We start from the raw sequence: 60,948 nt of genomic DNA on the forward strand, positions 1-60,948 counted from the left end.
ATACATTCAAATATATAGTTGTTTAAAAAAACACGCATGCATGCATAGTTGAAGAGGTTGCGGTATTTTTCATAGTACCAAGTCAGGAAAGAATTTTCACACAATACGAGTGTCTGTACAAAAACAAAATGTGATTTTATAAACACGTTGAAGGATAAATACTGACTGGAAACGTTTGGGCTAGGATAGTTGCCGAGACTTACTTGCGTGAGGCACAATTTACAAGGGGGGGGGGGGGGGGCACTGCTTTTGCTAAGTTTCAGCCCAGTCGATGAAAGGAAGCCAGCTCACGTGAAAAGGATTCACAGACTTGCCACAAGTGCAGGCACGATGTCGGCACGATGACATCATCCACTCTCTTGTTGTTTTGGTAAGCAACAGAGTTGAGCTGCTTGCCTGTTAAATGATGCAGACGCATCATTAATAGCGCAGATGGCGCCAGAGCACTACTTTTCTGTTCGAAGAAGCTCCTCCCCCCACTTCAAAAAGGTGACCTTGCGCCAAGATGGCGGCAAAGCAATCCTACGAATAAATTAGACAGCCAGCTGGACTAGGGCGCCACCTTGTGGCACCTGAAATGGGTACAGTGTCTGGAAGAGGGATGGAAAGCAACCATTTTAGCGGGGTTTGCCGACATTTCAGATGAGGCGAGAATTCTTGAGGAACTGGATGAGGACCCTGTAGACAAACTTGTACTGCGAAATGGTCTGGACCATCAGCATCCGCTGCTGCCTCAAGCCCGAAAGCATGGTGGGGATCTCCACGGGCTAAACGGGATGACAAGCAACAATGAGCGAGCGAGCGGCATTTGTTTCGGAAATCCTTTTGTGGCCGCTGGAGCCATTGTCGCCACGCGCGTGCACGTCTAGCTCAACGCAAGGTGGGGCTTTTCTTTCAAGGTACCGACCTCGTTGTGCTCCAGGCAACTGATCATCAACTCCGTGAGAATGACCACGCCGGTGCGGCCCACGCCTGCGCTACAGTGCACCACCACGGGCGGGTTGGGGCTCTTGGAAGTGTCCAGCATGGAGTTGGTGTGCCTCCTCACCGATTGGATCTCCTCCAGGTAGGCTGAGAAGAAGAAAGAGGGGAGGGAGGGAGGGGGGGGGGGGAATGAAACAGCCAGCCAGAAGCAAACGTGCACGAGGGGCGGGCGATCACCCACAGAGGAAGCCCTGCACGTATTCGGGACAGCCCTGCTCGGGCCAATCGGTGTACTGCAGGTGCCACACGGTCCGCTCCTGGCCCGACAGCAGGTGTTTGACCTTCAGGCCCGTGGTGGCGTAGCAGCCCGAGTCGGTGCGGAACTTGGTGGTCACCTTGAACTTGCCGTGCGTGGCCGAGTTGTGCTTGGAGCCCAGCTTGGGCCAGTAGCGGTGACTCTTGGAGCGCCCGCCCTCCTGGAAACACGAGCAAAGCTTGAAACACAACCAGGTGGCCATCCACCCGCCCGTGTGCCCGCCCGTGTGCCCGCCCGCGTACCTCCTCAGCCGTAACCATGGCGATGACGTTGACGCCCTGCTCCCACACCATCTGCCAGAAATCGGCGCAGGTGTTGGCCAGCGGACCCTGGGTGCCGATGTAGTGCCACTCCTCCCCTCGGATGCTGACCTGCCCGCAAAATCAGGGCGTCACGTTGCAGCCGGCCAGCGGCCAGAGCTCACGGAGAAAGCCTTCGGTCCCCGCCCACCTTGATGTGGGAGGCGTTGATGTAGCCGGTGTTGTTCTCCTTGTTGGGCACCAGCTCCACCCGGTTCTCCTCGTACGGGAGCACGTCGCGGAAGCGGTTGCGCTCGGCATTGTCTGGGAGCGCGGCGGTGGTGACGGCGCCGTCCGCCCTCTTTTTGGGCACCTGCTCGTACTCGGTGAAGACGCACTCCTCCTCCAGCTTCAGCTCCAACGTCGTGCACTGGCGAGCGGCGACGAGAGCGCTCCATGACTCAAAACTCATGGAAGAGCGACTGCGAGCCAGCGGCGGTCTTACCCGTTCGTCGGTGGCGGCCTCTGCACCGTCGTCGGCCGGACGCTCGGGGCCGCGGGCTGCGTAGAGGCCGTTGAGGGCGGCCATCATGAGCGGTCGCTTGGCCGAGTCTGCCGACATCTTCTGCCTCTCCAACGTCTTCAGGAGAGAGGAGAAGCCCGTGGTCACGCTGGCGCCCGTGGCAAACATAATGTGAAGCAGCACTTTGGCCCGCCCCTCCTTTGGTCTTTGAAACCGGATCGGATTAGTTTGCCTAATCTGCGACACTATTAAACCCTCACGCCCTCGTCTGGTTTGGGTACAAATCAAAGCACCGGCATCCAAGGTGACGTTGCCGTCTCTTTTGGCACAATGTGAAGAATAGGGACGTGACAGACGACCCCCCCCCCCAGCGTAATCTGAGGGATTTGAGGAGGCTTTAGCGGGCCACAGAGCCTCCTTGCGCTACCTCGTGCCGAAGGGCAGATTATTGCTAATCGGGGGCGAGCTGGGCTCGTAGCAAATAAACAACCTAACCAAATTGTGTTGTGAATGGAGCGCGGCCGCTATTTGAGCAACTCGCAACGATGCGGATCAATGCCCTGTTTGAGGAGTTGAGTCTTACCCTCTGCGCTATCTCCCGCTCCACGATGCTGTCCTCCAAGGAGAACATCTCCGACACGGGCCTCTCCTTGAGCGGCTCCTTCCTCACCCTCTCCTTCACGCTGGTGAGGTCCGGTTCCGAAATGGACGGTCCCAAGACGTTGCCGGCGCTCTGGTCCCCTCGCGTCAGAGCGCTGCCACCGCTGCCCCCGGCGGTAAGCTGGCCGTCCTCGGGCCCCCGGGATGGAACGGGCTCGGCGGCGACCGGGCGGTTGCGAGCGGGAATGGCTCTGGGAGGGCCCGGGTACTCCGGAGGGGGCTTGTTGGGCAGCTTGGCCAGGGCGGCCTGCAACTGGGCGCTGATGCTGATGTCTTGGTTGAGACCCGGGATTTGGACGTCCAGCTCGGGCCTCTCTTCCTCCTCCTCCTCCTCCTCCTCCTCCTCCTCCTCTTCATCTTCGTCCTCCTCGCTCTCGCTGCTGTGGATGAGCATGGTGGCGTTGGAGAGAGTCTTTTGATGCTGGTAGGCTGCCACCGGGGCTTCCTTCTGCGTGGGCGTGGGGATGGCCAAGTCTTTGGATGGCGGCGGCGGCGGCAGCGGGGCTTGCTGGGCCATGGGCTGCGGGGGCATGACGTGCTCCCTCAGAGTATTCCTTCGATGAAGAGGCGCGTTGATGCCCTTCATGGCCACGCCCTCCAGGCCGGCGCCTCTCATGCCGCCGATGATCACCTCCATGCTGTGCCGCTTGCCCAGGGTGGAGCGGTGCTTGGCGGCGGCGGCGGTGGTGAGCGGCTCGCTGACCTCCTGCAGGGACTGGCGCACCACCGCCGAGCTGTCCGGCTGGAAGGTCTTGACGGACAGCTGCACCATGCGGGTCACCAGTTCCGGGCTGCTGCCCCCGATGCAGCGCAGGCGGTGGCTGGCCAGGTCCGGCGTGCTGGTGGCCGGCCGGAAGGCCGCCGAGGGATACGGCGGCGGGGGCCGCGATACGGGGTGCCTGGCCACGTGAGCCGAGGCGGCGTAGCCGCCGGCGTTGCTCCCTTGCTGTTTGGTGTTAGCCAGCTCGGGCGTGCTGACCGTGTGAGAGATGGAGGTGCCGGCGCCAGGCGCGCCGCTCCCCCCGTTGATGCGTGGCGAGCGACAAGGCCCGCTCCCCGCTGCTCCCTGATGGGGGCCACCGTGAGACACCGGCTTGCTGTAGCTGATCTACAAGGCAGGAAGCAGCCAACATATGGTCAAGGCCCACGCGCAAATCCCGGGCCGGTTTTCCTGACCTGCGCGTAGGGCCCGGGGCTGGGTCCCAGGCCGGGGTAGGGGCCCCGCTCCCTCATTTCGGGCTGGCTGTAGACCAGCGCCTCGGGCTGGCGATAGGCGCAGGCGTTGCTGATGTTGAGACTGCGCAGCGACTGGCTGTGCAGGTCGCGCTGAGCGTGCAGCACGCGCCGCTTCTGCCGCATGACGGCGTCGTACTCGGGCGTGGGCCGGTAGGACGGCGCGATGATGGCGCTGTGCCGGTGGCTGGGGATGTAGTCGGGGCGCATCAGCTCGCTGCCCGCGATGCTCAGGTCGGAGGACACGGGCGAGGGCGGCACGAAGGTCTGCGAGCGGTTGAGCGAGCTCAGGCTGGGGCTGCTGTAGACGCTGCCGCCGTTGGGCAGGGCGCCGTTGCGGAAGGGGAACTCGGCGGTCTGGCAGCGCTCCAGGCTGCTCTCCGACTTGTAGTAGGGCTCCTCGTGGTGGAAGATGCTGTCTACGGGACGGCAGCACAGCGGGGGGGGGGCTCACACCGGAGCCGACGCTCGGCGCTTCGGGCGACCACCGTACCTTGAGAGCTCTTTGTGTCTTGGTACTGGGAATGCACCGTCTGGAAGTTGCACGACTGCGGCCGAGGCTGCGAGAAAGGAAGAGAAAAGGGAGCTGTCGGGGAATCCCTTTCAAATATTGACTGCGGGAATAAGAGCAACGACATTAGCGCGATGACCACTCACTACGCCACGGTGTTCAATTTGTCTATTTTTGAGACTTCCCGGCCCGCGTCGGCATATTTGTGGCCGGGAGCAGTAAAGGAGCAGCGCCTCCTGCGGTCGGTCGCGCGACCCCACAACTTGAGAATCTTCTCCGAGGAGCGGCCGGCCATTGTGTCGCATTTAGCTGCCGCTGTCCGCGGGCGGCGGCCAAGGAGACGCGAAAATCACCGGCTTGGGTTGGGTCGGGCCGGGAATCGCAGCGCGCAAAAATGCAACCGAAACAAAACAAGAGGCCAGACGCTTGACTCGTACCAGAGAAAGGCGGTGCGTCCAGGTGGGCCTCCTCCTGATTGGCGCCGGAGAGCGAGTGGGCCTGAAGAGACACACGTGAGGTGGAACATGAAACAGAGAGCGACTCACCGTGGCGGCCGTCATCAGCGCCGTATGCGCGCTTGGCGTGCAGACTCACTCTGCGCAAATCTTGTTCTGTTTGTAGAACTTGTGTCTGGCCGTGAACAGACGAGCCATGTACTTGGCCATCTCCATGTCCTCCTGCGGCGGGCGGCCCAAAAGATTCATTTTGACGACCCGACGTATCATTTGGCAAGTTGCGGTTTGGCGCGGCTCACCATGTGAAAGATGATGGTGTCGTCGCGACTGGTGATCTCCACGGTGATGGCCGACTTGTTGTGCGCGACGGTGCCGATGTCCTTCCACCTGTTACGCAACCCAAGGCGCCTTTTCACCCCGAGCGAGCGAGCGAGCGAGCGCACGAACGAGACCGGGACGAACGCTGACCTGTGGAGCATGATGGATCGGCCGTTTCTGTGCTTGACAAAGACGCCGACGAAAGACATGCCGATGAAAATGTCGTTGGTGTAGTTGTCCTGCGCGCCGAGAGAGCGCCGTTAAAGTCTGTCGGGGAGGCTTTGGAGCGGCGCCGGACAACGCACCTTAGCGGCGAAACTTTCCTGGCCGAAGCCGTCCAGTTTCTCGATCTCCTTGATGTAGAGCAGCTCGGCTTCGGCCGGCGCCATTCGACTGCAAGCGGAAGGGCGTTAGCGTTTGGCGGCAAAGCAATCGAGCTGACAGTCAGCGGGTCGCTACCAGTGGCTCTTGTGCTCTTCGGCCACCTTCTGCGTCCACTCCTCCAGCACCTCGTCTCCGTGAGGCCAGTTCTAGTTGTTGGCCAGGCCAGAGAGTTGGAAAGGGCGGGCAAATGTGCTGGCGGTGGCGGCGGCGGCGGCGGCGGCAGCGGGCTACTCACCACTGGGAAGAGCACATACTCCCGCAGGAAGTCCTGAGACATGAACTGAGTGAAGTCCCCAAAGTCAGCTGCAAGCAAAGCAAGGCAAGCGTTTTCTTGATGCTGAAGTCAGCAGAAAGTGTACCCCCCCCCCATTGCCTCCCCTTAATGAGTCTCGTAACATGTGACGAGATTCCCACTTTCCCAGGCCCAACATGATGCCGGCCGGCCGGAGCCTCGGACGTGTGATAACGCTCTTCCTGCCGCCGGCCAAGACTAACCTTGGTGCTGGCGATAAGCAAACGCTCTGTTTACATTCCGTCCGGAGAGACAGACAGCAAGCGGGAGGGACACTCTGTGTGTGTGTGTGTGTGTGTGTGTGTGTGAGAGAGATAGCATAGGAAGTGAAGTGGCGTGCGCTCTCTCTCGGCGGCCATATTAGGTAGCAAAGTCAAGATGACCTGAGCAAAGGCACGCGAGGTCGCGCTCTCTTCTCTTACCTTGCACGGCCAGGCCGGCCAGTCTGATGCCCTGCTCCACCGTGCAGTGGAGGCGTCCGTCCAACAACTCCTTCTTCACCTGAAGGTAATACTGGTACCTGAAGCACAAAGGCACGTTTGTTTTACAATACCAAGGAGAAAGACTAAAGAAAGAAAGACAAACTTGGCAGAGGTCGGTCATCAACGGAGGAACGAGTGACTCATTTTGGAGCCCGGCTCGGCGACGGCCCCGACGCCATGCCCGTGCCGACCGTGGCGGGCTCGCGGAACGCCAGCGGCCTCGCGGAACGCCAGCGGCCTCGCGGAACGCCAGCTTTCTTGCCAAAAGTGCACGCCGATCGATATCCGCGTTTGTCTCGGCTTGAACGGTCGTGACAAAAGATGACGATCGACTTCTAGCCATCGGCGCCAAGAAATCACGAGTCGTGTCGTGCAACCAAATCTTTCATTTTCACACTTGCAGTTGATTTCTTTATTTTTCTTTCACCTTCACCTCAGAGTCTCGTCTCCTTTTTTTAGCCGCTGTCGGGGCGGCCTGTAATCGTCCCCGCGCGCCTCCTCCCTCACCCTGTCATTACACCCGTTGGCTGGGATGCCATTCCGTTCCCGTGGCAACCCTCTAATTAGTCAGGCCGCGCCGCCGCGGCTTCAGGGAGGGAGGCGGCGGCGGCGGGCGGAGCCTGACGCGGTCGAGAGAGGCGGAGCCGAGGAAGAGCAAAAGTGTCAAACTGTGGCAGACTGTTCAAACAAGGACATTTCACTCTCTCTTCCTTTGACTAAAGTGCCTTGGACACTCATGGCAACATTTGACTCCTCCTAAAGCCCTTTGGGTCAATTTTGGGCTTCACATTTCCGCGTCCTAACGCCAAACACAAAGGCGGGTGGGCGCGCGCACGCACACACGCACGCACGCACCCTGTCGCGTGACGCGGGCCGGTCTTTGCTCATCGCAAAGCAACAATAGCGGCGTTACATTTTGGGCTGGGAAAAGGGCAGCGCTTATTTTGGGAAATAATTATAGTTGGCAACCGTAGGGGGAGCCGCAGAGCAAACCCGATGGCGAGCGACACTTGCCCACTCTTTTGACACTGGCCGCTTTTGGCAGCCGACCCCAAATCAAGAAAACAGCCAAGAGCCAAGCCACCGTAGTCACTCTGTTTACAACAAAAGCGCATTACGATTTTTGGGTGTGCGGCGAGTCGCGCCGTAATTACACTTTCGATCGAGTCACCCCCAACCCCACCCCACCCCACCCCACCCCAGCCCAAAAAAAGAAAACTCGGGAAGGCAGCGGGTTCTAACCGCAAAACCAAAGCAAACAACAAGTCTGGCTGCAAAACATTGACATTCTGGACAAACTTCACCTCTGCGTGAACCCTGTGAAAATTAGAGCCGCATTTAAAAAGAAGTGTGGCTTCCCACAATTCCTTGGCAGCCTTCTCCGTATGGCCAGCATTTTGCACTCACTTTTTGCCATTCTTTAGTCATCGTCAACATAAACGACGGGACTGAGAGGATTGTTTACAAGCTTGGAGCGAGCGGGTAGGCGGGGGGGACTTTTGCAAAGCCTGCCCGGCCGGGGCGGCGCTTAGGGGCCCACAAGCGACGCATTGTGACTAGGTCCTCTGCCGGACGGCAGCTGCCTTCGCCGAGGATTCTTGGGAGGAGTGTGCGTGCGTGCGTGTGTGCACGCATGAGTGTCTGTTGAGTAAACCAGACATCGGCCCCTTTCTCCAGCCCCCCCCACCCGCTCGCTCACCCCATCCCACTCTCCTTTTGCACTTCTGCTTGGAGGAATGTGTGGTCCGCCTCCTACGCTGGACGGCTGTGCCAACATTCCTGACTCACACAAGGAGAAAAAGGAGGGAAGGGCTGAAAGAGAACTAAATACGGGAGCGGAATGAAAATGTGCTGCCGACGCTGTGCAAGCGAGCTAATAGTAGCAGACTATTGTTTCCCCTTCATAACCCCCCCCCCCCCCCCCACCACCACCACCACGGACAGATGCGCACACACAGAAGGCCGCAGGGGATTCCTGGAATACCATCCCTTTAGCAGAGCAGATTATGGCCTCTGCAGAACAAACCTGCGCTCTCTCCTGAGCGAATGGCCAACACCTTTTACCTACCTGGTGGCTTCCTGCTCCAGGCGGGACACGCTGGGCACGTAGAACATGACCCCAAAGAAGAGCAGCGGCTCGTTGCCAAACTTGTCCAGCTGCTTCTTGAGGGGCTTCTCCAACTCCACCCAACGCTGCGCCGGCGCCTGGGTCTTCCCTCGGAACCACAGGCCAAAGTAGGGCGTCTAAAGCCGAGGGGGGGGGGACACGTCAGAAAGGAGATCTTGGTGGAGCCGCTAACGGAGGTCTCACCTCGCGGAGTTCCAGCCGCTGCGCCACGGCTTCCAGGCATTCCTGCCCCGTGCTCTCCACAGACAGTGTACATTCGATCACGTTGTTGTCCAGCAGCCGAATGCGCGTCACAAAGTAGTTCTTGCTCAGGACGTTGTAGCGCCGCGTGCGCCGCAGCTTCAGCCGGAAGGGCATGGCAAGTTCAAAGGTCGCGCTGAAGACGGAGCCGCTTCAGGAGCTGCCCACGGCCCCCCTCGCGCTCGGGCCGCGGCGCCGTGTGGAGAGATGCTCCGCGGCCAGACGCTGGCCCATTCCCAAAGGAGGACCACAGGACAGGACAGGACAGGACAGGACAGGACAGGACAGGACCGCTTCCGCCGCTGGAGACAGAAAGACATAAACACCGCTAGAGGTCTTCAAAAAAAAAAAACATTTCCATGCCGCTTGCTATCACGTTCCTTGGTGGCCAATCAGTCCAAGGACTGTCAAGACTCGACAGAATTGGTCAATTGTCACTGTGCGGTTTAGCAAAGTGGAGGCCGACAGATGGGCATTTCCAAGAAAATGCCGCATGCGCACAAACACACAGATGGGAGGCCAGATGTCTCCTGAAAGATCATCTGCTCATTTTGCTGCACTCCAGCCAGCTCAAACGCACCACACAAGTCTCATTGGTGGAAACCCGTGTCGCTCACCGATCCCGACCAAAATCCAAATTCACACGCTGCGGAGGTCACAGCTTACAGAGTAGGGTGGGAGGATGGCCGCAAAAACAACGTACAGGAAGAAGCCAGCGCACCGGCACGGCCAGTGGGCGGAGCAAAAGTTGCGCTGGGAAACGGAGGAGGCGCGCCATCTCTTATCATGTCCTTCCAGTTGTTCCCAAGAAGAACGGAAAGGAGGGAAAAATCAACAGCCGGGATCAAGAGCCGCTGCTCGTCATCGCCCCAAACCGCAGCCCTGCTCACTTTTTCCATGACATTCCCATCCCGCCAACCCAAAGCGCCCCCCCCCCCCCCCCCACACACACACACACACATTGGGGAGCAAAAAAGGACCCTACAACACAGACGCCTGCTTGTCATCGGCTATTGTGAGCTCAGGTCTATCTATCTATCTATCTATCTATCGCATGGATGTTTGGTAGTCTCTGGCCCATGATAGGAGGCGGGGCTTGCGCTGATTGACATTCCACCCCTTTGCACCTGCAAAGCATCATACATAACAGGGCAGGTCCAAACACGCTTTGTCACAAACGGGCAATGTTGTTTTTTTTTTTTTTTTGTGTGCTCAACATTTTGAAGCAACTTCACCAAAAACTCGCAGACCACTAAAGCATTGGCCCCGCCCTCAGCCGCTTGCTGAGCTAAGTTGGCGCTGCTGGCAAGATGCGGAATTCTTCACAGCTTTCAAATTCTCCGGCAAACCAAAGTGCCGTGTATTCCCCCAAAACCACTGGCCCTGCTACCATGTCATTTACACAGCGTGCTGTTGGACATGAGACGCAGCCAGATGTCCGTGGGGGAGGGGGGGGGCACGCCCCCTGCAGCAATATTTGCCTTTAGATGTTTGCGTGCATGTTTTTTTTTTTTTTTTTTTTACAGGTGCATGTCAAAACACATCGTTCACACGCATACGCATACAAATATGTAAGAGTTGTGCAATGACGCGTTCCAAAACACAAACGACAAAGGCATTTTACTATGAATGCAATATTTGGGACTGATCTGACTGCGAAGCTCCAAGGTGATAGACTGCCAATGGGGTGTCATCGTTTCCAGAGGGTAGACTGCTGTCATTTTGAACTGTTTTGAAATCAAATCTCCAGGTGATACACTGACAATGTCATTGAAGAATGATTTATGACCTCATTTAGAGCAAGCATGTCTGAGGCCAAATTCGGCCCGAGGCCAAATTCGGAAATGGCAGCAGACCTGAGGCCGTCCCAATGCAAACTTCACCCCACTCACAAAGTCGTGATGGGTGTCGGAGTGACCCCCCGCCCCCTTGCGTGGCCCTTTCCAGCCCATTTCCAAAATGCAGAGAAAAGAAGTCAAGTTGGACCGGCTGGTTTCTAGGGAGTCGACATCAGGAGAACATGCAAACTACGACAAGGTAACGAAGGAAGGAGTGAAAATGAAAGCATCTCAAAGCTCGGCGGGCGGCCCCCAGCCAATTTACCCTCAGCAAATCAGGCCCGATTGGATAGTCATTTTTAACCACAGGTGATAAAAATCTGCTCCACTTAATTGATCATTTGCTAATGATTTGATTGTGAAGCGCCAAATGAAGGCTGTGACCTTTGGGCCTTTGTTTGCAGCACTTGCGCATTTGGGTTCCAGGTGATGCGCCGCTTGCTCCCTGAGCTGTCATTTTCCAGCGAGTCAACCGTGAAGCGGCATGTAAACAACTTTGGCGGACTTTTGACTCATTTCTAGCAGCAATTTCAGACTCGATCAACCATGGAACAAGCCACGGAACAAGCCATGGAACAAGCCATGGAACACGCCATGGAACAAGCCATGTAAGCCAATGCAAGCAAGCCACTGCTCCAAAGAACCAACCCCGAGTGTACTTGCAGGTACAGGTGTTTACAGAGGGGGTGGGGAGCAAGCCGTGACAATATTTGGGATGCACCGTCAGCTTCCTGACGTGGCCCAGCCATTTGGCCTGTTTTTTTAATTTTTTGGGGAGGGGGGACGGAACGGAACGGGACAGGACAGGACGGCGGAGCCAACAGTCATTAAAAAAGTAGCACAAACAAACACTTTGAAAGAGTCCAACTCACCCCGCTACATGCCGATGTGGCCCGAAGAGACCTCTCTCCGTCTCCTTCTCTCCTTCACACGGAAAACATACTCCCCATCCAGTGTGGATTAGGTTTCCACGTGAAGCGTAGGCTTTTGCGACGGACTCTTGGCGGAGGGGAAATCAAGCTCAGTCGTAAAACTCGATTTGGTGGCGCCAGGGAAGGGGAAAAAAAGTTTGCGGCGGGTCGAATTCGGAGTTGAACGCCACCAAAAAAGGCGTACGAGCCGCTCGTCTCTCTCACGTGTGGGCCGTGGCGAAGAGTGAGTGGAGCAGCGACGTGGTGATGTGGTCTCGCTGGGGCGTCTTTGCTTTGCTAGGCTCTGCGGCGCGGTTCCATGCCATGCGATGCGATGCGATGCGATTCGGTCCAGTCCGCTGCTTGCCCTCCGGGGGCGTTCTGGACACGAGTGGGCGGTCGGGCGGGCGTGAGACGGAGTCGCTAGATGCGTTCACGAGCACCCAATAATGTCGGAATACAGCTTATTTTTGCAAAGTGGCCATTTTGCAGTAGGCGCACGTTTTTGTTCTTGCACATGCACACGCACTCTATACAACTTGTTTTAAGATGCAAAAACAACATTTCAGAAGTAACTTTAACATGTACTACACGTTGCCTGTCCACTCTTAAATATCACAACAGGAGGTGGCGAGCAGTCGTCGGTCTCCGCCACATCCGGATTAACTTTAGAGTGGCGACATTTGTTTGGAGATAACAATAAGCGAATGCTTACAGAACTGGATTTTGGATAGATGGATGGCATTTCTTCTCAGCCCACCCAATGAAAATGAGCGCCCTTCGAAAGGTGAACATGCTCAAGTCGACGCAATTCCCTAGCTTTGGTGAGTACCGTGAAGGCAGCAGACAGTGACATCACAAGGCAGAAATGTGAGGAATGCGGGGCTCCTCGGCCAAGACCACCTCCTGCCTGCCTGCCTGCCTGCCTGCCTGCCTGCTTTCGGGCTTTTCCACACAAGTACAACAACGCATTGATCTCCTCCCGCCTTTTTCGCTCCTCTAATTGAGTTACAACTCTATTGGAATAATCTTCACTTTTACACTTGTTCTTGGACTATGTGCAAACACAGTGGGGAATCTGGTTATTCCAAAAAGTCTTCCATCGTACCACTTCTGGTATATTATCTACCTTTAATTACCGGTGTTCATTTTGGTGCTACCTTCGCAAATTGACAATAAAGCTGACTTTGACTATATCATTTCTTTGGGGAGGGGGTAATTGAATTACGTTTTTGTATACAGTATTCGTTATTCTTCTTATTGACTTTCTATTTGGGTAAATAGCCTACGTCTCAATGTAAATGTTTTTTGGTTTTTTTTCCTGGACACTAACGCGCTTTTATTTGTGACTAAATTGTGACATCTTGTGGCTAACACCAGTACTGCTGCCTAAGTGAAAAGGGGAATGAGGGACCAATTATTTCAGGCCAAAGATGAATGTATTTAATCATGTTTTAAAAACATTCTTAAATATTATTTACTGACGAGGTATGAGAAAAGCTTGATTTTTTTTTATATACATGTTCGTTTGTCGCTCATGACTGTACTCTACTGCCACCTGCTGATCAAGTTGGAGTCGCAATGAATGAACCATTGTCTTCATTTGTCTCTTTTTGAAGTGCAATCCTATGCAAATGTGGTACTTGTAAGCACTATCCTGTCGTTCAAATTGATAGACGATGAAAGCAGCGTACATAAGCAGATTGCGGCAAGAAGGACGTAGCAAATATGATCGATGTGTCTGCGTGACTGCTCTTGGCAGGCGATTCACAGCACAACAGAAGGTTCTGATGTTGCAGCATGATGGCAACCATGGGCTCACACGTGCAATGGACTCCAACATGTGCTGACCATTACGGTCTGTTCTTTCTCGTTTACGTGCCCTGTAAACGTGGGCTTCAGCTTCGCTTTTACGAGAAACTAATATTTTGTTTTCACGCTACATTTAATACCGACACCTGAGGTACGTGCACACAAACTTTATAAGAGGGATTCAAAGCAACAAAGTTATCATCATTAAATATGTCAAAGGAATACATCATCATGTGATCTCTTTGTATGTGGCATATAATCACATTTTTCTCCAAATAACATGTGGACAACAAAATATATCAAGCACATACGTAAATGACCCAAATGAACCATATCATTACCTTTGCTTATATTACTAAGAATTTGGAAATGTGGTCAAAGAACTCGCATTATCGAGTTTCACATTCCCACAGGGTCATTTTGTTTTCAACTAACTAGCTAAATATGTCAATTGAAAACAGACTCATTCTCTCCTTGGAGCATTCTTTTGCTCAAATTAGATTGTCCCCAGGCAGCCAAGGCTTACAAACAAAAAAATGTGTTTTTACAATCTATTTAATGACATTGTTCTTGTTCTCATGAAGTGTATTATTTTTGTCAAGCTGTTTGGATTGTTCAGATCAAATCTCAAACGGCATGCGGTCGCTCGCTCGCTCGCTCGCTTTTGAGACGACACGAATGCGCGTCGACGTATCGTATACGGCTCCAACAAACGGTGGTTTTCGCTCGATGAGGTATTTTGAAAGCGCCAAAAGCCCTTTGCTTTTGTCCTTTTCAAAACTTGCGTGTGACAACGACCGCATTGCACCATCTGTTGCCTTTACACAAAGTCTTTGAGAAAATCGCTCGGGACTGCGGCGCACATCGCTTTTGATATTCTCCCGTCGACCGCTCATCAAAATCAAACTCAGGGGTCAGATCAATAGTCAGGTTTCCGAACAGCGCGTTCTCCTCCGGAAGACACTGTGCCGCCGCCGCCGCCGCCGCTAATGGCGGTCCTTTACGTAAGGTGAGCAAGCTTTGGGCCTGGAAGGCGCCACGTGGGCCAAGGGGTGCGTTGTTCTTTGCACGGCTTTAACGGACGCAATATCAAACGGGAACGCAAGCTCTCGGTAATTAGAGCAGAACGGATCGGCCATAAGCTTTTCATTTCACCGTTTGCTTCAAAGAAAGAAAAGCAAATTAACAATGCCGTTAAAGTCATCCTTTTGGAAGAGGAAAATGACGTGACAAGGATTCTGACCTCGTTCCTTTTCCAAAGCGCTTGAGTGGTGCGTGAACTGGAGCTTGTCCCGGTCCACTTTGAGCAGCCGAGTCATACAATTGGGAAGATGTTACATAGGGAATATGAAACACGACTAACAACAATGTGCTTGTGGCAACGTGACAAGCGGCTGCAGGTCAACTGTCAAGTCACCACGCTGATAGAAAAAGAAAAGCTTCGAGAGAGAGAGAGAGAAAATGATGCTTTGTTCCCCCGCCCACGTGGAGTGGGAGATCCCTCGCGTCCATCGCTCGCTTGCTTGCTCGCTCGCACACACACCCAATCACCCACCCGCCCACCCCGAGGCCTCCAGGAGCTCTATAAAAGGAGCAGAGCGCGGAGAGCCTCTCGAGCTGACGGCAGCTGCGAGGACGAGGAGACGAGTCGCCGCGCACCAGGAAGAAAAACTCATAGGAGCTTAAACAACAACAACTATATTTCTAGGGCGCAAACAAACAAAAAGAAAGACAAAACCAGGACGACCAGAATCGGTAGGAAAATGTCGCCTTCCTCTTTTTGCTTAGCAGGGATGAGTGCCAAATCAGATGCTTGCTTTGCTTTTCCGTAGCTATATTCTTCTTCTACAAAATGTAGTCATGGTTAATAAACGTAACCATTTTCAGACACGGTGGGGAGAGCTGAAGCAGTTGCGCAAGCCATCTGCAGTATTCCAGTCAAAGCCGCTCGCTCGTCAATGTTTAGAGTTCAGTGGGATCAACATAAGAGGGAGAGCGTTTCGAATGAAACAAAAGCTGCTTTTTGGGGGGTTTACATGTTGTCAAAATGGATGTGGGTGGGTTGTTGCACTGCAAAAAGGCAAGACACCTACCTACCTACCTACCTACCTACCTACCTACCTGGCACGGATGCCATTTGTCCGGCTCGACGCTTTGCTTTTTCTTTTGAAGCCCAGGGACATGGAGTGTCCGTGTTGGTTGTCGGTGGCGCTGGTGGCCTTCTTGTCCATTCCGGCTTTGGGCTCAGAGTGCTCCGTCTGCAAAAATACCAACAGGGGGAGGCTGCTGGTGAGCTCATCTGCCAACGTGTGTTCAACCGCACCTTGCCCGTCCGTCCGTCCGTCCGTCACTCCGTCTCACCTCAAACGCCAGTCGTGAAGGGTCGGCGGGTGGAATGGAATGGAATCTTCTTGACTCTCGCTGTGTTTTCTGTCATGGCCTCCGTTCAGGTCTGCCTGGAACTCTGCAAGTCAGCCAGCCAGATGCGGCGTCCGGCGCTCAGCATCAGCGAGGAAAAGGAACTCTCCACGTTGGAGGCCAGGGCAGCAGAAGGGCAGCGCTCGTACCCCGTGGAGCACTTCCGCTGGACTCTGCCCTCCGGGAACGGGAGCCGGGAAGGCCGAGCGGGCTCTCGTCATGTCGAGAGGAGCTATTCCATGGAGCACTTCCGCTGGGGGAAACCCCCCGGGAACATGACGCCCAGACCCAAGCCGGGACACAAAAGCGCCAAGCGAAGGCACTCGCCGTGGGGCAAACTCCCCAAGCGCAAAGCCTTCAAAGGCTCTGCCTTCCCGAGCGAGCCGCCTCGGGCTCGCGGGCATCCCGGCGCCAAGGACGCCGATCGGACGCCGGCGAGGCCCCGGAAGAGGAAGCGGGGGAGTCCCCGAGACGGCCGGGTGAAGAATGCTCAGGGATCGCTGACCGGCATCTTCGGGGACATTCTTCTCAAGGATGTGCAGAGGATCGTCGGCTAGCTGATTTTTGCATGTTGCTATCAATGGCTTTTGGTCTTTGTGTTTCTCCTTCCTTGTTGTGAAAGTCTCGACTGAGCGAATTGGGTGTCAAACTCAAGCCCAGATCTGGGCCTACGCCTCATTTGATGTGGCCGCCCAAAGCTTTGACTAATGTGCTGGCTATGGGACAAGGAGACGTCTTTGTGGACTAGGCTAGTAAGCATTGGCCTTGTTTGTAAACCAAATAAAAAATGCCAGTGAGTTCCTGACATCGGCTTCGTTTGTAAACAATACAAAAAACGCCAGCGGGAAAACGCTTGGTCGTAGCCTTCTGGTTTTGTCAATTCAATCCATTTCTTTAAGCACGGCAGGGCTAAGTCTGACCGCAAAAAGACAAGGGAAGGGCAACTTCTGTGGACTGGCAACTTTTATTGTCTAACACATCACAGGAGCATGCAAGGACAGGACAGGACAGGACAGGACAGGACAGGTCAGGTCAGGTCAGGACAGGACGGACGCAGCGAGCGCTAAGGCATTTTTCCGTCCCCAAAAAGTCAAGCTGCCTTTGTCACAAGGTCCTCCCGTTTTTAAAGTGCAAAGTTCACAGAAGGGGTCTCGGACCTGCACAAGCGCTACGTGGTCGACAGAGCTATCCGGAACTAGACGACAAAATGACTGACACGAGTAAGGTGGCTGGGTCACGCTTGGTGGTGGACAAACTGCAACGACCGGAGAGTCACGACACGACCGCAAACGAGGACGAGATTCGAGGGAAGTCGGCACGGGGGACAGACGGAGCGTCAAATTTGAGTTCCTATAAAATAGATACGTGTGTGCACGCACGCACGCACAGACAGACACGCGCACACTCGGAGTAGATGTTGAGATGTTGACTGTACACGAGCTGAAAGATTTGAACGCTTTATGCCGGGGGGACCCTGTACTCACAATGAGCTGTTGAGTGACTTCTTATCCTACTGTTAAAAAGGAATGTGAAAAATAATAAACAGGGATCAAATCATGGCCGCGCACGATGAGAGAATTGGCAATATGTCAGCACTGCAACAAAAAAAACCCAACCCATATTAAATCAGTGCAGAAAATGGAAAAGATTGTCCAAAACATTCCTACATGGCGAGCTTGACAAAATGTGGCTTGTTATCAAAGTTTTTGGCTTGCAGCAGCGGCACGTTCTTTCTTTTTTGCCCCGCCTCGCCAAAAAAAGGTTTGCCCCGGAAGACAACAAGAAGAGTGGAGTAACCTTGCCTTCTCAATACACGCAAAGGTCGGGAAACTTCATCTCGTAGATGGGCACCGAGCGAGTCTGGCTCGGCCCGTAGCCGGACGATACGGTGCCGGACGGGCTGGGCGGGGGCCTGAGAGGACACACGGGGCCGTCATTGTCTCGGAAACGGACTCGTACGGCGTTTTGCGCTCGTGGCTCACCTGATTGTGATCTCAAAGATCTGGTTGAGTTTGCTCTGCAGCAGCGTGGCCTGAGCGAGACAAAACAGCAAACGACGGCGGTGAGACAAATAGCGGAGACAGAGAGGACCAAAAAAATCAAAAAGAAAGAAAAAAAAAAAATCAAACGACGGTCTTTGCTGTACCCGAGCACCGCAATGGGCAGCGATCTCCTCAAAGGGAGCTTTCTGGAACTTCTCCACCACTTGCCTCCTCCGCTCCCGCTCCTGTTCCTCCATACCCACGCTGTCCACTAGGGGGAGACAGAAACGAGTCAAGCCATGGAAGTATTTGGAGGAAAGCAGCAATGTGATTCTTCCCGGACAGGATACCTGGCATTTTCATTCTAAACAACTTTTTGGACTTGCAAAAGCACTGCGTGGCCACCCACGTCTCACTCGTAGCTCCAAGATTGTTTTCCTAAGACGCTTCCATCTTTGAGCTGATTCCAGCAAGATGCGGCGGCGGCTCCTGCTGCTATCTGGGCCAAGCATCAGCTGTCTCAACACTAGTCAGTGTTTTATTACACCATAAATGATGAGGGGCTTAAGTCCCCAAACGGAACAAGCCAATTCATTTTGTTTTGCCTGTAGACCCAAAGCATCTGGCTGAGACGTGAACAGCATTTGCTCTTTTATGCTGGACACATCTGGCTCTGATGTCGCGAGTACTTTGGAGGAGATCAAAATGGATTCATAAAGAGAAGACTTTAGGATTAATTGAGTTTGACACGGTCAGTCGGGAGAGATTGATTGATGCAGATGAGGTCCTTGGAGCACGTCGCCTCCTCCTTTGTCAAATGTGAAACATTTGGCGCTCTATGCAAACTCCCTCTCGGGTCTAAAACGATTCAAGATTCAAGTGCAGCAAATGGAATGCGCCGGCGCCGCCGCCGCCGCCACCGTGTAAGGTGAAGCGATGTTTCAGCATTGAAACAAATACCAGATGTTTCTTTTCCTTCAAGAACAATAAAGCCTCAATCAACATTTACAGCCACCGCTTGGCAATCGAGATGTTTCCGCCTGACAGTGAAACGGGCTATGAAGTGTGACTACCGATGGCGTTCTTCAAGGTTTCAAAGGTGATCTCCTCGGCGGGGGTCCGCTGGAGAAAGAGAAAGAGACGCAGCGTGACGGGAGCCGCCATTGAGCCGGCGCAACGGTTACGCGCTGGTGACTTTTGGCTCCTACCTCTTCTTTCTCGGGACTGTTTCGGGACTCCACTTCCACCTGGAGCGAGATGGTCTCCCCGATGCTCTTTCTCTTGGACAGGCGGTCCTCATCTGCACGCAGCGCCCACGGCCAAGAAAGAAGAAAAATGCTGAAAAGCGGCGGCCAAATAAACGCAGGCGTCAGCCGCTCCCTTTACCCGTGTACTGAGGGATGTAAGGGGTGGCCAGCCGCTCCGTGTTGTAACCGCTGCCTCCGAGGACTTCCGTGATCTTGGACTGAAGGAACAGCATGCCGCCTTCCACTCTGTCAAGCGAGGAGGGGAGTCTAGGAGAGGCCGGGAGAAAAGAGGAGAAGGAGTCACGGGGAAAGGAACACGTGTGGCGCCGACGTACCTGGGCACATCCGCAAAGACGTCCTCGGGCAGCAGGTGAGGACTTTCCTTCCGTCTCGCTTCGATCACCTGACAGGGAGGGGAAAGGAGAGGAGTCGAGCGAGCGAGCGAGCGCGACCGACCGACCGACGGACGGACGGACCGACGGACGGACGGACGGACGGGGAACCTCTGGCAGCCCACGCTAGGCGTGCCCACCTCGTGTATGTGCTGGCAGAAGGCGGGGACGGTGGTGAGCTGGCAGATCAGGTTGAGGTAGGCGGCGGCCAGCGCGTGCATTGCGCAGCGGTTGTAAACGGGCAGCGCCTCATCCGTGGACAGAGCCAGGTCCTAGGAAGGGGAGGGGAGGAGAGTAAGAAGCCCTGCGGAATGGATCCCCTCCGTCCCGTGGATACCTGCAGAGCAAGCGCCAGGCGAACGAGGTCCACCACCACTTCTTCGTTGGCCAGCTCCACGCTGAGAAGACCCAGCAAGGCAAAGAGACTCTCGTAGTGGCGCCTGCCGCTGCTCTGCTCTTTGCAGCCCAAGTAGATGTGTCGGTAGAGCTGCTGGCCGTGCTGGCCGCGGACAGACAGACAGACAGAAGGGACGGCTTGGAGACGCACGCTCCAAAAGACTTCCCGAACCGCTCGCGCTACCTTTTTCATGAACAGGTTGTCCTGTCTGGAGCACTTGTCCACTTTCAGCTTCAGCACAGAGATGTCACTGATAATACTGCAAAAGCAGAGTCAGGCCGAGGTCCGAGCGCCGCCCAGCCAGCCAGCCAGCGAGCGCCGCCTACGCACCTCATGTTGGAGAATTTGGGCCGGTTGTCGTGCCTGTCGATGAGACTGAGGAGGATTTGGAGCACCAGCAGCCGAACCTCGGGGTCTTCGGTCAGGGAGAACGACAGCAGAGGCTCCAGGAAGGAGCTGGGCAGAGCCGTCAGCATGTTGGTGGTCTGGAAGCCCGCCGTCACCTGCACCCACGACAAAGCGGTCGGAAGCGTCTCCACCGCTCGACGGTGTCACGTGCGCACTTACCTGCACCAGTGACTTGAGTAACATCACCTGAATCATCCTGGTAACCTCGGGCCTGGCAGAGGATGAAAAGCGTGAAGAAAATCAGATTCCAAAAAGTGGCACAAGGAGGGGCCGCCTACCAAGAGCCCGAAGAAGGTAGCAGCGGGTGAACACCGGGAACAGGGATCTTGCCCATGATGAAGAGCATGACTTCCGACCTTTGGTAGGTGGGCAAAGTGTTGGCAAAGGAACCTGAAAGGCGCAAAGAAATGGCAAGTCAATCGTGTGGCAAAGAGCCCAAAGAAAAGGAGGAGGACGAAAGGCCACTCGCCGATGGTTCGGATAACGGCTTCCTGCAGCTGCCTCTCCTCGTGAGCTTTGATGATCTTTGTGCCGATGTTGGCGCTGCCGTCGTAGGAGCCCGTCAGCTCGTAGTCCACGCTGAGACGCAGTTGGCGCAGTAAGGTGTTGAACACCTCCAGCACGGTGGGACCTGCAGGGGTCCGCAAAAGCGTGTGAGCGACACAGCAGACGCCTCCGTGCGGGCCTGTCCAATCATCTGACCTACGGAGCCGCTGGCGGCGATGGCGGCCGCCTCCAGCAGAACCTCCACGATGCCGGCTCGGACGGTGGCTGAATTCTTGCTGTTGGCGTCCAGATGACCCAGGAGTTGCTGAATGACCAGGTGCGAGTGCTGCGACTGAGGGGGAAAGAAAGGAAAAAAAAAAAAAGAAGAAGAAATCACGTCCCATCGACAGCGTAGCCAAACACCAGCGATCCTGGCGCTCAAAATTCATGCGTGGCGGGCGGCGCTTACCTGAATGGAGTACATGATGATTTTAAAACAACGCACAGCGAAGGTCTTCCCCTGCCATAGAGCGTGATTGTCCAGATGCCTTTGGGGAGAAAAAAGAAAGATGTCACGCCAACGATATTAGCGTCGCCAAGACATCAGCGCTCTGACAGAGATGCCACGCCGTCAAACGGCATCAAGGTCACTTGCGACGCGGCAGCTGCTCCACGCAGGGAGGGGAGGGGAGGGAGGGATGACCGCAGACAAAAAACAAGGACAGCCACGGACGGAAAGAAAATGGAAGCTTAGCTGGCCGATGAGGTCGGGCGTTCCATCTCACATGAGCACGGGGGTGACGGCATTCTTGATGTTTCCGTAGGCGGCTCGGCCCAGCAGCTCCCTGAAGCAGCGCTCCGTCAGCTCCGCCGGGCTCTCCTTCTCCTTGTCTGACGGTTGCGACGGAGACGGCGAGCGACTGGTGGGGAGCGCCGGTTCAAGGGTCAACCGTTTGCAAAGCTCAACATTGCGCTCTTTGTGCGGTCGCATTTTTCGTCATGTTTGTCAATTTGTTCCGCTGTCTGAGAATGTTGAAATGTCCCGCGCGGACGTTTTCATGACAGGGAAAGATGTAAACCTGGAAAGGATTAGCCTTTCCCACATCTAATTCGTGGGAATTGGCACATGTCAAGGGCTGGCCCGTTTTTTGTCTTATTCATCGCGAGCCTCGTCGGGCTTCCGACGCACGCGCCTTCCAACCTCGTGACGACCCCAAATGTCTTTTTGTTCAAAGCAGCAGAACAACGTGACCGAAATAAGATTTGTTCTTTCGCTTTGTTGACATGCGCAAAATGTCTGAACATGTGCGTGGGAATTAACAAACGCCATCTGCGAGCCTGCAGCCATTACGCCGGCCGGGCAGGGAAGTTGACGAGGCGCCAGCGGGAGACCATCTCGTGCGGGCCGGGCGCTTTCACCTTCTGGCCCTTCCTCCTATCTGCATAACGTCCACATTTACCTCTCCGTGCGCTCGCTACACTGCAGGTTGAACAGCAGCGACGGGACAATCTTGTCCATGTGCTGAGGATCCCAGATGTTAGCTTGAAGCTCGTCGTTGACCGTCTTCCTCACCACGCCCTGAAGGCCCTTGATGCCCGCCATCCGGATCCTGATGAGAGGACGAGACACGCGTTTGGCGTTTTTAGCGACGCGCACGTTAGCCCCGCTCATGCAGATGAAGGCTGACGCCGAGGCGGGTCGCGCTCACTTGGTGCGGATGTCGGGGTCCTCGTAACCCGAGTGGCACATCTCGCTGAAGCGCGACACAAAGAAGTCGTAACTGCGATGGTAAGAAGGTGTGTCCTCCTCTATGTTGGCAAACTTGACAAACTAAAGGAGAACAAGATTAGGAGAGCATTTGTGAACCTTCCACATTGCTGACATTTAGCATCCCGTCCCTCGTCGCTGGTTTTCCTCCTCATCTACGTTTGCGGTGATTGGAAAAGGCAAGGAGCTCAGCAGTGTGTCCTTGGAAGAATTAAGCAGAGCGAGGCCAACGCCGCGGGAATTAACCTCTCAGCCGAGTCACGCCGCAAAAGTAAGTCGTCGGTCACGTGTTTACGAAGCGGGCCCCCCGGAATGGAAAAACGAGGTTAGCTCCCGTGCCGAGAAGAGCCCTCATTCCTCGCTGCAAGGCAAGTCCGCTTAACATCGGCGACTTGCTTCGGCTATCAAAGCAGCAGCACGCCTACCCAGCGAAATGAAATATTTACCGACATTCAACCAAGAGCTAGCGCGAGAGGCCAACAAAGCGCTCCGTCCTTGTCGAAAAAGCTTCAAATCAATGATCGGAATCTTATGTTTGCAAATGAATAGGCCAATAACTAGCAAGGCACCGGCTGCCACCGCTCGGTGCCAACTGGACCCAAAGCGTGCCAATGAGTCAGAAGGAAGTTTTGGAGCTTGCTCGTGCGCTACGCCAGTAAAACCACGTCCGGCTTTTCCCACTCACCGAGTTGGTTCCCAGGATTTGCAGACTGGGCTTGTCGGACTCCAGCAGCTTGCGCACCATCTTGAGGAAGCTCTCCACAAAGAGGTTGATGCTCTGGCAGTGGCAGGCCATCAGCAGCTGGTCCAGCGCTTCCATGGCGATGCACACGTAACTGAGGAACGTCGGACGGATGGCCGTCAAAAGCTGTTCCGAAGGCAGCCGGCGGGTCGGTCGGTCGGGCTCACCCGTAGCGGTGGCGCGCCACATCCCTGGACAAGCGCTCCGACAGGTACGCTCCGATACGGTCCAGCTTCTCTGGAGCCGACAGGGCGTAAAATGTCAGCTTCTCCATGTTGGCCTTCACCAGTCCATCCTGGAGGAAGAAAACATTTCGTTTGCTCGGCGGTCGGTACAGACGTTGTCCGCCGAGCTCCTCACCTCCGGGTCTTCGGGGAAGATGTTGTCCACCAGCCTCTTGTAGCGAGGCCTGAGAGCCCCGCAACAACCGCAAACCCCTGGAACACGTCAGACACATTTCAAACAATCAATCTATTGATTAGTCGGCAAAATTATTCATTGATTATTAAAATGAAAAGGAGTTGGAAAGCCCCAAAAAAGTCCTCCCTCTGAACTAATGAACAAACGTCGCAGTATTGCTATGCTTTTTTTTTTTTTGCTAAATTTGGGAGTCTCTGATTGCGAGATTTTGGTTGGTTGAAGGATTCCTGCAGTGATGACTCATCACTGAGGGGCTTCAGGGGAGCCAGAGCAAGAGAGCAGACACAATCCGAAGAATCCCAGACAACCGATGGGCTGCTTCACGGAATGTGCCCGAGAAGTGTTGCCGCGTCCGGTTTGAAGGGGCAGCTCGCGCAAAGGTCAAAGGGCAGTTCTTTTCCGTCCTTTCAGCGAGGCTTGCTATCGCGGCTGGAAATGACAACACCACACTGGGACGCATCAGGAAGATTATCAATCAGTCCTGGCGTGCTTCAGAAACAGACAGTGCTCTTCACAGGTATCGGAACAGAAACAACCGGTGCGGGCCTCCAAGCGCCGCGTCCTTGACAGAGTCACAGAATTTGAAGGCGGCTGGCTGCGCTTTGAGGGACAGGCACGCTCTTCGCAAAATTGCGCTCAGGAGGCGGAGCATCTATTCATAGCGCAGCCTGCTGCTGCGCTGCCATACGGTCATTTCATCAAAAAACCAAGAGGTGCTGGAGGTCAAAGAAAAAAAGAGTTGAATGAATAAGCGGGTGGGTTTGTGACACACCGAGTGAGTCACGCTCCAAAGCTTCTTATCGCACCCCGGTCGGCTGTCCAGCGGTGAAAGTGTCATTTCTGGGTCAACGTTTCAGAGGCAACAGAGGGAGAGCCGCTCGCCGGGCCGGGCCGGGCCGGGCCACGACGACTGAAATACAAGAGGCGCGGCGCGGCCCTGGCAATATCAATCAACTCCACTTTCTGCACACCTCCTGCTTTCTGCTTTCCGCCCGTCGAGCCTTTTGGCCGACACGCAGCCATTAGTTAACAGGAATGGAAGGAAGGACATCCATCATTGCACTTATGCAAGATGTCACACACACACACACACATTTAAGGAGGCTTAGCAAAACACATCTGCTACGGCCACACACAATTCAAAGTTCAGCAAGGTGGATTAGTGCCGATCCGACCCGATCGGACGCAGAGCTGCAGCCGTACACGATCCCCCCCCTCCCGTGGAAGCAGCCAATCACGTGGCTATTTATATCTCCCTAATATTGGCCCAGCGACATTAACAGATTACAACATCCATTTCCCCCCTGGGAAGTAAGATTAACATTCTCCCATTAGGATTAAAGATGCAGCAGAAGGGGAACGGAAATTGGGCCAAGAGCACACGGGACGCACGTTTCAAAGAGAAACCTTTGGAGATTCCTGCCTGTCGGGCGAGACAAAATGACAAACGCTGCAGCTGTGACTTTTGGAATGGCACTCGACCTTCACGAGCAAATTCATCCTCAATTCAAAGGCTGCTTCAGGACACAGCAGATGCGTTGTGGCAAGCAAGTGAAAGAGCAGAGGATGAAGAGGGCGACGATGAAGACGGACATGGGCTACCCGTGTCATTCCGGCCACTTCGGCCGACAAGTTTCGTTCACGCAGAGTGGGTGGGTGGCAGACAGACACCACACGCACACACAAACCCCAAGATGACAGGCGGCCAAATTATGAGTCACAAGTGTCGCAAAACTAGGTCGAGTTGAAAAGGATGCGGCAGATAACACTCGGCGCTGACCGCCTCGGACGGTGTCTCGGAGCGCAATGTTTGAGCAGCACGCTGAACTTTGTACAGGAAGCGGACGCCTCGGCCAATGAAATCTCGATGATGTGCTCGCCAAGACATGCCATTAAATGGGACAAATGGAGGGGGGGGGGGGGGGGGGGGGTGGGGGTGGTGGACAGCGGCACCAGCGCACGCTTCCTGGCTGCAGCCTGCAACTGACCGCTGAGCCAAAGAGTTTGGCTGAGTGCAACGCAGGCAAGGAAAAGGGCAAAATGATGAGCTGGCACAGAAATAAAACGCGGCAGGGTGGCAGGCAGGCAGGCAAGCAAGCAGGCAGGCAGGCATGCAGGCAGGCAGGCAAGGCAAGGCAAGGCAAGGCAAGGCAAGGCAAGGCAAGGCAAGGCAGCCAGGCTTCCTCAAAGCGGCTTTTCCAATCTGCCTTCCTGTCATGCACGACAAGGGCGGGAATGCGGACAAACAGGCAGCGACACGCTCGTGTCACGCTCGCTGGCCTTCCTCCCAAGTGACGATAAGATGCCTTCTTCTTACCGTACATGGAACGTGATGCTAGAGAGCCACCGTTGCCGCCGCCGCCGCTGCTCGTGTTTGCTTTCAGCGGGTTCGCTCACTCGTGCGCTCGCGCTTGCACACGCGCACACACACGCACACACACACACTCTTGGGGATTAATGCCTGCCTGCCTGCCTGCCTGCCTGCACGTGTGCTTGGAGCTAAGAGCCAGGCAGGGGGAGGCGCACGTTGATTGGTGCAGAGGCTGTGTCCACGCCACGCCATGCCATCAATTACACACACACGCACGCACATACAAAAGGGGGACGCGAGGCAACGTCACTGAGAAGCATGCCGGGATGACCTTGGATGTTCGTGTTTGTCTTCAGGCCCCCCACACACACGCGCTATGCATCGACACGTCTATATGGAATAAACCCGAGCAAATGAGTGAAATGACGCCATTTCATGACGGTGTGAATTTTAATTGGATGAGTTATCCAGTGAAAATGTTGCTTATGACAAAGCGTGACGACTTAAGCGAGCGCAAGTGAGAATACAAAAGTTGTGCCTGCGAGTGATTATCAACGCACCGTGCGGCTGCCATTTCTAAGCCTGAGGGCCATTTACTGATGTGAAGAAAGAAGACATTCTATGCGTTACAGTCTACCCTCAGCATTGGCTGAATTTCAAGTCATCCTTTTTTGTTAGCTTTCTGGGCTTTTACAGTCCACAGACGACTCCAAATTGACGGCGTCGGAAGGGAACTGCAATCGGACAGTGTCTGCTCGCCATCCGAGTCTTAATGCAGAAGCAGATGTAGAAGGCCACGCTTACCCTTGGCGGCTCGATGGTCGAGAAGCGTGCGGCAGTCCAGCGCCAGCCTCCGAGAGGCCGGGACGTCGCCGGCCGCGGCGGCGGGCACGGCGGCCGAACCCATGCGCAGCTATGCCAAACTTGCTCCAGACGATGCCAGAAAGCCCGCGGGTGTGCCAACGGCGCCTAACTCAGCAATATTTAGCGCATAGGCGAGTATTAACGAGACGGGGCAGATTAGCGATTAGGCCGGCAGCTTTGCTGTCACTCTCACTGTCAACGCGTTCCTCTGTGTCTCATTGATAAACATCTCAGCGAGAACAATGGGCCCCTCTATCCGCCGCAAGTGTCACTCTGGACCAGGGAGAGACAAAAGAGCGAGCGTGCGACAGGCCAACGCATGGAGTCGGTGGCTTTGGCATTCGCAGACAAGGGCACTCGCGTATGATAATCTGGTAGCCGAAAGCATGGCGTCGGTGGCTCCGGCAATCGCAGAGAAGGGCACTCGTACGATAATTCATTGACCGTCCACCTTGTTCAATATTTACAAATCTTTAAGCGGAGCACACGGAGGCAAACCACCATTTGAAGCGCCAAGCGTTGTGATATTCATTGATGGAGTGTCTGCCTGCCTACGTTGTGGCTGGCTTGGCTTTGACGTGAGAGTTCACCTGTCATGATGGATGTCAGCCGCTAGAGGGCGGTGCACTTGGAGCGTCGCGGTGACGGAAAGAGCTGAGCCACTCGGGCGCCCGACTGACGCTTCAGCTTGGCGAGGTCAGTCAGGAAAACCGCGGGCTGTCCCTTGGCCTGTGGAAGTTGAGCATAAACCAAAATTAGCCGACTATGGAAACATGCTATGGTCAATGGGAACATGAGAAGAAATGGCACACACGTCACGTATTACGACGTTGATACGGTTGAGGTACTCAGATAGAAATGGCCCAGGAAACGCTAGTGTTGTGTGGCCGTCTATGTTTAGCTCGTTTGTTGACATTCTCACACTTTCGGTGATTTTTTTTCCATCATACTTTAGACTTGCTTTATCCGTCAGCAGGACTAGTGTCATAAAATATGAGCAATTGTATACGATGAAATGCCATTGATGGACTGTCACTAACTAGCCCAGCTCGGGTAGGCTAACCACCACTACCACCACGAACTAAACTACTGTCAACATTTACGACTCACCATAAAAGGAAGACAATTAGTACCCACGAAGCCAGAGCTCCTCCTCTTCGATAAGTCGGACTTTCTACCACGTAAAAAATAAAGATAAAAAGAGAAAGGAAGAAGAATCGGCAAGCGATACAACTACACAGCTGTTTTACTTGCTCACTGGAAAATATGAATCAGCCCACCACTACGCTCATTTGAATATATGCAGTCCGCGTTTATACATTCAAAAAAAAAAAAAAAAATCAATTCAAATATCGTAGTGATGCCTAAACGTAATGACGGCATCATATCTGTTTCTTATTTGAACTAAAGTGACGTTTGTGAGTGTTGTTTTTTTTTCTTCCACTTGACGGCAGCAGTGAGTCGAGCTGGTACAAACCGGAAGTGTTCCTTACTGTGAAACAGGTGTCTCGGTTTACGACGGTGAAAGAAACGAACATTTTCTCATAATGCAAATAAAATATAAGACTTTTAAAGGGGGGGGGGGGGGGGGGGGGTACAGCTCATTTCATGCAACATTAATATTTGTGTGACTAATCAGCGTTATATTTTCCATAATATTTTATTTCATATATTTGTTTCTTTCTGCAAGAAATATAATCTTTATCCTCATCTCCTGGGGTCCGCGTCTCCTTTGGTCATTGGATATTTCGTTTGGAAACAGAGAAATTCGACTCATTATTTGATTTTGGTTTTAAAAAAGATACACCAAAATTGAAGTACAGATTGATTCTCTCGTTTGTTTTCTAGAGCGAGTAAGCAAAAGTCGACAAATAAATTTTCAATTTTAATTTCTGTAACTAAGATATATATATTTAGCACGAGACGGCTTGACGATTTGTTGGGGTTCGCGGAAATTGTCACACCCGGCATTTCATTAACTGACCAGGAGATGGCGAGAGCGTAACGTCTGTAGACTCGTTCTGTACAGTCAGGAGGCAGATTCACTTTCATGTATTTATTTTTTTTAAATAAAAAAGCCTTACTAAGCATTGTCTTAAAAAAAGCTTGTCTCTAAATTGTCGTTTTTTTAGGAAATAAAAAAGTGTAAAGTAAGGCTTTAACAAATAAAACTTACAAGACAAAGCCTTACTATACATGGTCAATCCTAACCCTCGCCCCTAATAACTCTAATCCTAAATAAAATAAGCAATGCAAATAGTGATTCCATTTAAAATATGAAGTTCAAAATAAAGGGAATAAAATATGCAGTGACAAACAATACTTCGTGACAAAGTGAAAAAAATCATATCAGGGATTCATTGCGCACCCAATCGTTGAGGGGAAAACAGAGAGCGCCCTCTTGAGGACAGATCTTCGAAGTGCATAGTTTTTTAATTTCACATTGTCTGAACGAGTTAGTTTTAAACACGATACATGCAGAGTTATCCACCTCTGCGCGTCTGAAGCCTTTATCCAACCTTGCCCCAGTTCGCCCCCCCCCCCGCCCCATTTAGTTATCATTTCATTCCCCCACTCTTTCAATCTAAAGACGTGTTCCTCCTGTTTTTTTTCTCTTTTTAATAATGTCCAAGCAAAAGGGAGGCATGTCCCCCCGGCAGATTACTCACTCGTCTTTGGCGTCTCGTCTTGATTACATGGGCGGGATCTGATTTGATTTGGAAGAAAGCCCCCTCGTTTCCCGGGAGCCCGAGCCGATCTCTTTAGACCTTGGCTGGTGCGCCGTGTTGTTCTTGCGTTGCTGCGCACACATTGTGATCTTGATAAATATGATCTGGAAAAAAAAGAGGGAGGGAAGAGAGAGGATTAGGTGAAGGGATTATAATTTCCAGTGATGAGGAATGATAAGAAACAATAAATCCTAAAGTAGATTTAGTTCTCAAGGAAAACCTGTTATGGAAAACAGAATAAGAGACGGACGGGGCAGAGATATTAAATAGATACACAAGGCATGACCTGTTTCTAAACTTCTCTGGATGCATTTTGATTCACTCTCTTTTTTTTTTTTACATTTAGCCTTGACTTGCGTCACTTTCTATGTAGCAAACCCGTGCAAAGTGGCGGTCAGGCTCACAAAGCGGCAGCTGCTAAGGCCTCGCCGTCGGGAGGCCGCCGCCCGCGCGTGTCAAATCCAGCCCGCTTAAAGGCCCTTTGCCACTGTCGGCCACGACGGCGGGAGGGACCCCGCACACTTTGTCGTTAACCAGGGCTGGGCGGCGGCAGCGACTTGTTGCGATAATGGGGAGGACGCTCAATCGGATACAATGTTCATCCTGGCCTTCCTGGCGTGGCGAGCCTCAAGTCTGGCCCCCGCGTCTCCACGAGGGGAGGGCGACGCCGGGCGTCTTAACCGGGCCCAAAGCCCTCATCTCCTCTGTTTATCCACGTGTGTGTGCGCGCGTGTCCCCAAGCTGGGTTTAGCACCTTCGGCCCTCGGGCGCTTTACGAGCAGACAGCTGGGCTAATCTGTCGCCCTCCCTCTCGTCTCCTTCGGTCCTGTCTTTGGAAGCCTTTGGTTCATGGGCAGGAGCCCGATGAGCATCTTGATGATTCGAAGGAGGGAAAGATCTCCGAGAGCGGCCGGCGCTGCGTGATGCTGGGCAGTTGGCGAGCGTGTCAAGTGGTCATTTTGTTTACCTCATCATTTGCCTTCTTCCTCACAATTGGCGGCCATCTCCGTCTGCATTCTTTCCGTCTTCCATTTGCATCCATTTCAACCTCCTCGGCGCTGGCCTCTTCAGCTAAACTTAGAAGTGACAACAGTTGCGGGGTGACACCAAAGTCTAAATAAGAGCAGGACAATAGGCGGCGGCGGCGGCGCAACGCTCGGGTAATCAAAGGAAGTTGGCCTGCCGAGTGGACAAATATTTTCCTTTGTCACTATACGCACAAGAGTCGCTCCAACAAATGGGGGCCGGCGAGCTGTTTTTTTGCCGCAGTCCGTTCGGCACGTACTCGAGCGTACCTCTCGCACGGCCACGGCCGCGCACATTAGTCACGCGCGCAAAAATCTGCGAGGAGCGGCTCAGGGGCCCCGCCGTCTAACGCCGGCGTGGAGGGAGGCGCGCTCGGTCACTCGGAGTCCGTCCGTGACTCACCAAGGGCACAATGGAATTAGTGCCATCCTCCGGCATGTGGCAGCTTGCTCTGGCTAAACGGTGTAATCATCGAGCCCCCCCACCCCGTACCAACTGGCGCCGATAACATTGTCTTAAGCTATACAAAAAAGATTTCTCTCTCTCTCCCTCCCTCCCTCCCTCCATTGCGGTAATTATTGAATTAATGCAGATGGAGAGAGACATCTGCATGTTAAAGTGTTGGCCTCTCTCTTATGCACAGCAGATGTTCGCCTGTCATTTACTCAAATTATGCTGCACGGATACATGGAGGGAAAGAGCGAGCAAGCGAGCGAGAGAAAGTTCCTCGCCAAGGCGACATTGTCTCACAGTCGGCGGCCAAATTCGCGTTGCAGCTGTTGGTCGAGCGAACAAATGAGCGAGCGAGCGAGCGCCTCTCGACTGGAGATTTCTTTCATCTTTGCTCTTTAAACGACGGCAAGGGCCGTTAGAGTGGCGGCGCAGGCACCCCAATGTCACGCTTGCATTTTGCAAAGCATTGTTGAAGAGACCAATGTGATTTGCTGCCACCTCGTGGTCTCTCTAAGCAATTACCAGCTTTTTGGGGTGGCATGAGCTTCGCCAGTGGCTGGCAGGCAGCAGAGATGCCGAACCTCCGTACACTATGATGACGAGGAAGTTGACCTTCCAGTTGAAGGCGTCGTGCCCTCTTGAAGATTATTTGTTGATTATTTGAAGCCATTTGGAGACACGAAAGTGAGGGCCTCCGTGGACAAGTGCATCGCTGACCTTCTCCTTGGGATTATGTCCCAGGTTGGTTTGCCTGCTAGCTCCGGATTACGCTTGATAAAAACATCCTTGTATTATTATTATTATTTTTTTTTTTTTCCTGTGCTTATTGTGTTAATACTCTGGGGCGGTCGGTTCGCCCTCTAAAAGCTCAGGCCCCGTCCGTGCCTGCCTGCCTGCTTTAAGGTAATCTTCTTCCACTTGAGCTTTTAAAATGTTTTAGGGAGGCGCGCTGCTCTGCTCTGCTCTGTCTTTGTGTTCTTTACTCCTTGGTGCGGGATAAATGACATTTGATGAGGAATCCAAAGTGAATATCTGGTGGTCTGGTGTATTTGCTGGAAAGATAGTAAAACATCAGATGATTTGAGTTCTGCTCATCTTTGTGTTGAACCCAAATGCAACATTTGCTTTTACTCTTGTGTGACTAGACTTTGGCTTTCCAGGGAAGTGGCTCGGGTCTGCCTCGCCAACCACAAGTGTCAAGACTTCCCTTTTCTTCAACAAGACCGTTAGGCATGGAAACAATCGTTTAGGAAGTAAGCCCTTACCGAGGTCGTTCCCTTTCGGCTTGATGATAAAAATGACGCCAACATGAAGCAGGCAGGGCTTGGTCGTTTCCATTAAAGCTAACTAAAAACCACATGATTCATTCGTCGAAGATTTGCAATTGTTGCCACGACGCATTTGCTTAAACAAGTCCAAATGTAAAATACTTACTGATTGGTGCCACGGCCATGCTTTTTTCGACTTCTTCTTCTTCTTCTTCTTCTTCTTCTTCTTCTTCTTCTTCTTCTTCTTCTGTTTCTTTTTCTTCTTCTTCCGTTTTATGACTGTTGGCAAACGACGTGCGGTACAGACATGGCGAATGAGTGGCGACAAGCGGAACTACGAGTTTCCAGTTGACAAATAAATCAATCCGATGGCTTAATTATTATCAAGGGAAAAACGTTTCGTAGCGCTGGCCACATTTGTGTCGACTTTTCACCTCAGATTTTCTTTCATGGATTCATCATTGCTCTCTCTATATGATTATATTTGATTTCTCATGGGAATGACGACTTGAAATTTGGGGTGCAAGTCCAGGGTCTGGTTTCCGGTCAGTCTGTCCACGCGCACGCACACACAGGCACTACCCAGTGGAGTCAGGACAACTTCCTTCTATTCTCGTAGCAAAAGCCAACAGATGCTTTCTGTTATCACTCTTAACTCTGGCTGATCAGACTTTACTTTTGTGACCCAGATGTTAAGGAGTTCAATTTATCAGATGCACCACAAGGCGGGGAGGAGGTGGGATGGATGAGCCAGCCAGCCAGCCAGCCAGCCAGCCAGTCAGCCAGCCGGCCAGCCAGCAAGCGAGCGGCCAAAATAGCCACCGCAGGCTTGGAGAGATGAGATGGAATGGGCCTTAGTATTTTTTTTTTTTTTTGCTTAGCTTTCTGGAGCGGAGTTAGCACGGTAAGGAGCTCAGCGTGGAAAGAGGCTTTGGGTCTAGGCGGGAAAGATGTGCCATATTACAGGCCGGCCAGAAACCTGCTTGATTAATGGGCCGGGATAATCACCTCATCAAATCACTCTCACTTATTAAATCTTGTTTAATATCGTAATGAGGCCCCTCCTGAGCTGCTTTGGTAAATTCCCCTCCACCTCTCCGTCCGTCGCTCCTCCTCGCTCGCTCGCTCGCTCGTTCGTCTCCGCCCAAGCCATTCTACTCTCGTGTGCTTTCCAGCCCTACTTGAAAACCCGAACCCTACTTTGAAGCCCTCGTGCTTGTTTGACAGTAAGTACGAAGGCCACTGAAGCTCCCTGGCCAGTTGCTCTGCACGTGGCTCCAAGCTTCATGAGGCTTCAGCAGCTCTCTGGTGCCATCTTGTGAATCAAATAAGACGCTTGGTTAAAGCGTGACAAGAGAGCACAAGTGTGTCGTTTAAAATGGTCAACGTTAGGATGGGTGGGGCTCGAAGCCACAACCTTGTTTCCCACACAATCCTACTCGTGCTCAGTCAAATGCTTCAAGCGCAGCCGCAGCGTGTTTATTTAGTCACTTATTTATGATCCGTGATGCTCTGGATCGTATCATCATAAATCAGAGTACGTGCGGCGGGTCAAGACCTTCTCCAAGGGTGATACCACTTTTCCAAGGCTTTGCTTCACTGGACTTTATGGAAACACTTCAGGTGGAGCAATATCCAAGCTGTCTCCTTGCGGATGATTTGTGGAGCCTATCCCGACGTCGGCGTAACTTCAAGGGGGGGCGGGCTTTCATTTACTTTCCTTGACCCCCCCCCCCCCCCCCCCTTTGCAGCTGTCGCGTACCTGGCCCTCACGAGCGGCGCCTCTCTTGGCTCCCCCGAGGCTTTGGATCCCGGCGTCAATCAATTCTTAAAGACGACTGTCTGCATGCCGCGTCACATGGACCAGCCCTGAGTGAAGGGCTTAAGGGGCTCCGGAGCTGGAATGCTCTTTGATAGAACTGGCCGGAGAATGGGGAGGGAGGGAGGGAAGGAAAATATGGGGAGGGGGTCCTATTGTTGTGCCAAGCAATGCCCTTGACGCCGGCTGGAGACAAGCGGCTATTGTTTGGACGCCCGTCAACTCCTGTCCGACTCAGGCTATTAGAGATGATCGAGCGGCCCGGCCGACCATCATCTCGGCGTCTCGGCTATTTTTTGCTCAAGTTTCTGGTTGCAGTTGACTTGTGATGAAAACGTCCCGAAGGTGAGACAGACGGGTGGCTGGGGCGATTGTGGCCCGTCTGAGCGGTCACAATACTCGGTCGGGATTGAAAGGAACCGGAAGGATCACAAAGGATGACACAAAGGCGGCGCAAAGCGAACGAACTTCCCTCACGTACTTTTCTTTTTTGGAAAACAATCCTCCGTCCTCCTTGTGAGAAGGCAGCTTTAGTCATAGTTCTGAGCCGGCTGCCTGCCCGGGGCGGGCTGGATGAGCGCGTTCCAAAAGACGGCACCCACCGCAAATGAAATACTGGGGGGGCTGAGACTGGCTCGCGGCCCCCGCAGCTGTCAGACCTCGTCTTAAGGCTCGCTCCCGGCCCGAGAGGATCGGCACGAGCCTCTGCGCGTGCGCGGCCGCCGGTCCCTGAGAGATGCGGCACCAAAGGCCCGCCCGACGCCGTTAAGACCTCCGGGCATGAGGTCATAGGCCCGGCTTTAGCCGCCTTTGTCCCGCCGGCTGATTGACAGCGGGGCTGGGACGGCAATTGCGGAGAGCCGCCGATGGCCGACGTGTCTCGCCAGGAAACGCGCCGGTGACCCGTGTGAATTTCCAGGCGGGAATTTGGATTTGCTGTTTGCTGAAAATCACCATTTGTGAACTTATCTTGCACAACAAATGTGACAAGTCTGGTTGAGGGTCCAAGTGTGACCCCCCCCCCATCGCATACCAACACAGGAGCGAGCGTCCCTTTCTCGGGAAGAGTTTGCAGCGTCATCCGGACCCGTGTGCGACTCTTTCAATCCGTAATCCGCCATAACAGGTGGCAAATTTGAATAGTCTGCCGAGGAAGGACAAATCTCTTCCTGTCTGTCTCCCTTTTTTCAGTGTCTCCGAGATTAGCCTTTGCTCATCTAAGTAATTAAAACATTTGAATTACGGGATTATGAACTGCTTTGGAATTAATCCGCTCCTCCCCTCCCTGCGCCTTGCCAAATGGGTCAATGGCAAATATAATGGGCCTCTGTGATTTCTGATTGGGGGATCCTCAAGAGGCCAAGAATGCCAATCGTGGCTATTAAAAGCCAGAGTGTCCCGGGGGAAAGGGAGAGAGAGGCAAATCCCACAAGGGCTTTGAGAGCGCCATCTGTCTTGGAGCCGCTCCACCGGGAAGCCGGATGACTTTTGCTTTCGAGCCCAAGTGACGAACGAGCGCTCGTGGCTCGCTCCCGCTTTTAGGCTGCCGACGGCACTCTGGGGCCGGCCGGCCGGCCGGCCGGCGTCGGGTCAGGGGCCAGCGTCGATCCGAGCATGTGGCCCACTTTGTGGATGCATCTTTTGGGCTTTGCCAGAGGTCCAAGTGGACACGGTGACGGTTCCCCCGCCGGAGGCCTTGTCGCGCTGCTCCTCTTGGCGTGTTGCGGACTTCCTTCTCTGGCTTCTTCTCCCCGCTGTGAGCCGGTCCAATTCTGGTTTGAAGTCTTTATTTGGGGCGCCGGCCAGCGGGGAGATGGAAGAGAGGCGAGGGGGCCGAGGGACGGCCGGGGGCCGAGGGACGGCCGATGGCCGCGGCCGGACCTACGGCCGGACTTACGCCCTTTGTTCCTCCTTTCCCAGGCTCCTCTCTTGCGCCTCCGCTTGCGTCAGAGGCAGACAGAGCGGAAAAAGGGGCCACCATCCTCATCTGTTCAATCTTTCAATTCCAAGAAAGAGTCGAAGGCCAAATAGGCCGAGCCGCACGCCAGGCGTTTGGCCCACCGGTCCCGATCGGGAGGGGAGGGTCGGGCCAGGGTCGAGTCGGGCTTTGCTTTTTGGGCTGGTACGCTCGAGCGCTTTGGCCGCCGTGTTCCTTGCAGTCCTGCATGTCACCAAAGCGTGACGCCCGATGCCGAGCCGACGGTTTTCTGGAACCTGAGCATGTGATAAGTGGGCGAGAGGGACCTTGAGGACCGTGTCAACGTTTTCTGTGCCGGAGCAGGGGAAAACCAAACATTGGGCAAGCATTGGCCGGCGGCCTTTCCAGATAGTCGCTCGGCTGTTGATCTAAGACTGAGACGCTAAAGTCCACTATCTGCCGTCCGATACGGCGGCCAAGGTCTCGCTGACACGCAGTCGCGGGACAAACACGGATGGATACCTGAAGACAATGACCTTTGAACCGCCCCCGAGGTGGAACAAAACAGGACGCGGCCAGCAAGTGACTCCAGCGACTTCCTCCCTCCCTCCCTCCCTCCCTGCGGGCCAAGAAATGAATCAGGTGGAATGATTGTTAGTACACGGGCAATAAAACACACGCACAAATGTGCACACGAGTGAGTGGCGAGCGCAGATGTGGTGTGTGCGTGCGTGCGTGCGTGCGCAAAAGAGGCAAGCAGTCTTCAGATGTAGCGACAGATGGTATTTGATTACAGAGCAGACGCTCGCCGTTGTACAAAGATGCTGTCTCAGCCCGACCTAAGGAGCCGCTTGCGCCTCCGGTGAGGGCGAGCCGGCTGGGGGGAACAAAGACTCAAAAGCGCAGCAAAGACACACAAAGGAAGCGACTCCAAAAATGAGCATCAAAGCAAAAAAAGAGTGAAAAGCGCTCAGACAAGAACAAAAGCAAAGAGCAAGAGGAGAAAGGTGAGCAGCAGGCTTGAGTGAGGTGAAGATGAGCCACACGCAAAACAGCCTGCAAAGGCAACAAATATGTTGACAGCCTATTTGGACATTTGCAGCTCACATCTAGACAAAAGTGTTTTGGAAAGGCAACACAAAAATGAACATTTCTGAAAAGAAAAGAGCAGCAAAAATGTGCGTTTTTCCTTTTTATTTCCATTTTTTTAATTGGTTTTTCACAAGCTTGCATATATACTGCACATACATTCAGTTCAAGGAGGGCGAAGGCACGAAAGGCAATTTGACTGACTACTGGTTGTGTTTGGGCCGGGCTTCAGGGAGGGAGGGAGGGAGGGAGGGAGGGAGAGAGGGGCGGGCAAACGGGGTCTCAGGAGAAACCAAAAAACAGGTTGAAACCCGTTTGAGCTTTCTAGCCTACCCTCAGCCTTGTCGGGGAACAAACAAAAACAATTTGCAAATGTCCACTTAGCTGCCAAGACCCTTCCTGTCTTCATATCATCTCTTCTTCCTTTTTTGAAAATGGACTTTCAGGTAGAATTCATTCGAAACAAACGCTTGGATCTACTTTGAGAAATGCAGTGCGGCCTTCCCCCGGTTGAAAAAGAACCCAACATTGAATAAATTAGGATAAATTAAACCAATAAATTACACACAATCTGCAGGACATCATCCACACCGACGACAGGAAAGAAGGCGAGAAAAAGCAGCCGTGATGGAATATGAGTCGGAGCTGACGGGAAAAAAAATAAAATAATAAGGAAGGAAAGAAAGAAAGAAAAATCAACACCACCGCTCCAATTGGAATTACTGCACTAGTTCATCATCATCATCATCATCATCACCACGATGACGTCATAGAAAAACAAGCATCAACAAAACACAGAACATATTGCTAAGTTATACAAAAGCACTTTTGCTCACTTAATCAGTCAGCGTCATGGATATTTACAAAGGAAAGGAAAGAAAAGGAAAGGAAAGGAACGGAAGGATGACAAGAATAATCAGAACTAGTCAAAGCATCGGCAAACAAAAAGAAGAAAATCCTTTCAAACAGCTCAGCCAATGGATCCGAGGAAATGATGGTGCGCATGTGCAAGCCGGCGAGCACGCACGCACGCACGCACGCATGCCGCCGCCGCCGCCGCAGCTTAATGAGAGTCATTTACATGTCAGGGTGGCTCTCCCGGGGGAGGGGCGGGGTGGGGTGGGGTGGGGCGGGCCAGGCCGGGCCGGGCCGCGTTGAGAATTGTGTCACTCACTGGTTCACAGGTTCTCATAATCGGCCTTTTCTCTTGCGCACGCACACGCAAAATGCAAAGCACTCAAATCAAAAAACGCTCTCAGCTCTTGTGCGCAAGGTGTGTGTCCACGCAATTTTTAGATTGGGGGAAAGTGGGACTCCGTTTTCCCGCCGTCCAACACTATTTACAGCAGCAAAGAGGCACATTTTCATCCTCTGAAAATGGACTCCACGTTTCTTTTTCCAAAGCAAAGCAAAAGAGAGAAAGAGAGAAAGAGAGAAAGAGAGAAAGAAAGAAAGAAAGAAAGCAAAATGGCAACCAATTGCTCTAAACTACAAACGACAACACAGAATGAAACAAAGTCATCGCTAAAAACAACTCAAACAATTGCCACCGCACCTTTTTAGATGTCCATATAGATTCATATTGTACAAAAAAAAAAAGAAAAAGTCTTTTGAGTGGCTCCAAGGAGGCTCCGGGAGGGCGTGGAGCCGGCTGGCAAGAGTCCGCTTTCCTTTTCTTTGTGGCACTTTGAGGCGCTCGGCGGCAAAGATGTGCGGCGGCGGCGAGAAGGCCCGCCTGCCGTCACGAAGCTCGGAGCTGCTCTGCCCGCTTTTGTTTGCTCGAGCAACCTGCCCCCTTTTCATCTATTGTCAAAAGCATCCATGAATCTGTAACGCCGACGCAACAACGTGAGCCGGACCCTCGGAGAAAATCCATAAACGACGTTGGCGGAGGCCTAATGAACGCCTTTCGAAAAGAGCCGTGTTAGCAAAAGGCTAACGTTGGCGACGGGTGAAAGCTTTTGCCGGAAACTGGACAAATTCAAACATCCAAAATATATCAACGCGTTCAAATCTCCAAATTTCAAACAAAACATTTCAAGTGATGCAAGAAGCAGAATAGTCAGCCCAGCATCTCAGCTCCCTTTCAAGACTCCTCATTGGAATCATTTATTCACTTGTTTTTTTGGGGAGGGGACAAGTGCCAAACGTCCGCAAGCAGCGGTGACCAATATTCAATTCGTCATCATACACAACAGAAAGAATCAATACTAATCACGGCAGACTCGCAACAGCAGGTCTTCGCTACTTTTGCGGGGACACTTCATCGGATGGGAATGGAGACGCGACCCAGCCTAGAAAAATTCCGGATTCCACTCTTCAGTTCATCAAGAAAAAACAAAAAAGCAACCACAAACGCAAAGCCGCGTCGCCGGGGAACGGAACGGAACGGAACGGACGCCGAGGACGGCGAGGAATGCTACCGGACAACGTTGGCAAAAGGAAGGTGAGCAGCGGAGGGAGGGAGGGAGGGAGCGAGGGAGGGAGCAAACGCAAGTGCTGAAGGCAAGTTGGAATGGGTTTACTCGTGCAGGAGCTCCTGGAGGCAGTTGGGCGACTTGAAGATGTCGGGCACCTCGCTGTCCAGCTTGCAGATCACCTTGTAGATGGCCTTCTTCCACGACGGGTCCACGTCTTTGCCCGCCACGATGGCGTTGAAAAACTCCCGCAGCGTGATCTCCGCCACCTCCAGGAAGCGATCCGGCACCTGCCGGCAAATGATCACAAAATGCTGCCTTGAAATGAGCGCCATCATTGTTTTGCTTTGGGTGATTCAGTTGACTGGATTGATTACAGGAGGCCCACTTTCTAGACGTTAGGCTTATGGCGCCGATATGACCCTAGCGTGAGATAAAAGCGTCGAGCTTCCTTAAAAGCGTTCCGCCTGAGAAAAGCCACTTCTTGCAACGTTCTCACAATGCCCATTTCCCTCCCTCCCTCCCTCCCTCCCTCCCTCGGCATGCGGCGTGACATCTTTATAAGGCTCGCTGTAAAAAAAGAAAATACAACCTGTGACCCACAAGTGGCTAAAGGACACGCACACAGTAAAGGGAAAGAAAAAAAAAACTCTCGTAAAAGTAGAAGCGCACCTGACTGCATTTCCTGTTTTGCGAACAGAGAAGTTTTTTCCTTAGGGCTTTCAAAATGGCCACCATTGTGGAAGTGGAGCGTGACCTTTTGCCTGAGCGCACGCCGTGACCCTTTGTAAGTCCAAAAAAGAAAAGGTACAAGCCGCGAGCAAACGAGAGTGTGACAGAGGCAAAGAGGAAGCACTTGAACGCTTTCGGAACCGGCAGGGCACACACACCCGCCTGGTAGGCCGGCCGGCCGGGCCGCCCGGGCCCCGACAGCGGCGCTCAGCCACAGCGCGCCTGGCAAGGCTCCGTCACACCTTGGCGCCAGCCAGCACGCTGTCACATGCAGCCGCACCTCCTTGTGCCAAGGAGATGACACATCCTGTGCGGACAGACACACACACACACACTCGCACACACACCCCGGCCACACTTTGGCTCCGTCTCCTTCCGTCAGGGCGACGCAGCCTTCAGGGGTCACCTGCTCGGATAATGCTGACTGGCTCCCTAGAAGCGGCCCAGCTCACTTCATTGTCATGCCCCAACAATTTGTGGCTTCAAAATGAAGGCTGCTCCTTCATTTTCAAAAGCTATCTTGGCATCTTGGGAATCTGAGACATGATTGGGAGAAGCTAGCTATGCTACAGCTACTGCAAGAAGTATTTGCACATTGATTTTTGGACCTTTGCGTACTTGTACTTGTGAGGACGAACGATACGGCACAATAGCTTTGGGTGGCCCCTGCTCCTCTAGTGTCCTGCAGATACTCATCACGGGTGTCAGGACACGGCAAGGTTAGCGGCCGTTTGCGCGCGCGCGCACACACACACACACGGACGGACTGTAGCAGTCATGCTTGTTCGCACACACAACACACATGGGACGACAATGTGCCCCCCTCCTCCCCCTCCCCTTCAGGTGATGAATGGAGGCTCCGAGGCCCGGTGCCTTTGCGCAGCGGTGCGAAAGGTGAGTTGTGAATAAGAAGCCCCTCCCCCCCCCCGTCCCCAAAAAATCCCAACGTCGCCGGGACGGCGTCGGCGAGGTTACGACGACCCGCCGGCGTGTGTGTTACTAAGAATATTCCCGCGTGCAATTTCTCCTGACGGACGTTTTGACTATAAAAGGGCAGCAAAACGCTGACTACGACGAGAGGCAATGTCAAGGAGAAAAGGGTATTGGTATTTTAGATCCTCTTGACTGAGGGAGGCGGGAGGGAGGGAGGTTGGGCGGGAGGGAGAGCGGGAGGGAGGCAGCGGCGATGGCGAGGGACCGCCAAGAGTCTGAGGACCCGGGGATCGGCGTCACGGCACAGTTATTTCTGTCCAATGATTTTTTTTTTTTCCTAGGTGATGTATGTAAAGTGTTTGTTTGTCACGGCACCAAGCATCAGATGCGGTTGTGAGTTGAGGCGCTCCTTCCAGCTGTTCCACGCTGGCAGAAAAAGAAAACGAGGGCTGGCTCCAGGACGTTAATCACGCTCATTCACTGCCCCCCCTCTGTCACTTGGACCGGTTGCTTTGAGACACAAGGATAAGCTCTTCTTCAGAGAGAGGGAATGGGATTTCCTGCTTTTTCGATGAGATCATAAAATATGGCGGGTGGGCAAACGTTTGAAAAGGCCTGGGGGTCCGGAGCCTGAGAAAGCTGCTCGCTCGGGGCTGCTTGGCTGTTTGTTTGCTCCCGCTTGCTTTTGGGAACTGTCAGGAGATGTATTGCACCTTCTATTTGCACAGCATTGGCCAAACAAGACAAGACCCTGGAAGATAAGGCCAAGCTCGATATGCCTGCCTGCGTGTGTGTGTGTGTGTGTGTGTGCAGTATAGCCTTGAAGGATGAAACGCAGGCAGGGACATCACACGGCCCGGTGACGGCCGAGCGGGTTAATCGCTAACTCCGGCTGGGAACCAGCTTCCCGGGACTTTTGCAGGCAGGCAGGCAGGCAGGCAGGCAGGCAGCGAGCGAGCGAGCAAGCAAGCGAGCGAGCGAGCTTCTTGTGAAACTTGAGCAGGCCTGTCGAACCTTGGCCACGCAGCCACGCTGACACGCTGGCTGGCCGGCTGGCTCTCTCAAAGTCAGTCAGTCAGTCAGTCAGTCAGTCAGTCAGTCAGTCAGTCAGTCAGTCAGTCAGTCAGTCAGTCAGTCAGTCAGTCAGTCAGTCAGTCAGTCAGTCAGTCAGTCAGTCAGTCAGTCAGTCAGTCAGTCAGCCAGTCAGTCAGTCCCCTTTGCCTCGCATATCTGTTGCGATCGATGGATCATCTACAAAGGCCTCGGTGAGTCCTTGGCCCGCGCTGTCACTTTGGACAAACACGACCCGCGTCGGCCGTCTTTCTGCCCCTGGACCACGAGAGCGCTGATAAGACTCAGGCCACGGACGAAGAGTCCAACTAGAGTCCCGGTTTTGACTCTGGCCCGCCTCCACGTGGGCTCCTGGACAGGAAAGGGGCCCGAAAGCTGAGCAAACACCCGCTGATAGCCTCGCTGGAGAATGCCGAGCCCTTGAGGCGCTTCTGCGTGTGCGCGTGTGTGCGCACGCCACGTGTTTGTGAGACTGAGCAGCAGTGGTGTCACATGAGGAGCTCTGGAGGAGTCAATGGCGGCACAGGGTCAAAGACGCCAAGTCCTAGCACGGTGCAAAGCTAGCAATGTTGATTCCTTTGATACACACTGGCAATGTGTAAGCACAAAGAGTCCAGGTCAACGAGTCATGTCACAGCAGAAGGAGGGGGGGGGGGGCTCCGGAGGTCAGCAAGTCAGGGAGACAGAGCGAGCAGGAGGCCCGAGGGAAAGAAAGGAGCGAGGGAGTCTGCGAGATGGGAAGAGGACATCTGGAGAGGGAGCTCCGGAAAGAATAGACGGGGCGGGAGGGAGGAAGGAAGGGTCACCCCACAATAAATGATGGCGAGCGAGAGAGCGGGCAGGAGGAATAAGATGTCGGGATGCAGATTGGAGGAGGACCAAGAAAGAAAGGGGGACTCATGCATGGAATTGGAGTGGGGGGGGGGGGAGTGACTTGGACACATCTGCACCTCTGATGCACGCCCCGGTCATTTTGGCACGGCTCCCTTCACCACGCTTCATTAGTCTCACACACACACAAGGAGGGGAGGTGGGGTGCCCCCAAAACGCTCCAGAAATAATGACATCATCAGCAGCTGTGCCACTGAGCAAGGTGACCAGGGACACAAGGAAGGAAAGAACCGAGGAGGGAGGCAGGAGGGACTTGGACTCAGCCACTATCACCATCACTTGCTCAAGTTTTCACTCAAATGTTGCCAGCAGGCATCGAAAAAAAAAGGTGCCTTTTGTTTTTGTCAAGGAGATTTGCCGGCTGCATCCAGAGCTCCTGCCTGCCTGCCTGGCTGGCTGGCTCTGTGCAGGCTCCGTCGAGGAGTGCGAACGCCGGTGGCATATTGCATCGCTTTTATTTTTGGCAACTTCAATCTATAGCAGCACCGTCTTATTCATCTCGCCCAGCGCAAGTCTGACTGGATGAGAAATGTTTGCCTCGGGCGCCCTCGCGTACTGCTCGCGCTTCCTCGGTACCCGCCGCAACCTCCTCACCTCCGAGGTCAGACTTTGCTTTGGCGGCGACACCCCCCGCCCACCTCGGTGAAAGGCCGGGGATAGAGGGAGCGCCCAAAACGGGCGTCGCAACAAATGGAGCCAGCCCCGAGAGGGCCGTGAAGGGAGCAACGGCTGGGGGGGGGGCACACAATGCGGCCGTTTGGACAGACAGCATCTGCTATCCCGGCAAGGGGGGGGGGGGCAGCAGGTGGAAGAGGAGGGCAGGATAGGAGCTCACTCGCTCGCTCGGTCGCTCGCTCGCTCTCCCGCCCGCCCGCCCGCTCGCTCGCCCACGGCTCTCAAACTCAAGATCCCAATCTGGCGAAAGGCACAAATTCAATGGTGGAGCGCCGTTACGTAACAAGTTTGGAGCGTTGGCACAAGTGGCGAAAAGCGCCGCCGAGGCCGCACTCTCGGCTGTTTCTCAAGTTCTTCATTCACAAGGGAAACCATCTCTTGCATTCCGACCACGAGGCCCCTGAGAGAATTGGAGCAAAATACGCCCACAGGTGGAAGAAAAGAGGAAGAGGGGGAACTCAAAACCGGGCCGCTTGTCACCACTTTTACCGGTATGCTCCTCTCTCAAAGAGATCACAGCCGCTTCCTCTTTTAAATGTCTCCGCCCACCTGCAGAACTGGGCCCGGTGGCTCCTTTGGAAATTTGAGAGGTTCCCAGAGCCGTCATAAAAGTGTCTTTTTATCCAAACGGGCCTCCATTAGCGGCTCGGACACATTCCTACTCGTGAAAGATGATGTGTGTTGTCGTTGGGGGTTCAAACGGGCAGACGGGGGGGGGGGCGCTAAGCGAGCGTTTCCACCGGACATGAAAGCGCGGGCCGCTCAAAGTCAAGGCTTGTTTGATGGCGGCGGACGTCGCAAATGAGAAAGCGCAGAAGAAAGGGAAGAAGAGAGACGAGGGGGGGAAAAGTAGGTAATTAACGCCAAAGTCTTTTAATTACCAGCTAGTGTTCATTGTGCCAGAAGGAATGTGACAATGATGCCATTAAAACTTTCCTAATAGGAGGAGAAGGCCAGGGAGAAGAAGACATGCGAGAGGGAGGACCGGGAAAGAACAAAAGCAGAGAGGCGATGGACGGAAGGGAAGGAAAGGAAGAGAGAACGGACTGAGCGAGCGACCCAGGGAGGGAGGGAGGCAGCCATATGAAAGGGAAAGAGGAAACAATCGCCACAAAAGACGAGCTGGGAGGGAAGATGGGGAGCGTATTAGGCCAACACAGTGACAGAGCAGATTAGCATCAAACAAGAAAGGCCACGGATGAGGGCGGGGGGGGGGCAGGCAGGCAGGCAGGCAGGCAGGCAGGCAGGCAGGCGAGGGGCGAGGGGGGCACTCAAACAGAGGACATATTCATTCCAAAGACGCCACCAAGGTGGATGGAACTTTGATGCTGCACAATCTGCCAAACGCAAACTTGCGTGCATGCGTAGGCTCCTGTTTCAAGTGCTGGTGCAGGCAGATAGGTAGGGGAGGAGGAGGAGGAGGAGGAGGAGGGGGAGGAGGAGGAGGAGGAGGGGGAGAGCTCCACACAAAAACAGGCCTTGGGGGCATCCTGATGCACACATGCAGTCATCGCCATCCAGCTTCACGTTTCCTCTATGACTCACACACACACACACACACACACACACACACACACACACACACACACACACACACACACACACACACACACATATACTTAAGACGGAACATCCTGACAAACTTGCGCATATGTAACACACACACACAACGCCCACGTGCAAAACAAAAAGCCCCCCCCCCTCCACATATACACACACACACACACAAACACTGCGAGTCTCGCTTGCTCGCCTGTGTGTTGGCAGAATTTGCATGGCTGGGCACATTTTGCCTGGCGTTGGCCCGAATCAGCTCCCGCATTTCTCTCACACACACACACACACACACGCACACAGACACACACACACACACACAGACACACACACCTGCCGGGCCAGCTCGTATGCAAAACAAGACAGTCAACAGCCCCGCCCGGCCGGCACTCCAAAGACTTCTTCACCTGTCCTGGCCTCTTCTTGCAAATGCTCACATTTATGAATGCAAATGCAAAACTAAAAAAACAGGGAGAAGCCGTTTGCCCTCGGCCGCTTTTCCAGGCGTACGGTGGCCGAGGGGTTTCGCTCCAAAAGCCAGTCCTTCTTTGGAAATCACACAAATGAGGCTCAATCACAAGCAGCAAGGGAACCACTTCTTTCTTTCTTGCTTGGGCCGATGGCAAAAACGGGGGCAGGCACTGGGTGAACAAAGCTTGCAGCTCAGCTTACCTACCGTCGCAAGCGACTCATCCAGGCCCGCCTGGCCTCCGAGTGCTCGTGCCAGCCCAGCTCTTCAAAAGCCTCCCTTTAGAGGACGCAAGATGGATGCGGGAAGTGCTGTGTGTGTGTGTGTGTGCATGCGTGTGTGTGTGGCCCCGGTGGACAAATAACGCGCACAGAAACAGACGGGCCCAAAAAAAAAAGCGTGAGTGAAGCACTTCAAGTGTGAGCTCTGCAAAACTCCCACTGCTCGCAAGGGCACTTGCATCCAATACGTCATCCCCCCCCCCAACCACCTCCACCACTCTCCCCTGACTCCCTCCCTCCCATGCTCTTTCTTTTGTCTCTCACCCTCCGTACCCTATCTATCCATCTCCTGCTTTCCCCTTCTCCCCCTCCCCTCTTGCTCTGGCTCAAACAGTAGGACGCTTAACCTTGATAGCGCTGAACCCCACCCCGCCCCCCAAAAGTGACACACGCGCACATAGGCGCGGGAGAAATGCTTTGCCAGCATGCTCGGTCCGGTCCAAGGGACGGGCGGCCGGCCGGCCGGCTATACCCTTGCAGGTGAACGGGCCGCTGCTGGCAAAGTGCGCCACTGCAAAACGCTGGCAGAAGGAGCAAAAAAGGAGAAGGCGGCAAAAGGTGAAGTTGCCCGTCGCTGCAAGACGAGGAGGACGGACGAGGAAGTAGACAAACAAAAGATGGGGAAGAGGCGCTCCGCTCGTCTTCCTCATTTGCAGAAAGGCCAAAACAAAACCGCCTCGCCTGCGCTAAAGATAAGCTGCCGAGGCCTTCCAGTTCCTTTCGACTTGTATCGAAAAAGAAAAAAAAAAAAAAAAGGGCCATGAAGACAAGGCAGCGGCGTGTTTACCTCAAAGTCGTTGGCCTTGTTGTAGTGCATGTTGAGGGCCCGGAAGAGCTCGCAGTCGCGGCTGACGCTCAGGTCCTCCACGCCGGCGGCGCCGTCGTTGATGGCCTGTCGGGCAAACTTCTCCATCTGGATGTAGTAGAACTCGCGGAAGTTGCTGAACCACTTGATGAGCTGCGAGGTGATGCAGCGGTTGAACTGCAACAGGGACACAAACGGCACGTTTGGAGACGTCAAGCTGCCGAAGCGCCAGGAAGGAGAAAAACGTAATAGAGACGTGAAGTAAGACAGCGAGACAAAAGCGCTGAAGTGAGAGCGTTCATCTTCCCCGCTGGGAAACAAACACCCGCCCCCCTCCCCTATCATAACTGGAAAAGGGTGGCGGCGGCGGCGGCGGCAGCGGCAGCGGGGTTTGCTCCGCAAAGGCATAATTGAGCAGAAAAACGATTAAGTCATCATGTGAAGCGCCCTGGCCCGCGGGGGGCTCAAACAAGTACTTAACCCCGTTGAGCAATTACACCCTGATTCTCCTCCCCTCTCCTCTCCGCACCTCCCGGGCAGGAAGAAAGAAAGGCGAAGAAAAAGAGAAAGGGGCCGGGACCAGCAGCCGCGGCCAAGACTGCGGCGATCTGATCCGTGCCGCTCGGCTGGATTCAAAAGGGCCGAGTAAACCTATTAAGAGCCTCAGCGGGTTCCCGGCTCTTTTTTTTTTTCTTTTTTACGCCTATGAAAAGCAGATGAGGACATACGCCGGCCCCTCCCAGCGCCGCCACCGCCACATGGCTACAAGAATGTATTCTTTATCCTCTGCAAAGAATGACTACCATTAGCGTTGGTCCGAGTTGCGAGCCGTCTGTTATACTGCCCCCGGGTGGCCGACAAGTGAAATGCATTCCTTTTATCATCGTCTCTAATTGGAGGAGGGGGGGGGGGGGGCCCAGGTAGCAAACATTTGCCGCTAGCCTGGTAAGCATCATCTGCTCGCTCGCTTGCTCACTTGCACGCAAAGCGCCCTTCCTGTGCTCTGCAGAAGAAGAATGAACTGGGGGGCCTCGATGCAGGGGGGGGGGGGGGGCAAAATCGCTGAGCGGAGCGCCGAGCCGTTTTGACATGGAGATTAGACTATTGTTCCCCGACACGCAGCGGCGTGCACGCGCTCCTCGCCATCGCCGATTGTGCCATGTAAAGACGAGGAAGTCGGCAAAGGCTGGAAGCATCGGCGGGTGACGTCACGGCCCAATAAGTCCGCCTGACATTGTCGCGGCCGTTCGGGAGGTTGCTTATTGCGACGGGGGCTGCCCTAAAGTGCGTGGTGAGCAGAAACTGGGAAATGAGGCAGAGGGGAGGGAGGGAGGGAGGGAGGGAGGGAGGGGCGGGTGCAGGTCAGCGCTGTCGGACAATGGCGTTGGGACGGGGAGGGGCGGGCAGGCGGGCGGGCGGGCGGCAGGGGGTCGGAACGTGAGCAGTCAGCAGGCCGGGGTCGTGACATGGACGCGTCAAACAAACAAACCACTGACACTTGGAAATATTTGCCGGGCAGCGAGCGAGCGAGGGGCTGCTTAAATGCACACAATGGCCTCGCTTTCCACCAAGCAGCTCCACTTTTGCCCCAAAAAATCCAGAGCGTCCACGCAGCGCTCACACCCCCTTTTTGTCTTCCGCCTCAAGCAATACAAACAATAAATGAGGAAGGATCGTGCTCGAAAACAAAAGGGCCGTTGGTTAGCTCAACTCGTCGGTACAGCACTGATACGGGTTTTGTCCGTTTACATTGCCGGCCGGCCGGCGGGCGGGCGGGCGGGCGAGCGTCACGTTTGTCCGTCAAGCTTCCGGGAAGGCGACGTAAGTGAGTGAATTACTGCCGACGCCGGCGTTTCCCAGCCGCTCGCTTTGAAGATTGCGCCCGGGCAAACGGCCGCCATCGCTCACAGAAGAGACCTTTGGTGTCAGAGCAAGGCAGCCCGCTGACGGATAGACGTGTCACTTGATTACAGAGACAGCTCAGGAGGAAATCGAAGCGAGCCCCCCCCACCCCGATCATAAAAGACACAGAAATTCCACCCGATCTAGAACCGTTTTGCTCAAGGCATCCGTTCAATCAGCTTTGGCCAGTCCCTTTGCAGCATTGGCCACTTTTGGCTCATTAACTTGCTGGTGGGAGGAGAGGATAGGATAGGATAGGATAGGATGGAGGACACCCCCAAAATCCCACAATAGCAGCTGAGGAGTGTTGGGTGGAAAAGGAGGGAACGGGCTCAAAGGAGCACATCAGCGCTGCTCCTTAATCAGACTTGGCAGGGGTCAGCCAGCACTCACATGAGATGCAACGTATACGTGTGCGTGCGTGTGTGTGTGTGTGTGTGTGCGTGTGTGCGTGCGTGCGTGCGTGGCTCGCTAAGAGGCAGATGAGAGAGAGACAGCGAGAGTGTGTTTCTCACACTCACACTCAAGAGCCTGTGAAAGGTCACCTCTTAATGCTAACAGCGCCAGATAGAAGGTGCCGCGCACTCACGCACACACACACACACACACACACACACACACCGTGTCTAGAATAGAACACACTCCAGCAGGTCCTTGCCTTGAAACAATCAAGCTATTTCTTTTCAATAGCGGGCGCCCTTAAGCAGAGCAGAGCAGAGCTGAGCTGAGCTGAGCGGGAGCGGTCGCAGGAGCGGTCGCTAGGCCTCCGCTCGGACAACGAGATGACCTCAGCGTGCTAAGCCACGTCCAGGACAGGCAAAAGCAGAAAGACAGCGAAGCCCGTCTGGGCCTCCCTCCCTCCCTCGCTCGCTCGCTCGCCTGGGCCTCCTCCTCGCCCTTGCTGGCCGGCCGGCCGGTGGCGTAAGCCCTTCCCAGTCAGCGGGGCTTTCCAACGTTTCCTGTTTTGGCAGGGGCCAATTGTGGCAGATAATCTCCGGCCACCGATTGGCTGACTGCGCACAAAAAGCGGCCCTGGAAAGCGGCCTTTTGTCAGCGCCGACTCAAATCCAGCCGCTGGCTTTTCTTTCTTTCTTTCTTTCTTTCTTTCTTTCTTTCTTTCTTTCTTTCTTTCTTTCTTTCTTTCTTTCTTTCTTTCGCGTCGCATGTGCCCTGTCTCGTCGTCAGCAAAAAAAAAAAAAAAAAAAAAGGGGGGGCGCAACGACCCTCCTCGACCACCAGCCTGGGGCAAGCCGGGTCCGACGGATGGGGTGGATTTGCGCTGGATCGGCCGGCGCTCGGGACGTCTTCCGGGTTCTTTGAGGCACGCGTGTCTTAAAAGGCGAGTCGACACAGGACGGGCCCGCTTCCCACGTTCATTAGAGAAGGGGTGGCGGCAATCTCATTAGCTCGTCCGTCTAATTCCCACACATGTCTACAAACTTGAGGCGCGGGCCCCATTGTCTCGCGCCAAAAACAAAAACAAACCAATGTGACTGATAATCCGCTTAACGATCTTGACCTTGTTTTGTTGTCTGACGAGGTCGCCTGTGATCCTCCTCCTCGCTAGCCATCAAGTCACTCAAACAAAAGTGCTTTGAATCTTTCATAAGAATAAATGTTGCCTGTTTGTTTTTGGGGCGCCATTGGCAGGTGCCCCCTTTTTTAGCCCAGCGAAAGTCACGTGACCCGCAAATGGCGGCGGCGGCGGCGGCGGCATCCAAGAGGAGGCAGCTGAGAGGAAAAGGGGAACCTTTATCTTCTCATTTGAATAAGATGGCCTGGATCTGTCACAGTGTTTACCCCTCCCTCCGTATGGTCAGAGAGGGGCGCACGCACGCACGCGCACGCACACACACACAAGCAAGCGCAACCAACAAACACGAGCTATTGTGCTGCGCTATTTTTTTGCAGTGCGGCTTAAAAATGAGCTTTGTTCATGTTCTTGATGAAAGTCCCACTTGCCGTGTATGCTACGACGCCCCCCCCCCACCTGCTCGTCCCTCCGTTGCGCAGCCCGCACGCGACTTCCTCGTCTGGCCTCTTTTGCATAAAACCGCAAGGTCGGTCGGCCTCATTGTTGACTCGAAGCGAAGCCTGAACATCATCACAAATCCAAGTTCCCTTTTTTTGGAAGCGGGCGTGTCTTTACGAGAAAGCCAACTCACCTTGACATCAGAGAAGAACATCTTGAGCATGTTGGAACTCGGGTAGCGGGTGTAGAAGAACATGAGCTTGGCCTTCTTCAGATGATTGGGCGAGAGGCCTTCCTGTATCTGAGAAAGCTTGTCGTTAAGGAGCAAAGGTTTGCGGACAGAGCATCACACAGTGAACGAGCAGGAAATTTGCTTGAACTTAGCGGTGGCTGTATGGAGCGAGCGAGCGAGCGAGCGAGCGGCGTCACGGCTAATAAAACGCAGCTGACGCCTTTTTTTGTTTGTTTTGTCGTACGTCGGCGGGCTCATTTCACAGTCAAAGCGAGCGAGCGCCTTTTGGCCTGCTCCGTGCGCTACCCTCCAGCCCAAAAGAGGAAGAAGAAGGGCTGCGGGCGGGGAAAAAGGAGCCCATTTGCATATCACAGACAAAGACAGCAGTTAGCGCCAGCGATGGACGGATGGGCAAGAAAGCCTAATGGCTTGGCGCCGCTGCTCGCCAAGCTGGGATAGATATCCAGCTCTGATGTTGCTCTTAACGGGCCAGCAAACAAGATTCAAGCGGAGAGCCGGCGAGCCCGGCCGGCGCCGAGACGTCTTCCACCTGGACCGAGCGGCAAAGAGAGGCGCTTTTGCCGGGGCTTCTAATGTGCAATGACATGGGGGGGGGGGCTTCCAATGTGAAATGACATGCCCCCCCCCCACACCTCTCTGCTTCTGCCAAAGCCTTGGAAGGCGGAGGAGAAGGAGAAGAGGGCCTCCGATGCTTTGGATCGAGCCACCCGCATGAGGGGGGGGGATCACATCTGCGCCGCTGAATGTCCCAAGCCATTTCCGTGCCGAATTAACGTCCGTATAATGTGTCTGAAGGAAAGGGACACAGAAGGACGCCATCGGCCTGTTTTGCGCTTCGGCTTGTTCCCAAAAAACAATCAGAAGTTCTCACTCTGGCAACTTGCCATGGTGCAAAGTGGTCAAGTGTCCGTCCAGCTTTAGGCAAGGCGAGAAGGCATCAGCACATGCAAAAGATCCTTAAAAGATCCTGTCTACTTTGTCTGAGAAGCAGGGGGGGGCAGGGTCTTGTGGGGAGGGGAGTGGAGGGGCACTGGCAGGCTGGCGTTACTCCTCCAGCAGGCCCGGCCAAAAGAGCAGCACTTCACTCCCCATGCCGCACCATCTGCTCCAGTGGAGGGGACACAATGGACGCGTGCGCGCGCACACAGACACACACAGACACACACACACACACACTGGCGGTCGGTCAGGTGGCTTTCAATCAGCCAAGGTGGGATGCTCCATCGCAAGGCTCCATCTTCATGGGCTCTTTCCCTTTTGAACAAAGGCGGCCCGGCCCAGCCCGGCCCGGCCCGGCCGCGGACGCCTGGCCTCTCTTGATCGTCTGCAATTCCCTCACAGCTTGCAAATGGAATTGCCATTGGACTCGCGCAGCCATTATTTTGTCATGATGGCGCGCTCGCACCAGCTGGCTTCCGCCGTTCGCAACCCCGACAAGAAATCGACGCTCCCCCGACACTCGGCCATCGCCGGCGGCGGTGGGAGCCGCTCGCCTGCCCGATTCCAGGTGTAGGGACAAGATGAGTCCGAGTTGGACGGCGGACAAACGAGCAAAAAAGCCATCGCCGCCATCTGCTCGGCCACGCCGCTCGACTTGAGCGCGCCTCGCAAAAAATGTCCGACAAGCTGTCGCCGACCTCCGAGAGAACTTAAGAGCGACTCATGAATTGGGGCAAAAACGATAAAGCGGCCGTGCGCAAAGCGCCGCCATCGATCCTAAAAAAGGTGCCCGGCGCGTTAAAAGCCGGCTGGCCGGCCGGCGGCATCTGGCCCGGCTGCTCGCTAGCTTGCTTGTTGTGTGATTATTTTCCACTTTCTTCCAGTGCCCCCCCCCCCCCTTGGTTTTCATCCCTCCATCAAGAGCAAAGGATTATGGATCCTGCGCAAAGCGTTGGGCCTCGGGTCTGAAGACAAAACGAGACGAGGTAATGAAAGATAAACAGCTCGCCGCAAACACCTGTTAACGTCCGCTTCAAAAGAAGAGACGGGGGGGGGGGCGGCAAACAAACACAAAAAAAAGAAGTATTTGGCTGCCAAGCAACAGCCCAAAGGCCCCCGGGCTGTTGACAGATCTTTATGAAATGAAAAGAGAGAGAGAGAGAGAGAGAGAGAGAGAGAGAGAGAGAGAGAGAGGGAGATGACAATGCTTGTGGGCTTTTTACACAGCGATGGATGATAAGAGGAGCGCAGGAGGCAATCTTGAATACGCATCCTGGCCGAGTCCTCGGGCCAACCTTCTGGAACATGTGCAAAATGCAAAAAAAACAAGGAAGCCGTAAATAAACATGGCCGCCTTCCGCCGACCAGACCGGTGATTCATTTAGCAGGGAATGAATTTGAATGACTTGAAGCTTTCTAAGGATAACCGAGGGCACCGATCAAATTTTCATGAGTGGGGGGGGGGGGGGGGGGGGGGGGGGGCTAAGGAGGAATACGGAAAAGAAAGAGGAGGGACTTTAGCGCTATTAGCCTGCAGTCTCGGGAGGCCGAGATAACTCAGGATGGAGAACAACCTTGTGGGCCAAGTTTTGAACAAAAGGGGCACAATAAGGGGCTGAGTAAGCCATAAGCAACAAGAAAGCCAGCCAGCCAGCCAGCCAGCTAAAAAGGAAGAAGGCTTCCGTGGCAGAAAAGGATACGTTGCTGCCGGAGTAAGGCGAGATGTCCGACATGTCCTGCAGGTCGCCGCACTCGGATTTGATGAGCGACAAGGACAGCCCCTCGGCCGTGGCGGCGGGGTGCGGCGGCGAACACGAGCGATGGTGGTGCCCCAGGTGGTGAGCCGACGCCATCTTGGTCCTCAGCCCGGCGCTCTCCCGGGACAGGTCCACCGAGTCCGGCGAGGAGCGCTCCTTGCCGGGGTAGCCGCCCGAAGGTGGGCCCAGCGGGCTCTGGAAGGGGTAGCCCATCAGGGGCAGGGGGAAGGGGTGCCTGAAGGAGGGCGGGCTGAAGCCCATGCTGGCCGACAGCGACGAAGGGTGGAGGGACGGGTGGTGGTGACCGCCGTGGGCGCCCACGGCCGAGGACTGGTGCTGCTGCTGCTGCTGCTGCTGCTGCTGCTGGTGGTGGTGATGGTGGTGGTGGTGGTGGTGATCGCCGGGCGTCTTCCTCACCACCAGCGGCAGGGCCTCCGTTTGGTCGTTGGCCGCCGCCGGCATCCCCGGGATGCCAAAGGGATCCAGCGGATTGGGAATGATGACGTCGGCGAAGCACTGCAGCCGCTGGTTGGCGCCGTGGAAGTTGGGGTTGTCCCCGTTGAGCGCCGCCGAGAGCCTTTCGGGGGCTAAGGGCAGCGGGGGGAAGGCCTGCTGCTGGGGGGCCTGCGGCGGCCGCGGGGGCTTAGCGAACACCTTGACCACCGTGTCCACCACCTGCGTCATGGCCGAGTTGAGTTCCTGCTTGAGCGCTTCCGCCAGCTGCTTTCCTTCCGAGTGCAGCGAGGCGCCCGGGCCTGCCTGGCCTTTGCCGCGGCCCGGTCCGTCTCGGCCCGCTTTGTCTCCGTCGCCCAGCAGAGACGGGTCTCGGAGCAAGGCCCGAGCCCGATCCAGGAAGTGGCCCGGATCCAGGTCGGACATCTCGTTGTCGGAGCGCAAGTCGTCGGCGCCCGGCTCGTCGGCGGCCGGCTCGTCGGCGCCCGGCTCGTTGTCGGACCTGGCCGGGCTGTCCTCGGACAGGTCGCCCGTGTCGTCGTGCGGCTCGTTGTGCTCCGAGTCGTCGGTGGAGTCGTAGATTTGGAAGAATTTTTCCTGGAGCTGTCGGAGCTGCTTCTGCATGTCCTCCAGCTGGAGCTTGAGCTGGCGCCGCTCCTCCTGCTTGTGCTCTTTCCTCTGACACGCCAGCTGGGGGAAGCTGTGCTGCTGCTGAGGCAGACGCTGCTTGCGCTTGTTCTCCCGGCCGCCGCCGCCGCCGCCGCACAGCTCGCCCGCTCGAGGGCTGCCGGGGCCCGGCCGCCGGGAGCGAGGCGCCGGGCACTCGGGATCCAGCTCCCGCTCGCCGTCCATCTCGTGGCGGGACGAGGGCGGGCCCAGGACGCTGGGGGAGTGGCTCATGCCGCGGATGATGTTCTCCACGCGGGCCCGCTTGGCGCGCAGGTGCTCGTCGTTGAGGCGCTCCAGGTCGCCCGGAGCGGGGGGCCGGCCGAAGGGCGACAAGCACTCCTGGGGGGTGCTCTCTTGCGAGGAGTTGCTGCAGGCGTCCTCCTGGGGCGCGTCGGAGCTGGCGTTGGAGAGCCCGGAGCCGGGGAAGCCGTGCTCGCCTCTGTCGGGCCCGCCGCCGCCGCCGCCGCCGCCGCCGCCGGCGCTTTTGGCCAAGTTGCTCTTGAGCAGCTGGGAGATGATGGTGCTGCCGGGGAAGGGCATCATGGCGTCCTCGTAGGAGTTGGCCCGCTTCAGCAGCTTGCGCAGCACGTTGGACTTGGACTCGCCGTCGCCGTGGTGCGGCTGCACCACCGAACACTCCACGGGCTCGCCGTCCGAGCCGTGGTGGGCGCTCAAAGAGTTCATGGCGCTAAAGATGGCCGCTTTGGCGCGGGCGATGCTGTCGGTCGTCGCTGCTGCTGCTGCTGCTGCTGCTGCTGCTGCGGCGGCGCTACTGCTGCTGCTGCTGCCCACCGTCCTCTTCACCCCGATGTCCACGCGTCTTCGCTTGGTCTGTCTGTTCAGGAGGGAGTCGCTGTCATGGTCCGGCATCACGGGCTGCTGCTGCCGTCGCCGCCGCCGCTATCGGGCCATGTCCCGCAAACACGCGCGTGTTTCTGAGCGGAAAGGGATCGAAAACAGCGCCGCACGTCAGCAAACGTACCTCACCGGCGGCGGCGGCGCGGGTTGCGGCGGGCGGGCGGCTGGCCTTACACGTTGGTGAAGCGCGGCCACGGCAGGCAGGCAAGTGGGCAGGCGGGTCTTCCACCTACAGAGGGAGGGAGGGGGGGGAGGGAGGGAGAGAGAGAGGGAGGGAAGAAGGGTTGTGGGAAACGGGCGTCAGAATTAGGCCTCCGCATTCCGGGGCCGGCCTACATGGGCTGAACCAGTTCCCACGCCACACAAAGCAGCATAAAATTATGATAATGACTTAAGCACTTGTCCTCATTTCCACGTTTGCCAACGTTAATTGGAAGGGGCACATTCAAGCAAAACGGGGTTAAGACGGACGGCCGGTCGGCCGGCCGACCGGCGGCCCGAACCTTCGCCTTCCCAAACGCTCGACCCGACCAAAAGCAAAAGAGGCCGACGGACCGGGGCCCAGGCGGCCGGCCGCTTTAGCTTTGTGCGTGTTCTGCTTGCCGAGGCCACTTAATTCTGCTCAATCGAATGGGTCACGCCGGTCAAGCTCGGACTTAAAGCGCTCTTTACAAAAATAAAAGGAAGCGGCGGCGGCGGCGGCGGCCAAATAGAAAAAGCCACAAATGCAGGAAGAAAAAATGCCAGAGAATTGTAGTTAGCCCCGCAGCCTATAGCTGTTGCTAATTTCAAATTTGAGAAGAGGAAAATTCAGAAAAGTGCTCACACAAACGCTCCTTTGGTGCCACTTGAAGAAAAAAAAAAACATTTTGCACCATTTGAAAAGGATTACATTTTCAAAAAGCAGCATTTGGGAAATTAAAACAAGAAGAAATTTGGCTTTCACAAACTGAAATGAAATGATTCGGGTAAAGGGAGACTCTGATGTTTTTCCAGAATTGTTAGAAGAGCTCAGACGGGAGGTGAAGCTTCTCTTAAGGACACACACACACACTCGCACAAAAGATAAAATAAAAAAAAAAACAACAAGAAAAAATGTGATCACCAGAAGCCTTCAACAATGGAGCTGGAAATAGTCACCAGCACTAGCACCTGTCTTTTGGGAGCCAGCACCTGTCTACCACAACACACACACACACACACACACACGCACGCACGCACACACACACACACTCTCTGTATGCTCATAAACTTCCCTTTTCTAGCAACAAAAAAACCTTGTTGAACACAATCCAATTTTGCCATCACGAAAAACGAAAGGTGTGATTCAATTCAACCAAATTATATTTTTCAAAAATATCACTTTTTAAATTTTATTTCATTTTAAATTTGACCAATTCGTACCGGACGTGCGCAACTTGATAGAGATGCGACTCGTATTTGTACAATGATGATGAAAATGATCGAAACGGACTTTGCAGGTCATCAACTTACTTTCAGCTTTCCCGAAGCTGGAACATCCTCCTCACCTCACTGATCAAATAGCGCATAACATTTCCTCGCCAAGATAGACGAAAAACATCCAACTTAATTTTTCATTTTTCAACATGCGCTTCTTTCTTTCTTTTTTTTTTTTTTTGCTCCGACCGCCCACCGGGCGCGCACCGAGATGGGAGGTATCCGAGGACAAGGTTACTTACCCCCGTAGATGATGATGATGATGATGATGACGACGACGAGGAGGAGGAAGAGAAGGAGGGGGTTACCCAAAAAATGACACACTCACACGCTCTGCCACCAAATAGAGAAAAGATCGCCGCTTGTGCCTGGATTGTGGAATAAAACCAGGCGCAAAAGAGGAAAACAAGAACAAGAACCAAAAAGCGATGCGCCGAGCTTTTTCGGCTGCCTTCCCTATATTGCCACACGAGAGATGTGCGGTAAGTGCGAGCGAGCGAGCGAGCGAGCGAGCAAGCGAGCGCGAGCAGCCGCAAGTGTGGCTGGCTGGCTGGCTGGCTGGAACGGGCGGACTGGATGAGGCGAGGCGAGGCGGCGCGCTCCTCCCCGGCCACTAAAAAAGAGCAACTTGAAGACGCAGCTGAAGGAAGCCGGAAGACGTGCGAGCGTCACGGCCGACGGGGCGTGATGTAACCGTGGCAAGCCACCAATAAGAGACGACCCCCCCCCCCTCCTATCCAAGCCCCCATCCCACCTCCTACCCCCCCCCTCCCCCCCGCGAGAGGAGAACCGAGCACTGAACTTGAACCGGGACCCCCGACACCATGCGCCCATCTTTTCGTTCTCGCCCCCAAACAAATAATTTTCAAGCATCGTGCCAGTAAGAATCTTTTTTTTTTAAATGTTGCAAACATGAATTGGTGCGATTTCAATGTTGGCGTGCTTTCCGGGTTAGTTTCTATTGCCACGAAAAGTCGCGTTGCGCGCGTGGAATTCGCCTTCTTATTAAACTGCGTGCGCAAGCGAGTTGGCCTCGTTCTCTTCTATTTGCTCGTCTGAAGCCAAATCGCACTGGACTCATATTTCAAGCTTGCGCACCTGCTACAAGCCCCGAATCTCTTTTTGCGTCTCACGGGAGGAAATGTGAATTTAGTTTCGTCATCAATTTATTAGAACGTGTCTTTCAAACGGGACGAGTCTTTTTTGAATTCCAATTGTTGCGAGATTAAAATTGCGGGGATTTTTTGTTTGTTTTACTTTTAGGATTATTGAAACGGGTTTCATCTTTTGCATACGTGTCGTTTTTGCATTTCTCCTCCAAGTTGTGCGTCATATTCGCCCCGTTTCCACCAGAGGAAAAGGGCGAGGTGGCACGCCACCTCCCGATTTGGCCTTTTCTTTTCATTTGGTTTGCGTGAAATAATTATGGCGTCAGCAAAGTTTGAGTCTGCGTGCCCCGACCCCTCCTAACACCCCCCAAGCGGCCCGCCCGACCGCGCGGGCGGGCGGGCGCGCGCGCGCACGCCGTGTTTCTTTCTCTCCGGGTGCAATTTCCAGAGGGGAAAAAAAACAAAAAAAAAAACAAGCGAAAATTAAAAGTATCAGAGCCGAAATTTGGATGTTGGCTCACTCGTCGTCGATTTAATTTTGTCGTGCCGAAGCTCTTTTGAATGCACTGACATATTTATGGGTGGTGAGAGGGGGGCAGGCCGAGGGGAAACAATATTGCCCCCACACGTGTTAAAGGTGTCCTTTGATTGCTTTCACGGATTATTCCAATGACTATTCATCTTTTTTCGATGCTTAAAAATATTTGCAGTATTTCGGTGTATTTTTATCGGGCAGAATAAGACGCAACAATTAGTTTTAAAAAGAAAAAGAATAGAGGGGCGGGCATCTTAAAAGCTGTTTTTCCCCCCGGCGAGGATGATGATAATAATAATAATGATGATGATAATAATGATGACGACGATGAAGGGTGGGCGTCGGACTTGCACAGCTCGCCTGGCGATAAAGAGTCCTTATAGGACACTTAATATAGCCAATTCCATTTCAGGAGAACCTGCAATAATGTTACACTTCATCGAATGACAAGACTCCAATCAAAATTCAGCCTTGATAAGAGGCACTAACGCCGTGCGTAATACTTTTTTTTTTTTTTTTAACTTTCCGGGGGCGCCTTTTAGCAACACATGAGGGTTAAAATATATCGAATCAACTCCTCCGTACGATGCTGTGCATTTCAACATTGCATACCTACTACAATAAATATTGTTCAATCTATATTAACACCATATGCCGATGACGATTTTTTTTTCTAAATAAAAAAAAGCTTTTCCACATTGGATGCCTGTCGAACGTGCATGCGGTCGTACTAAAGCCACTGTGGTGTAGCTATTAAAACGAATTAATTGAGTGTAAAAAAAAAAAAAAAAAAAAAAAAACAGATCGCGTTGGCCGTAATTGATGCGCCGTTGTGGAAAAAAAACAACACAATTTGCATACACTGTTGTTACTTCTTGGCTGTGAGAGCTGGCAGAGTGTGGCCCTCGGTGACCCACATCCCTCTTGCCGGGCTAGACAAGTATATACTGCTTGGTGATTATGGGGAGCGGGCGGTCGCGCACGCGCGCGTGCGTGTAAAGTTGGTCACCCACAGCCTCTCGAATTCAAATATGCTGCTGCCTTATTTGCATGAAAGGAGCCCTTGTTCGACAAACACAGCAGCGAGAGCATAATAAGATACTTGGGCTAATATGATAAGAATAACAATCATCTTAAATGCTGCAAGTCCAAACCACATTAAAATACGAGAAAGAAACATTCTCAACATCTAACACGGTTGCATTTGATTTGCTTGAGATATATATATATATATATATATACCGTGTGGGTATTTATGTTTGCCGGCTCGTGTGACGTCATTGGAGCCCGCACAACGCAATTAAAAAAAAAACAACGGCGCAAAAAACAGCAACAACTCGCTCAAAGTCAGAGCCCGGTACCCAGCCCGCCTTTTTCTTTCAACTTCGCTCCTCTACGTGCGTGCGTGCGTGACACGCCAACACACGCACGCGCCATATTCATGCATCGATTTTTTTTTTTGTGCTGTGCAAAAATAAAGCTTTCAGTTTCACAGTATCATCAGATCAAATGGCAACCGCTTGAAAATAATCATTTAAATTTACTTTCATTCTTAATTTACTGGCATCTGTTTATTGTGATTATTATTATTATTATTATTATTAAATTATAAATTAATGAAAAAAATCTACTCTGATGGGGACAGATGATTTTTTTATGCGGGAGAATTCTTGTTGTGCTATACACACGCGCACGCACGCACACGCACGCACGCACGCACGCGCGCGCGCACACACACACACACACACACACACACACACACACACACTTGTCTGATCTGAGAGGGACAATTAAGAGTAACGGGGTGTGTGAGAGGCTTCCTATAGGGAATATGCTGCCAAGTAGCTGTAGAGTAAAGCACCTCTCGGCCACCCCCCCAAAGCAAATGTTTTTATCGGCCTACCTGTTGTCTGTCCCGTGTAACTCCGGTGACCTTTGAAGTGTGCACCTCAAGCCCTTGCTGGGCGAGCGTTGTGGACTCAAGCAAGCAGCCTGTAAGAACAAAACCAAAAAAATCAGCATGAAATGTATCCTACGAATGTTGCCGTATTTACTTTCTTGAAATGAAGGCATGGCAGATGGATTCGTTTCTTTTTCAAATCAAATCAACTCTCGTAAAATGTATTTTGTGGTTGTTTGGAACAGACGAATTGAATTCCCTATTGCTTTGGTTTTCCTAAGATTTGCTTGAATCCCGAGAACCCAGGTTCTG

General features: G+C 54.0%; 5 protein-coding genes and 1 long non-coding RNA gene across 13 annotated transcripts in view; 2 read left to right on the top strand and 4 right to left on the bottom strand.

Moving 5' to 3' along the window:
- Positions 1-186, top strand: part of LOC148381287 (N-lysine methyltransferase SMYD2-B-like) — a 4,782-nt gene extending 4,596 nt beyond the window's left edge. For both annotated transcript variants that reach the window (XM_088361924.1, XM_088361925.1), the window contains exon 12: positions 1-186. This exon is cut by the window's left edge and continues 574 nt beyond it. The gene's annotated coding sequence lies outside the window, so the exon portion shown is untranslated.
- The window catches only part of LOC148381288 (tyrosine-protein phosphatase non-receptor type 14-like), a 12,157-nt gene extending 253 nt beyond the window's left edge, over positions 1-11,904 (bottom strand). Inside the window, exons 1-20 of the mRNA XM_088361819.1 lie at positions 11,416-11,904; positions 8,649-9,007; positions 8,406-8,581; positions 6,278-6,375; positions 5,799-5,866; positions 5,639-5,709; positions 5,485-5,572; positions 5,330-5,418; positions 5,161-5,248; positions 5,001-5,083; positions 4,844-4,904; positions 4,389-4,455; positions 3,839-4,314; positions 2,586-3,770; positions 1,985-2,119; positions 1,691-1,909; positions 1,483-1,611; positions 1,166-1,400; positions 908-1,071; positions 1-767 (exon numbers count right to left, since the gene is read on the bottom strand). The exon at positions 1-767 is cut by the window's left edge and continues 253 nt beyond it. Coding sequence (XP_088217945.1) covers positions 639-767; positions 908-1,071; positions 1,166-1,400; positions 1,483-1,611; positions 1,691-1,909; positions 1,985-2,119; positions 2,586-3,770; positions 3,839-4,314; positions 4,389-4,455; positions 4,844-4,904; positions 5,001-5,083; positions 5,161-5,248; positions 5,330-5,418; positions 5,485-5,572; positions 5,639-5,709; positions 5,799-5,866; positions 6,278-6,375; positions 8,406-8,581; positions 8,649-8,822 — 3,735 coding nt within the window. The 5' untranslated portion in view covers positions 8,823-9,007; positions 11,416-11,904 and the 3' untranslated portion in view covers positions 1-638. The remainder of the gene's footprint in view (positions 768-907; positions 1,072-1,165; positions 1,401-1,482; positions 1,612-1,690; positions 1,910-1,984; positions 2,120-2,585; positions 3,771-3,838; positions 4,315-4,388; positions 4,456-4,843; positions 4,905-5,000; positions 5,084-5,160; positions 5,249-5,329; positions 5,419-5,484; positions 5,573-5,638; positions 5,710-5,798; positions 5,867-6,277; positions 6,376-8,405; positions 8,582-8,648; positions 9,008-11,415) is intronic.
- A 2,088-nt stretch (positions 11,905-13,992) lies between these two features.
- On the top strand, positions 13,993-16,489 carry LOC148381289 (uncharacterized). Of its 4 annotated transcripts, none has more exons than XM_088361952.1 (3): positions 13,999-15,021; positions 15,439-15,573; positions 15,717-16,489. In XM_088361952.1, the coding sequence occupies exons 2-3, from the start codon at positions 15,448-15,450 to the stop codon at positions 16,239-16,241; spliced, it is 651 nt and encodes a 216-aa protein (XP_088218078.1). In that variant the 5' UTR covers positions 13,999-15,021; positions 15,439-15,447; the 3' UTR covers positions 16,242-16,489. The 4 variants fall into 4 exon arrangements, with proteins under 4 accessions (XP_088218076.1, XP_088218078.1, XP_088218077.1 ...); XM_088361953.1 differs by having other exon boundaries at positions 14,009-15,021; positions 15,439-15,555; XM_088361950.1 differs by having other exon boundaries at positions 13,993-15,573.
- A 140-nt stretch (positions 16,490-16,629) lies between these two features.
- On the bottom strand, positions 16,630-26,890 carry LOC148381290 (protein EFR3 homolog B). Of its 2 annotated transcripts, none has more exons than XM_088361857.1 (23): positions 26,642-26,890; positions 23,467-23,543; positions 23,274-23,401; positions 23,050-23,200; positions 22,306-22,427; positions 22,057-22,206; positions 21,382-21,516; positions 21,066-21,144; positions 20,813-20,948; positions 20,580-20,741; positions 20,389-20,500; positions 20,270-20,321; positions 20,033-20,205; positions 19,886-19,961; positions 19,643-19,804; positions 19,446-19,577; positions 19,249-19,316; positions 19,053-19,180; positions 18,875-18,966; positions 18,740-18,788; positions 17,821-17,937; positions 17,667-17,780; positions 16,630-17,596 (listed from the first exon to the last, which is right to left on the bottom strand). In XM_088361857.1, the coding sequence occupies exons 1-23, from the start codon at positions 26,742-26,744 to the stop codon at positions 17,517-17,519; spliced, it is 2,598 nt and encodes an 865-aa protein (XP_088217983.1). In that variant the 5' UTR covers positions 26,745-26,890; the 3' UTR covers positions 16,630-17,516. The 2 variants fall into 2 exon arrangements, with proteins under 2 accessions (XP_088217983.1, XP_088217982.1); XM_088361856.1 differs by having other exon boundaries at positions 17,667-17,716; positions 17,831-17,937; positions 26,642-26,877.
- Positions 26,891-28,742: 1,852 nt separating this feature from the next.
- On the bottom strand, positions 28,743-32,794 carry LOC148381291 (uncharacterized). The gene is made up of 3 exons (XR_015854382.1): positions 32,344-32,794; positions 30,398-30,506; positions 28,743-29,534 (listed from the first exon to the last, which is right to left on the bottom strand). It is a non-coding gene; the product is annotated as an uncharacterized LOC148381291 (long non-coding RNA).
- A 4,299-nt stretch (positions 32,795-37,093) lies between these two features.
- On the bottom strand, positions 37,094-60,728 carry LOC148381292 (prospero homeobox protein 1-like). 3 transcript variants are annotated; one of them, XM_088361860.1, is made up of 6 exons: positions 60,640-60,728; positions 55,809-55,863; positions 53,598-55,711; positions 50,899-51,006; positions 46,814-47,008; positions 37,094-39,710 (listed from the first exon to the last, which is right to left on the bottom strand). In XM_088361860.1, exons 3-6 carry the CDS (start codon positions 55,644-55,646, stop codon positions 39,525-39,527), a joined length of 2,538 nt encoding a protein of 845 aa, XP_088217986.1. In that variant the 5' UTR covers positions 55,647-55,711; positions 55,809-55,863; positions 60,640-60,728; the 3' UTR covers positions 37,094-39,524. The 3 variants fall into 3 exon arrangements, with proteins under 3 accessions (XP_088217986.1, XP_088217984.1, XP_088217985.1); XM_088361858.1 differs by lacking the exon at positions 60,640-60,728 and adding an exon at positions 57,335-57,793; XM_088361859.1 differs by lacking the exon at positions 60,640-60,728 and adding an exon at positions 57,129-57,282.
- Positions 60,729-60,948: the final 220 nt, after the last annotated feature.

Source organism: Syngnathus floridae, chromosome 19 (genome assembly GCF_059516105.1).
Source record: "Syngnathus floridae isolate MCC-2025c chromosome 19, RoL_Sflo_1.0, whole genome shotgun sequence".
NCBI lineage: Eukaryota > Metazoa > Chordata > Actinopteri > Syngnathiformes > Syngnathidae > Syngnathus > Syngnathus floridae.

Excerpts from the sequence above, each read along its gene's own strand:
- LOC148381289 (XM_088361950.1), top strand. The coding sequence starts at position 15,076 with ATGCTTGCTTTGCTTTTCCGTAGCTATATTCTTCTTCTACAAAATGTA. Across the intron at positions 15,574-15,716 it reads TGGTGAGCTCATCTGCCAAC|GTCTGCCTGGAACTCTGCAA; the intron begins GTGTGTTCAACC and ends GCCTCCGTTCAG.
- LOC148381290 (XM_088361857.1), bottom strand. The coding sequence starts at position 26,744 with ATGGGTTCGGCCGCCGTGCCCGCCGCCGCGGCCGGCGACGTCCCGGCC. Across the intron at positions 23,402-23,466 it reads TCTTCCCCGAAGACCCGGAG|GATGGACTGGTGAAGGCCAA; the intron begins GTGAGGAGCTCG and ends TTCTTCCTCCAG. Across the intron at positions 19,962-20,032 it reads CCCAAATTCTCCAACATGAG|TATTATCAGTGACATCTCTG; the intron begins GTGCGTAGGCGG and ends CTGCTTTTGCAG.
- LOC148381292 (XM_088361860.1), bottom strand. The coding sequence starts at position 55,646 with ATGCCGGACCATGACAGCGACTCCCTCCTGAACAGACAGACCAAGCGA. Across the intron at positions 51,007-53,597 it reads CGCCTTACTCCGGCAGCAAC|ATACAGGAAGGCCTCTCGCC; the intron begins GTATCCTTTTCT and ends AAGCTTTCTCAG. Across the intron at positions 39,711-46,813 it reads ACAAGGCCAACGACTTTGAG|GTGCCGGATCGCTTCCTGGA; the intron begins GTAAACACGCCG and ends ATTTGCCGGCAG.